The following is a 72,089-nucleotide window of genomic DNA, read 5'->3' as shown; positions in this document are numbered from 1 at the left end:
TTCTACCACCAATGATTGGCAGGTCCTGTTGCCTCATATCTTCATCAGCTCTTGGTATTATGAGGGTTCTGTGGATGGCCACTCTACTAGGTGTGTGTTAGTGTCTCCTTGTTTTGCCTTTGTCTTGTTTTTCTTAATTTTATTGTATGTGTTTTTACTTTATTAATTTTTATTATTAAAATATAATTACTTCATTTCCCCCCTTTTTCCTTTCTTAAATGACTCCTGGTTACCCCCTCCTTGGTCTTGTTCAGATTTAAAAAAAATTGTACTTTTTTGATGAAAATAGTGAGGGGCATCTTCATATGCCCATTTCACTCCTAATCTTTTATTCAGTAACTCACTTTTAATCATATATTCTTATTGTTGAATGTAAAGAGTTATTTGTATATTTTGGATAACAGTCTGTTCTACTCTTTCCACTTGTTTTCTTCAAATTTTGAGCTCCAGAATTTTAATGATATAAAAAAAAACCACTTCTTTTTTTAAAACTAGTAACAGTACCTGTATGCATTAATAAGAAATGTATGTGGTCTTGTTGATGTCTCCTTTAAAGAAAATAATTAATTCTACTGATATTGAACAGAATAATGGAATATATTAATTTATTATTTAATTCAATCTTGACAGCAGACGTTCTTTTAGTTTAACTCTTACATTTTGGTTTTGTTACAGTCTTGCTCAAGGAAAAATTCATCAGAGGTCAGAGCAGAGCTTCAGAAATTTCAGGGACTACTTGCTCCATTTGTAGAAACAGGTGTCACCATCAAAATGAGTTTGGAACATTACAGGTGAGAGAAGATCTCTCTCTCTCTCTCAGTGTGTGTGTGTGTGTGTGTGTGTGTGTGTGTGTGTGTGTGTGTGTGTAACTGGGCAAAACACCTGCAATTTTCTTCTATGCTTGCATTTATGGGTTGCTGCTCAAGAGAATGAGGTCTAATGTCACTGTCATTACAATCCCACGAGGAACAGATTTGATCAAACATACACCATTCATCTCACTCATGCCCTCTCCTCTTGAAACACTCCAGTAAGTTCTGTCAAGTTCTCTTCACTTGATAATATTCACGGCTTTTGACCCAAATAGAATGGAAGAGGTTTTTTCCTTCTATTCTTATGTAGCTGTCTCATTATTTCCCAGTTATCAGCTTAAACATTGCCTTCATCGAGAGCTTTCCCTAGAGTCCCATCCTCTATGTGAGGTTCCCTACACCCACAACATAACCCCTCCATCATTTAATAAGTTTATGACTTATTAAATTCTGAGATGGCTTTACTTGCTAATCTGTGCTTTGTCCATGTCTCACACTGTTTCCTACACTGTGACAGGAGCTTTTTGAGGACAGTCACTCAGTTATCTTCCCATTAATGCCTTCTTCCTCCATTGTAAGAGTGTATGCATGGAGTCAGGGATCAACCTACAGTCCCAGCAAATGTTCAATGTATAAGCATATTAAATGACATCAGGCTGAGAGTCCTTAAGAAAGAGGTTCCAGTAAGAAATAATGCTTGTGAGAGAGTCTTTTGAGGCAATTCCATGTCTGGGATAGATGGAGGTTTCTGATGAGGCAGTAGTTTTGGATGTAATTAGTTATGATAAATGCATCCTTACCACTAATTACCGAGATTGCTTCTCAAGCACAGCTGACTTCCCATTATTTTCTTTTCATCCTCGAATAGGCTGCTCATTTCTCTTCTTCTCACCCCACACATTATTTCCTGTTTCTCCCAAAGCTGTTTTCAGAGTGGAGCATAACATCATTGCTTCCTATTTCATTTTTCTCTTCAAAGACATACTTGAACATTCTACTCCTTGTGGGGAGTTCATTTACTAGGTACTCAAAGAAACCCATGACCTATGGGTCATTACAGGGGTTAAAAATACAGGAAGATGAAAATTACAAATGTTCCAGATTAAGAATCTACTCATCACAACTACCTTGAATAGCTTCTTTTTATCAAGGCAAGTTTTTTCTTGCTTTTGGTACAGGGAACAGAACCCAGTGCTTTGCACATACTAGGCAAATAATTTCCACTCAGCAACATCCCAAGCTGGAGACAAGCATTGCATTGTGCAAGTGGGATTGCTGTGTATCACCGAGAATCCATTCACTTGGGGATTTCTAGCAAGAGGGATTTAATATAGTGAGTAATAGCTCCATAAACAACTGGAAAGGCCAGGGCCACTAAAAATCAGTGGAAGGTGCCTGAGATTTTAGATGTGGCCTTAAAATTCAGATCTCCAAGCTCACATGCTCACATGTTCTCAGCTTCAGGGATAGTTGCTTTCAAGTGAGAAAAGCCACTCTTCACCCTCCTGCAATGGGTAAGTCAAAATGAATGAGAGACTGATACATAAGCCTTGGAACCATAGAACTTCTAGAAGTAAACAGGAAAATTTTCATGACCTTGGCCTCAGCCATTATTTTTTGGATGTGTCATCTCGTCATAAACATAGACAACAGAAGAATCAAAAATAGAAGGAATGACATCAGGCAAGCTGAAAGGTTCTGCATGACAAAGGTAACACTCAAAGCCTAGAGGGATGATTAGGTCATGGGCATCATTACCCTTGTTGGGCATAGTGTCATTCTTATGGAGTGGATGAGTTCTTGAGAGAGTGAGCTATCAGGAAAGGATGCACCTGGCTCCTGGACACTTTTGTGGCAGTCTTGTTCAGCTTGTCATGACTGTTTTTGCATGTGCTCAAACCATCTGTTGCCACCAACCAAGAAGTCCTCAGCAGAGCCAAACAGGGCCAGAGGTCTTCAACCTCCACAATTGTGAGCTTCATAAATTTCTTCCCTTATTTGTCATCCTGGCATTTCATAAAGAATCAATATTTACAAATACCATGAGCTCTTGATAACAGTAAGCCAAATAATCTTATTTAATATGGACAATAAAATTGAATACAGGTGTTTCCAAATACATTATTGCAGTGGTGGAGGTCTATGAAAAGATGGCCAACTTCTACCAGTCATCAGAGATATGCAAAGAAAACACCGTGGTAAAATATCAGCTCATCCATGCTATGTTCACAAAATCAAAAGGTAAATGTTGATAAAGATGCACCAGTGAGGGAACCTGGATGCTATTGGTAGGACTTTCATTCAGTTCTACAACAGTGCAAAACAGTACAGAGGTTCACTAAAAACTTTAAATAGAAATACTATCTGATCCGGAAATCTGACTCCTAGGTATATGTCTAAAGGAAGTAAAATCAAGACCTTAAGCAAACATCCGCCTTCCTGTTGATGAAACATTACACACAACAAACAAGATGTAGAAGCAACCTAAATATCTTTTGACTGATGGAAAAAGAAAGGAGGTATGTTTATATGATGGGTTATTATTCACTTAGACAAAGAAATAAATCCTGCCATTTATAACAACAGAGGAACCTGGAGGACATTGGGATAACTGAAATGAACCAGACAGAGACAAACTCTGCACTACGAACCCAAAGTAGTTGAACGTACTTACCAAAGCAGAGGGAGGATGCTGGCTTCCAGGAGCAGAGGGCAGGAAGAGACAGGGAGGTGTGATCAAAGAGTTTACTTCAGTTGCAGGAGAGGAGTAAGTAATTGTGCAGGAGATCCATTGTTCAGCATGATGCTTATAGATAAAAACATGTGCTTAAAGTTTGCTAAGATGAGATTCTGTGTTAAGCACTCTTTCTTATCACACACACAAATAATAAATAAGGTAGGAAACAACTTTTGGAGGTGACATAGGTTTATGGCATAGGTGGCCATGATGCTTTCATGGGGCATATACTTGAAACTGCAATTCATCCAGTCGCTTTTCGTCTTTTCTTTTCTGAGACAGGGTTTTATATAACCCAGGTTGTCCTTGGACTTGCTATGTGCAGCTGAAGATAATCTTGAGCTCTTTTTAAAAATTTGCTTATTTAGTTATTCACTTTATATCTCAACTGTAGCCACCTCCATCCTCTCCTTTTGGTCCCACCATTCCTCTTCCCCATCCCCCTCTCCTAGCCCTCAGAAAAGGGAAGGCTGAGCCCCACCCCCATGGACTTTTTTGCATGCTTATCTTGAACTCTCCATCTTTCTACCTCCACCTCCTCAAATGAAGAATTACAAAGGGGGAGGGGTCAACTTGCTTTTCATCACACCTCAAGAAAGCACTTTAAAATAGTGCCTCACCAATACTGAATTTGCTTATCTTAAGCGGCAGGTGTCATTGCCATTTTATAACAAATAGCAAATAGCTGGTGAGTGCTCAGAGATGATAAATAACTTTCTCTGTATCACAAAACTGAAAAAAAAAAAAAGAGTGGAGCTTTAAACTAAAATTTGTCTGTAAAACCCTCTATAGCTTGTTGCACAATATAAGGGAGGTGATGGCTATAAATGGCCATTTGAAGTAATCACTCATTCACTGATTTTTCAGTGATGGTTTGATCATTTTAAAAAAGAATAAAACTTGTATACAATACAAATGGCCCAGTGTTTTCAATTCTCTGCCTGTTTGTTGGCCTCCTGGATTCATGAGTCCATTGAGAAGCTGTAGCATACACAGCCTGTTGCATTAGTGGGTCTGCCATTCACTCTGCATCTGGCAACTGCTTCTGCCAAAGGGAATTTCAGCACATGGGGGGTTGCTGCAGGCTGTTAAGCTACCTATTTGTAAGAGCTTTCTGAAGTCATTTTCTTTTCATCCACATTGCCAGAGGCGGGTAATCCTTTAGTTTCTGTATTGTTTTTCTAGTCTTAGAATGACACTTTCACACAATGGCTGCCACAAAATATAGCAATCCCCTGTGATTTTTACTCAGATTGTTTCTTGGTGATGTTGTGAGAGAGGCTGAGACATGAAAGCTGACCTACTAGCATGTGAGCTAGCTTCGGTGAGGTTTGTTTCAACTACACTGTCCCGTAAACTTTTAAGAATCATTACATCATCTGTATTTGTTTTCTCCAGCTTAGTGAGCAAAACTGAATGCAAGGCATTCGTTTAAGATAATATTATTTTATTTTATTGCATTTAACTTATTGTGTATGTATTTTCTCTCTCACATACATATGTATCCAGTGGTGCATGTGTGGAGGGCAGAGGAGAAATTGAGGTTGGCTTTTCCTTCCACTATGTGGACCATGGAATAGAATAGAAATCGAAGTTGGCTTTTCCTTCCACTATGTGGGCCTCTTACTTCATCAGCAGGCATCTTCACTCCCTGAGCCATCTCTCTGGCCCCCTTAAGCCTTTCTTGTATACGTTCACCTAGCATCCATCAACATTTCAATTTTGTTTTTACCTCTTTTCTCCATTCTAGATGGTTAATTTTATAAATGATACAACTTCAGCTGTCTTTTTCAGTGCAAGATGTCTATGACCTTATTGTTTATGCTATGAATTCAAATAGGCACTTCAAATGTCCATTATTGAGTGAAAGATTAGGTTATACAATATATTTCTGATTATGGTAAAATTGTCTTGCTTTGTTGCAAAGAGAAAGGACCATCTGTGTCCTTGAAAGAACTGGTTCCAAGCTTTCTTGGATGTCTGTGTCACCTGAGGGTCTTGTTAAGGCACTGGCTATAGGAGAGGCAGGGTGGGGATGGAACTCAGCGTGGTAATGAGCCCCTGGATTGTGCTCACTGCTGTTCTCAGTGCTGAAGCAACCAGCCACGGCAAACCTGTCACACAGCTATTAATACTTTAACTGGCCTTCCATCAGCAATTCGTTAGCCATCTCTAGACAACACATTTTTGTGTCTACTCAGCTTGGGGCACACAGCATGGATACTCTTTTGAGAAACAGCTCAATTGTAAGTTATTGCCTTCAGCTTAGAGGACCTGTCCTTGTGACTTCTGATTTAGGGCTCATCTCTGATATTCCCATCTATTTTCTTTGTGTCATCCTCTTAATACAAGTGGTACATCTCTCCTGTCAGCAGGCACTCAAGTCTGGCTTTTTACATTATTGTCAGCTGCTTTGAAGGACTTTCCAAAATAAAACTTGTGAGTGTCTGACACAGCTCATGTTTTAGGTCAGATGGTTCTTAAAATATCCTGCTGAATGTCAAAAAAATGTCCATAGATAGGTTAGAATAATATCAATGTGATCAGAAAAAGGATGCGTAGAAACAAGCCTCACATTTTGGGGAAGGACCCTTCTTGCCAGGATGGATGTACCCAATCTATAGCTATCTCCAGGGCTTACTGTGAGGAACTGGGAGAAAATTCAAGGAAGGATTTAGCTTGGCTATAGGAAAAGAGATCACAAAGGAAGTAACAGATTCTTGAATCATAGGTGGTCATGTTACTTTTACCTTAAAGTGCACCTAGCACTACAAAATTTGGACATTTACAGATTCCAGTTAGGCAAAAGAATGCCTCTTAGTATGAACCATTGGAAGTCAGAGTTCAATCACTAGTCCCATCCCTAAATCAGGGCATTTACTAACCAATTATAGTTTAAAATTTTCATTGTGTGTGAATGTTTTGCCTGTATGTATGTCTTTACACCACGTACATGCAGTGTCTAAGGAGGCCAATAGAGGATGGCAGATTCTTGGAATTGGAGTTACAGAGGGCTGTGAGGCACTCTGTGGGTACTGTGAACCAACCCCATGTTCTCTGGAAGAGCAGCCAGTGTCCTTAACCACTGAACCATTTATAATTTATTTTTAATAAAAGAGCAATGCTCCCATTATTAAGTCCCACTGAGGCTTTTCTTAGCTTTGAAAAGTATTTAGCCATTTTCTAGCTTCCATCAATTGTCTTTTCACAGCTATCTATTGTTTAGCTAACTTTAATTTTTTCTTGTTTTGATTTGTACTTGCATGATTTGGACCGGTAAACATTTGCCTGCCAAGAATTCCTGTGGTTTGGAAGGAGACTGTTGGTGGCATTTTTGGGGTTCTACCCCCTCAACACCTCCTCTTTCTGCCGACACTGAGGGAGCCTGTGCAATCTTGGCTGCTCAGGCTCCTGTCCATTTACAAATTGCTTCACTCAGAAGATTAGAGTCCTGTTAGTAGTTCAGGGAATATAAAAGGCAGCTCGGGATGCTCTTGAATAGTTGCCCATGTCTCCCTCTTACTACTTCTGAAAGTTGCAAATCTATGCAGGTTTGGAATTTCTTGTTCATATTGTCGATACTCTGTCCGTCTTTTGTTTGTATGGATGCTTCTTTGTTTAGGTGTGTGCGCACGCATGTGTGTTGTGTGCCTATGTGTGTACTTGTGTATGCGTGTGTGTGTGTGTGTGTGTGTGTGTGTGTGTGTTTGTGTGTATGTGTGTGCATGTGTGTGTACATGTACATGCACATGTGCCTGTGGAGGCCAGAGGAGGGAGAGCAATCCCCTGGAGCTGCACCTTCTGATGTGGGTGCTAGGAGCTGAACTCCTTCTCTGAAAGGCCAGAAAGTACTCTCAATGGCTCAATCATCACTCCAACCTCTTTCTGTACTTACCGAAGCACATAGTTATTTAGTATATATGCGATGTTTAGAAGTTGAATTGAATTTAGATTCCAGCTCTGTTATTAGAAGCAACAGAGGAAATGTAATTATCTTGCTTATATTTTATGAAACAACATAAAAAAATGTGTCTTAGAGGCAAGATTTTAAAGTTATTGAAAAACTTTAAAACTTAAGAATTATGTAAAATTTAGTGTGATTGGTAGGAGACTATGGCTTACTGTCTAGTTTTCAGTGCACAGATAACACTGTTGTTACTTTTCAATCTTAACTTTCCTGTAAACTTTTAACACTTTACCTGAATTAGTATATAAACATGCAAATGTATATATAAATGTATACGTGGATGTGATACAAATGTATTCATAAACTGTTTTGGGGATACATTGTAGAACAACCAGAGTGCTTTACACTCCCAAGAACCTTGTTTTAAACTACAGTGTAATGGCATCTTTCAGTTAGTCAAATAGTTCTGTTTCCTGTGAGGTGCAATAATCAAGACCAAATAAACAATCCATCTGGAAACGGGAAATGCACTTAGCATTTAGGAAGCATTACTTGCTTTGAAATATGACCCAACATGCAAGCTTCTCAGAGGGCTTTATTAATCTAAACATCATGTAAGGATGCATTTGAACTTGGTGAATACACTTTCAATATGAGATAAACCAGCTCAGAGTCGATAGAGGATGACAAGGGTGTGGTGTGCCTTATATAGGATGAGCATACATTACTTATATTGTGTATTGTTTTTGAAAACCATTAATTTTAATGTCAAACCAACATATATAGGTTTTTCATGTATACCTACAAATGGGGGGAGTTTTCATTGGGGATGGAGAGGGGAGATAGGACAAAGGAGGGAATCAGGAAGGGACAATTAACACTAAGGATGTCTGAAAAAAAAAACAATATGGAAACTTGCTAAGTTACAAGCTTCCTAAACTATATATATATATATATATATATATATATATATATATATATATATTCACATAATATACATATACACATGTAAAAATTACATGGAATTACCCTACAGAGGGGATAATATCCCTCCCAGTAGCCTTAGGTTGTCAAATGAAAAGCCCAGTGCCTGGTCAGGGATACTTTGAGTTGTTGGTCAGGGCTGGGTGTCCTGAAGACCCCCAGGCAATACAGGCAGTTGGTTGGTCACCAGACTTTAGCATCAATGTCCTGTTGTCAGAGACACCACACACTTTGGTCCTGGGATGTGGAGAAGTGATGCTGGTACTGGTGATGCTGGTACTGACCGGAGAGTTTCCTCCCTCCTGGATAGCTTTCATAGTCCCAGAAAGTGCTGCTAACTGTGCTTTGAGACAAAAGTCATCAACAGTCTTACCCAGCTGTGAATTCTGTGAATGCTGGGAGCTGCAATAACAGCTGGCCTGGCAAGCTGAGACCACTGCATGAATATTGTGGGAGTAACCAACCACTTTCTGATTGGATTTAAGGACCACTCCACCGGAGTAAACTCATAAATCTGGTCAGGTACTGTGGCCAGGGAGCTCATAGGTCCTAGGGTTGAACCTACTATTATTATTATTATATTATTTTTGCCAAATAAACTCAATATCAAACCACCCTCTGAATCTGTGTTGTTATACGCATAGATTAAAGCAAGTCTCATTCCTCATCAAAGAAGCTTCTTTGTGTAGTGGGTGGCTGTTGATACAGAGACTCACTACCTGTGAACAGTACAGAAAGTAATTGCCTATGGAGTGTTCAGCCACAAAAGGGGGCATCAAAATCACACCTACTACCTCCAAGTCTCAGAGAGCTTCTCAACACGAGAGGGAAAAGGATGCTCGAAAGAGCCAGGAATGACTCGGGAAAGCAATCTTTGGGACGTGACAGAAGCATTGCATTCCCGATGTCACAGCAGCTATGGTTGCCTAAATAAGACCAGCACAATATTAAGCCATTCAACATCTCAGCATGAGCTGGGCAGATGGGATCACTGTTAGCAGAAGAACAAATGACAGTTGATGGCTGCTAGTGGAGGGAGAATCCATTTTCTTTAGGGTTGTGGCCCACGCTGGGTTGACCATGCTTCAGTGGATGGCGTCTCGTAACCATGAATTGATGGGCATCCCTAATTGTCCCCAACGAGTTACTGTAAAGGAGAAGACAAGAAGTTGCAACAACGACATCGGGTACTCAGGAAGACATTGATGGAGGATAGAGAGGGTGAAAGTGCCAAAATATATTGTGTATGCACCTGTGAAATTCTCAAAGAATAGCTATTTTAAAATGGCACAGCGTTTATATTTAGTTTAACAAAAAGTAGTGCCTACAGCAGGTCCTCTACATCATTCAGATTTTGACTCAACATATACACAAGAGGGGGCATAGGCATGGAACAGTTCCTTATTTGAAGGGTGGCCTTCTTGTGCTTGTACACAGTGTAAAGCTATCTGGTTTCTTCCTCTTCTACACTGGCCTTAACAGTGAGCACCCACACTGGGAGGGCTGTGTTTAGGGAAATGCTAAAGGGACCCCCCCTAAAACTTTAGCATAGAAGACTATATTAGAATTGATCATTCCGATGATTTTAAACACAAGGTGCCTGGCAGAGGCCCTGGCAAAGCAGACATTTATCAGGAAACAAGCAAGTTGCAGGGAATCACATAACAGATCTCCAGCAGAGCTCCGCTGAGTTCTGGTCTTCTGCTGTGGAGAGATAAGATTGATTGCTCCAAACTTCCCCACCCCTTCTGCGAATAAGAATACAAAAAGCAGTGTTAGGGAGTGGGGGAAGGGGGGAGGGTGGCAGGCAGGTGCAGGTGGAGATCTCACTGAGAAGGGAAAAATCAGTGAGAAGACTCTAGGGATGGGGAAGTGGCAGATGGCATACTGAGTAAACAGGGCCTCTTGTCACTTGTCACAGCCTCTGTGATTATCTCCGTGCCTTGCTTGCCATAACGAGAAAAGGGGCCCCTTCTCTTTTCTGAGAAATTGTCCTTATTTCTCGAATACTAGCTGTAACAAGCAGGCTGTAGTTATTCAGCAACACTGCAAGTGTTTTCCCTTCACTTCCCTTATGTGAGATTCTTCACTGTAATTCTGTTTTTTAAATTGATCATACATGCATTCACTCAAAAACAAAACAAGACAAGACAAAACAAAACAAAACAAAAATTGACTCAATCAATCTAAATCGAGCAGAATGCTATGGCATATTTTTGATTAATTGGTTATAAAAAATGCTTGAGAAATAATAGAGACCGTGGGAATATACTTTTAAAATACTACTTAAAAAAGAGAAACTCTAAACATTGTCACATATAGTATATTAAAGTTATAAAAGGAATCAGTCAAGATTTGTGTGTAGCTCGAAGAGTTTGCCCTCTGGAGGAAGAATAATCTATGCACCCTAAAATTGCAATTCCAAGAAGCAAGGTGATCATAAAGTTACCTGAATTAAATCAATATTTTAATTTTCAAATACATTATAAATGTCTAGGAGATATATGTTTAGGGAAATTATTTTAAAGACATATTTGTAATGCAGTCCCAAAGATATATATCAGAGTTGTCACATAAATTGTTAGATGGAAAATTGATGATTGAAACTAGTTCAGACACTTCTTTGCATTAAACAGAGTAGGAAACATCAATTCTCGAAGTGCACTTATTTATGTTACTTAGGAAAACTGCTAAGAAGCGCATCACAAAGCAGATAACACCTTGAGCCTGGAATCCTGGTGGACTTTGGGTCAAATTACAGGCCAGCCCTTGCACAGCTCAGTGACTTTGTGCAAGTTCCTAGGCTGCAGAAACGGACTCTTTGTTCTCTGAAAAGTTGGCACAGAGGCAATTCTAGCCTCATGAAGATTAGCTGGGCTAATGTATGTGATGTATTTAATACAATACCTGGTCATAGTAGCTCTTATGTAATTGTTTTGTCTTAAATATATTATTTAATAGTGTTATGGGCAATATACTTGCTATGCAGCATAACTTTGATATCCTTCAAAACTCAGGGTACCTACACTTCTGTGTCTACACTTAGAATACAAAGTGTATATTTCTTTTACTTTCTGAGATTATAAATGTATGACTTACCCCTTCCCTTTCCTCCCTCCAAACCCTTCTTTATAAACCTCCTTGTTGCTTTTAAATTCATGGCCTCTTTTTTTTGGTCATTAATTGCTGTTATACACACACACACACACACACACACACACACACACACACACACGCTCCTAAATATTTAAATACACCCTGTTTTATCTGCAAAATGCTACTTGTATGGATGTTTCTAGGGATCGATATTTGGAACTGGATAACCAGTTGGCGTCCTCTTCCTGGGGAAGACTACACCTGCAATTCTGCATTCCTTCCTTATCTGAAGCTCTTTATGTAGGATTGATGCTTTGTAGTCTTTTCTTCCATCCACTTGGGAATGCCTACTATTGTTCTTGTTCAGCTCACGTTTAGTCAGTAATGTTAGTGAGACTTAGGAGACTGAGGCTCACAGAAAACACCCTGATCTTCTGGGTCTTACATCTTTCCTTTTTATATCTCAAAAGAATTTTTAACATACAATATATTATTATTATTATGATTTTTCCTCCCTCAATTCCAAACTACTCCCCACTTCCCCATTGATCCAAGTCCATAGCTTTTCTTTTTTCCCTGTCATTAGAAGACAAACCCTCATCTAAAAATAATAAAATAAAATTAAAACATCGGAATAGAACAAAATATACAAATAAAAAAAGAGCCAAAGAAACACAGACACTGAAATACATACATCCACACAGAAAACCCATAAAACCAAACCCAGAAACATAATATATAAGCAAAAGGCCTGTAATGTTAATAAAAGGATGTGTGGGCAAATGTATTATGAAACACAAAAACAAAAAACAGAAAACCGTTTTAAAATACACCGTTGAGTTTGTTTTATGTTGGCCATCTAATGCTGGGTATGGGAGAGAGTGCCCTTGAGTGTGGTTTGTATACCCACCAAGACTCCATTGGCGACCACAACCTTTTACTTTGCTATGGTTATAAATTGGAGATAGCTTCTGGGTAATGGGTGGGGTGTGTCTATTTCCTTTCTCAGCAATGGGATCCTTTTCTGGCATAGACCTATGCCACCGGTCCTATGCATGCTGTCACACTATCTACGAGTTCATACAGGAACCAGTCATGCTGTGTCTAGAAGGCTTCTTCGTTTTTTTGTTTTGTTTTGTTTTTGTTTTGTTTTGTTTTGTTTTGTTTTGTTTTGTTTTTGCGTCTTCAGTGCCCACTGGCTCTCAGTATCTTTTCTTCTTCCTCTTCTGCGGAGTTCCCTATGATCTGAAGGTAGTGATTTCGTGGATACACTTCATTTAGGAATTAGTGTTCTAAGGTCTCTTACTCATTGGTGAACTTGTTATTGGTCCCCATCTATTGCATGAGGAAGCTTCTCTGATGATGGCTGAGTAAGACATTGATCTACGTGTATAGCAGAATGTCGTTCGGAGTAAATTTGTTGCTGCATTTCTTTCTTATTTTCCCCTTCCTTCTTTCCTTCCTTTCATCCTTTCTTTCTTTCTTTTCTTTTCTTTTCTTTTTTTTTTTTTTTCTGTTTTAAAGGCTCTATTTTTACTTGGTCCAAGACTTGGGAGAGGCTCCAGGGTGGTTACGAAACTGCCTAGTGGCTTGAGAGGTTCATTCAGGTGGAGGTCCTAAGGCTGGCTGGTGCAGTGCAGAGGGAGGCCCTCGGAAGGCGAGGAGGCCTCCTAAGTCATGCTTGAGAGTGAGCCGCTCAAAGAGATACTCGCCCAGAGCCACCTGTGGTCCGCCAGTCTGTCCTGGCTGCGGCCCAGCCACCTGGGGAATGTTGATCAGGTGGTTGCCCATCCTCTTGATGAGCTTCACCTCTTTATCGAGGAAGTGATTTTCCAAGAAATCATAGAGAGGGGGGTCTGTGCCGGCAGAGCCCAGGGAATCAGGATCCAAGAGGGCCTGGTTCAGGTTCTTCTCCAAGGCCAAGGCAGCGTCCATGGCCTCCTGGGCTTCATTTACCCCACTCATTTTGAGTTGGCTTCTGCACATCCTGGAAGAGAGGGTGGCCCCCTCAGGTTCTGCAACTTGAGGAGACGTTTGGCGCCTTCACGTTTATCCAAGGCCAGTTCGCAGAAAAAGTGGGCTACACCCTCCATAGCCACGCCACCCTGACAAAAACAGTAGCCCAGAGAGAGCTAAGTGTAGGAGCCTGGCAGGTACGAGCTGACCAGGCAGTTCACGGCAGCTCCCACTTTGGTGGAGTAGTTCTGACGAACCTGAGAGGTCCGTAGTCTGGAGCTAACCACAAAGAGGTGGTGCGGGCTGGTCCTAGGAACCTAGGGCTTTGAGGAGCTGGTCCCGGAGGCTACGGCTGGTGAGACCCTTAAGACGTATGGAGGCTAACAAAGTGGGAGTCCCCAGGTCTGTTCGGACCAAACATTGTCGAAGCAAGACACAGATCCACGGGACCTCCAAGACGCTGCCTTTTTATTTCTTATAAAAGAAAACATTTAATTGAGGCTGGCTTACAATTTCAGAGGTTTAATCCATTGTCATCACGGCCAGGAGCATGGTGACATGCAGACAGACGTGGTGCCGGAGAAGGAGCTGAGAGTTCTACATCTTGATCCCCAAGCAGTAAAAGGAGACTGCTCCCTTAATCCTAGCTTGAGCGCATGACACCTCGTTGCTGCATTTCTTTAACAGAATAATACTATTATACTTTCCCCTAGGTCCCTGGCCTATCTAGCTTCAGGTTCCGAGCATCCTGGGCAAGCTAGTTATGGATTGTATCTCACGGAGAAGGCTTTAATTCAAATCAGAGAGTTGTTGGCTATACCCACAATTACTGTGCCAGTGTACCTTACAGATATGTCAGCATTGTAGATATCAGAGCTTGTAGCTTGCTTGGTGTTTATCTTTTTCTTTTGGTAGTGTCTAGTGTTCTTTTCAGTACCATAAACACTAGTCAGTAGTGGTGAAGGGTTTAGTAGATACTAGCTCAACTTGTCCACACTCAGTGAGTTGTGTAGGTGTTATCTTCAGCAATAGGACTTTACCATCAGTTTGTGGAGAACAACCCATAGCCTGGGTTGTTTGGGGGAACTTTCATAGTCTTTGGCCAACAACTCTGCTAGATGTAGCTGATTTCGTGCAGTGGAGGTTTCATGTAGTTGAGAGAGATATCTAGCCGGGGCTCCCCCTCCCGCAGGTCCCTTACTCTATACCTAATCTCTGTAGTTATACAGATTGTAGCCTGCTTATGGAAGACTTAACTAAGAACTACATATAAATGAAAACATTACATACTTGTCGGGGCCATCTCTGTGGTCTTTTAGAGTCTGTAGAACATTTGTCTAGTCCTTTTTTGGGTTTTAGAGTCTCTGTTGAGAAGTTGGGTGAAATGGATCTTCCTTTATATGTTACTTAGTTTTTTTTTCCCCTGGCAGATTTTAATATTCTCTTCTTTTCTGGACATTTAATATCTTGATTATTAGGTGTAATGAGGAATTCTGTGTGCTACCTGTGCCTTTATGTATACTGTGGGTGAAGGAAATCTATGATTTTGTTGAAAAAATTTCTGTGCCTCTGACCTGGGTTTCTTGTTCTTTCTTTATTCCTATTATTCATAGATTTAGTTTTTTTTTCATAGTTTTTCAGATTTCCTGTATGTTTTTATTTCTTTTTTTTTTTTTTAAAGATTTAACATTTTCTTTGACTGAGGTATTCATTTCTTCTATCTTGTCTTCAGTGCCCATGTTCTTTCTTCCATATGTTGTACCCTGCTGATGACACTTACTTCTGTGGTGTTTGCTTGATTTTATAATTTTTTTTTTATTTCGAGACTTCCCTCAGTGCTTGTTTACTTTAGTGATTCTGTTTCTACTTTTGCGTCTTGACTGTTCATTTCATTACACTGTTTGTGTTCTCATAGATTTCATTAAATGATTTCACTTATATCTTTTTTAAGGTCCTTGAACAAATTCACAATAGGTATTTTGAAGTTCTTGTTTTGTGCTTCAGCCATATTGCACTTCTCAGGTCCTACTGTAGTAAGGATACTGGCTTTTGTTGGAGACATATTGTTCTGGTTATTATTCACTGGGCTTTTACACTGGTCTAGGCATCTGGGATGATGTAATTTTAGGTGCTGATATCTTATCTGGTCTTTGTTGCCTGGGTGTTCCCTTCCTTGGTTTCTGTTGCCTTTTATGAATCTTAGGAAAGTGTTGAGGCTGTGAGTTGCCTAATAAGAAATGGTTCTGTGTTCTTGCCAACTGTGGCCACTGGGAGTCTTATATAGAGTGCCTTTCTAGCTATTGGGGAGCTGACCGAAAGGAATAAGCATGAACTAGAAGGAGTCTTGAAAGGGAACACAGGAGGAAAGAAAGCTGAGTCAGCCATAATGGTTTGAGGAGTTCTTAGGGTGTGGAGTCAGATAGGAAGGATAGGCCAATTGGTATGGAGCTCCAGAACTCTGAATTTTGATTGGATATAGTTTTCTGTAATAGTTTCCACATGTTAGAAGAAAAATTTCCTGAATGATAGGTGAGTACTACACTTGTCTGTGGGTAGGGAGACAATACATAGAGTGTATTTGTGGATTATATTGGTTTAATAGCATGGTGGTTGTATGTTTTTCTCCCAGATCCATGACTCCATTCTCCCCAGATGTTTGCTAAGGTTTCTAGTACCAGGAATGCTTTTCCTCTTGTTTGGCCAGTTTCAAGTCCAATTGGAGAGCTGTTGGCTACTGCAAATATATTTGTGCCAGATTGTACTATTAGTAAGGTTATCATACCATGCTTGTTGCTGTGGCTCATCAATATCATAGCTATATAGGACTGTTCGTTGCTCTCTCCTTTGGAAGCCTTCATGGTGCCTTCTGGCACCATGGAAATGAGTCCTCCAGAGGAGTTCTTTAGGTCAGGTACAGTTAAGGGGCCTCTGAGCCTTATTTCTGAAGTATAGGGTGTCTCTGACAATAGGGATTTACCTTCTACCACTAGGTGCAACCAAGGACAATAACAATAGTATGTAATGTTTGGGGAGTCTCTCAGACAACCTGGGCCAACAACTCAAAAAAAAGACTGCTTATCCTTGGTGTTGGTATTATAGGACACATTTTTTTTCCATGGACTGTCTCATTTGGGTATAGGTCCTTGGGAATGAGAGTTTTCAAAGCATCAGTGGTCAAAGATAGGTGACAAGCAGAGACAAATCCATGGGAGTGTTTGAATCTGAGTGTATTTTGCAGGTAAGCAAGCTAGATTTTTATGCACATTTTTTGAAATGGGGAGTGTTTTTGTGGTTACATTTTTTGTTCATACAGTTCAAAATATAAGATGGAAAGTAATAATGCTGTCATTAATCTTGATTCACCATTTTTAAGTCATTAACTTGGTATCAATATGCATATGCCCTCTTTATCAAAGGTCAGTGTTCTCTCATTATGCCAAACGTCTGTGTGTCAAGACAGTTTTTCTTAGTTCTTCTTTTTATCTGAGCATCACTATCTAGAGCTTTCTTAAACACTTTATTTGTAAGTCATCATATAAACTATTAATTGGTGATTAATTTTTAGCCATGTTTGTTTTAACAAGTGGAGTGGAACTCAGTGGTAAGTGGGCCTGAATGACTCTTGGCTACAGTCCCAAGTTAGGGTATTTCATAGCAACAAAGTCATGTTTGGAAAGTTCTGATACGAGAGTAGAGAAAAAACAAAGGCAGAATGTTCCAACACAAATGAGTTTAAAAAAAAAGCCTGCAATCAGTTACCCCTGTCAGGAACATCAGACCCATTCCAGGAGGCTCTCCCTAGGCAGGGGTCATCATCGCCTTGGGTTGTGCAGTAACATTTGTCACACAGACTCCATGGGACGGGGTCGTGACATTTTTTGGTTTGGTAGTTAATAGTATGCTTCTGTATGATTCTTCAAACATACTTCTCATTATTTTATTCTCTTCAGTGTTTATAGCCACCCTCCTCTCTCACTAGAACTCCCATTTCCCATGTTCACAACCAAGTCACACATACCCACTAGTCCCTCTCTATTGTTCTTCTACCTCCCAAAAGACCTTTTCCTTTCCTAGTTTCTACAGCTGCCGAAGGATATATACTCACATTTGAAGATTAAGCAAGGAGCCTCGGATGTGAGAGAGCCTGTGGCATTTGACTTTGGGGGGGGGGTCTAAGTTACACCACCCTATGTAATCTTTTCTAGTTCCATCCATTTGTGTGAAAGGTTCATGATTTCATTTTTCTTTACAGCTGAATAATATTTAATAGTGCCTATATAACACATTTTCGTTATACATTTGTCAATTTGAGGACATTTAGGTTGCTTTCTTTTCCTGGCTACTGTGACTAACACAGCAACGGGCATGGCTGAGTAAGTAAGTGTCTATGGAGTAGGCTGTCACATTTTGGACATATGCCAAGAAGAAATAGAGCAGGGGGAATGAGGGTTCCCTTTTCCTCTGTATCCCCTCAAGTATTAGCTGGCCATTGTTTTACTGATCTTTGCCATTCTTTCTGGGCTAAGATTAAATATCAGACTTGTTTTGATTTGATTTCTCTAAATAATTGGGAAGATTACCATTTTAAAAGATATTTCTTAGCCATTTTCCTCCTTTAAAAAATTTTTTTAGAACTCTCTGTTCAGATCCCTCATCTGTCTTTGGAATGGGCCATTTTTTTTCTGAATCTTTGTTTTATTGAGTTCTTTATATATTCTGGATATTAATCCTCTGTCAGATAAATAGTTGGGAAAAATTCTTCTGTTTCATTCATTTGATATATATTTTTTTAAAGCTGTGTGTTTTAGTTTTATAAAGCTCCACTTATTAGTTGTTGCCTTATTTTTCTTGGACAAACAGAGCTCTAATCCTTTCCTAACCTTATACACCCTATAGGGTATGACTATGGTTTCTTCTAGCACTTTCAATGTTTCAGATTTCAGGTTTAGATCTTTGACTATTTTGAGTGAGTTTTTGTGCTAGGTGATAGTTACAGATCTAATTTTATTCTATTTCATGTGGGCATCCAGTTTTTCAACTATCATTTGTTAAAGATGTTTCCTTTGGCTCATGTTTTTGGCACTTTGTCAACTTTTGCGTAGTTGAAGTTATGTGAATTCATTCGGTCTTTGTTTTTGTTCTATTGGTATACATGTCTGTTTTTGTACCAGTATTATTTTTTAAAATATTTAATTAATTAAAGGTTTTTTTTGCCTCAATATGCCTCAATTATGAGATTATCGAAAGTACTTATAAACGTTTTACTTTGCTTTAAGTACTTTAAACATAAACTATGTAAAACAAATTTGAACTTAAAAAACATTCAAAACAATGACTTTTAGCTATAGATTTATATATTATTGATTGAAATAATGATCTTCAGTTGTTTGATATTGCTGTCTTGCAGTCAGATTCTTTTTAAAAATGCATTTATTCATTCACTTTACGTCTTGATTGCAGCCCTCCCTCCTCTCTTCCTCATCCACCCCCACACTCCCCTTTCCCCCATTCTCCCCTCTCCTCCTTAGAGAAGGGAGAGGTCCTCCATGGGTACCAGTTCGTCCTAGCACATCATGTTGCTGCAATACTAGGTGCATCTTCTCCCACTGAGGCCAGACAAGGCAGCCCAGTTAGGGGAACAGGATCTAAATGACGGCATCAGAGTCAGAGAGGGCCCTACTCTAGTTGTTGGGGGCACCCATATGAATACCAAGCTATTCATCTGCTACATATGTGTATGGAAGCCTAGGTCTAGTCCATACTCTTTGGTTGGTGACTCAGTTTCTCTGGACCCCCACAGGCCCATGTTTGTTGACTCTGTGGGTCTTCTTGTGGAGTCCTTGACCCTTCTGACTCCCTCAATTGTTCCCCTGCCTCTTTCATAGGATTCCCTGAGCTATGTCTAATGTTTGGCTTGCAGGGGGGGTGTCCCTGCATCTGTTTTCATCATCAGTAGCCCTTCTGTATACAAATAATCAAACAGGATGAAAAAGAAATTAAGGAAATAACACCCTTCACATTATCCACAAATAATATACAATATCCTGGTGCACCTCTAACCAAGCAAGTGAAAGACCTGTAGGACAAGAACTTCATGTCTCTGAAGAAGAAGTTGCAGAAGATATCAGAAGATAGATCTCCCATGCTTGTGGATTGGTAGGAATAACATAGTAAAAATGGCTATCCTAGCAAAAACAACCTATAGATTCAATGCAATTCCCATCAGCATTCCAACACAATTCCTTACGGACCTTGAAGGAAAAATTCTCAACTTCATATGGAAAACCAACCAACCAAACAAACAAAAAACCCAACAACAAAAACAAAACAAAACAAAACAGCAACAACAAAACAAAACAAAAAACAAAACAAAACCCAGAATAGCTAAAAGAATCATGTACAATAAAAGATCTTCCAGAGGTATTACCATCTTTGATTTCAAGCTGTACTATAGATCAATAGTAACAAAAACTGCATGGTACTGCCATTGAAACAGACAGGCTGATCACTGGAATCAAATTGAAGTCCCCCAAAGAAACCACACATCTATTTGATTTTTGACCAAGAAGCTATGCAATGGAAAAAGAAAGCATCTTCAACAAATGGTTCTGGTTTAACTGGATGTCTGCATGTAGAAGAATGTAAATAGATTCATATTTATCACCCTGCACAAAGCTCAAGTCGAAGTGCGTCAAAGACCTCACCATAAATCCAGATACACTAAATCTAATAGAAGAGAAAGTAGATAATAGTCTTGACTTCATTTGCCCAGGAGACAACTTCCTGAGCAGAACACCAATAGCTTAGTCAAGACCATCAATTAATAAATGAGACCTCATGAAAATGAAAAATCCCCCTGAAGGCAAAAGACACTGTCAACAGAACAAAACAGCAGCCAACAGAATGGGAAAAATCTTCACCAACTCTACATCTGACAGAGTGCTAATCTGCAAAATATGTGAAGAACTCAAGAAATTAGACACCAAAAACTAATTAATCTAATTCAAAGTGGAGTACAGAGCTATTATCAGCAGAAGAATCTCGAATGGCCAAAAAACACTTGAAGAAATGCTCAACATCCTTAGTCATCAGGGAAATACAAATCAAAATGACCCTGAGATTTTATCTTACACTTGTCAGGAAACCATGATAAAAAAAAAAAAACAAAAAAACCTCAAGCTATAGCACATGCGGGGGAGGTGTGGAGCAAGGGGAACACTCCTCCATTGCTGGTGGGGGGTGCAAACTTGTACAAGCACTTTGGAAATCAATCTGGTGGTTTCTCAGAAAATTTGGAATAGTTCTACCTCAAGACCCGGCCATACTACTCCTTGGCATATACCCAAAAAATTCTTTACCACACCCCCAGACCACCTCAAATCTGTTCATAATAATCTGTTTATTAATAATAGCCCAAAACTGGAAACAACCCAGATGCTCCTCAACCAAAGAATGGCTATAGAAAATGTGGTTCATTACACAACGGAATACTGCTCAGCTATTAAAAACAAGATGTACTTGAAATTTCTAGGCAAATGGATGGAACTAGAAAATATTATCCTAAGTGAGATAACCCAAACCCAGAAAGAAATGCATGGTATGTACTCACTTATACATACAGGACAAACATGATAAAATCCACACACCCAATATCACACTTTTTAAGTTGCTCATGCTCTGTAAATACCTTAAGATCTGGAGTGATAATCACTCTAGCATTGTTCTTTTTACTGAGTTCTTTTGTTTTCTGGGGTCCTTTGTAATTCCACATTAATTTTAAGATTTAAGGCACACTCAACAAGAGCAAAATGGTGCCTGCTACTGGAAATTAGACAAATTACCAGAGGGTAATGCAGTCATGGATCTTGGAGGAGATCCCACAAATACCACTTTACTAAACCAGCATTTACATTCTAAATATTAATTTTCATATTTATAGATAACTGTAGCTTTTATCTCTCATTAACAAAACAAAACACCACTTCTCTTTGCTACAGAGACGACACCAGAAAATCACAACGTATCAAAATGCAGGGAAAAAGAGCTCCCAATCGCAAGTGATGTTATCATAACACATCTGCATTCAAAGCTTACAGATCCTAGTGTAAGAGGGAGAAAAAAGATTATAAAAGCCAGAATAATAGGGAGTTTGCTGTCAAGTTTTGTTTTCTAGAAAAATCAGAGAAACTATACCTGTGATATCTCATTGACATGGCTGACAAGATCTGAACAATAATGACACCAATATCCATGTTAAGATAGAAGAAAGAAAGCTCACAAGGCCTCAACCACAAACAAAGAACTAGGCAATAGTGAAAGTTGGAAAAAACAGTCTTCCCCAGGGAAAAGCCCCTCCAGTTGGACATTCAATATGTATCATTCAATAAATAACATTATATGGCCTGAACAGATTGCATCTATATATTTTGGAATATATGTATGTAACAACAATTAAAGGAAAAGAGGCTCTGAATTTGAGAGGGACCAATGGGCTGTATATGGGAAGGCTAAGGGTAAAGAAGTAGAAGGGGAGAAAGATGAAATTATAATTTAAAAAAATTTAAAAAATAAATAATAAAACATTTGGATTTCTAGACTCAGTGACACATATATTAATTTTTATTCGTGTGTTTTGATGTTAACTTTTAATTTTTGTTTTAAATTAAATTAATTTAATAGATGTAAAAATCATAAAAATACAAATAGTATTAGGACATTGTATTAGTTGGAGCAACTGGCAGAGGGAAGTCAGTCATGATGGGAAGATATGGTAATTAGAGTGGCTTCCCTGTGCTGGCAGCAGTGTGAGTTGGCCACAATCAGGAAGTAGAGAGAGGAATGTTGTAACCCCTTGGTCTTTTCTATTCAGTATGGGACTTCATAGGTACTACATAGGAAAGTACCATCAACATATAGGGTGAATTTTCCTTCCTTAGTTGAACATCTCTGGAAACACACTCATAGATATGCCCAGAGATGTGTTGTCTCATAAGTGACTCTAGGTCTTGTCAAGTTGACAATGAAAATTACCCATCGCAGGTACCATGTGATATTTTCAGTTGTGTTTATATTACATCATGGTAAAATAAGAATAAACATACTTATGCCTCCAAACTTTACATTTTTTATGGCACTTAAGAATAAAGTCTTGGAGAGATCAGGAATATAGGCACACACCTAAACACAATAAAGGCAATATACAGCAAGCCAATAGTAACATCAAGTTAAATGGAGAAAGACGTAACGTAATTTCATTGAAATCAGAGACAATAAAAGGCTGCCCACTCTCTCTGTGTCTCTTCAGTATAGTGCTTGAAGTCCTACCTAGAACAATAAGACAACCAAAGGAGACCAAGTGGACACAAATTGTAAAGGAAGCAGTCAATATATAGCTATTTGGAGGTGATATGGTAGTATACATAAGTAACCCCAAAAATTCTACCAGGGAACTCCAACAGCTGATAAACACCTTCAGCATAGTGACTGGATTAACAGTAAAAATGACCATCTTACCAAAAGCAATCTACAAAATCAATGGAATTTTCTTCAAAATACCAAAACAATCCTTTACAGACCTTGGTTTGTAAACTTCATATGGGAATTCGAAACTTTATATGGGAAAACAAAACAAAACAAAACAGCTAAAACAAACCTGTATAATAAAAAAAAAATTTGGAGGCATGTCCATTCCTAACTTCAATCTGTATTGGAGAGCAACACTAATAAAAACTACACAGTGCTGGCAGAGAAACATACTGGTGTTAACAATGGAATTGAATTGAAAGACCCACACCTACACACACTTGAATTTTCACAAAGAAGACAAAATCATAAATGGAAAAAAGGTAGCATCTTCAACAAATGATGCTGGTCTAACTGGATGTCTACATGTAAAAAAAAAAACCCAAATAGATCCATATTTATCACTCTACTAAAACTCAATCCCAAATGGATCAAGGACCTTAACACAAAACTAGAAACTCTTAATCTATTAGAAGAGAAAGTGGGGAAGAACTTTGAACTCATTGGCATAGGAAACAACTCCTTGAACAGAATATCAAAAGCTCAGACACTAAGATCAACTATTAATAAATGAGACCTCTTGAAACTGAGAAGTTTCTGTAAGGCAAAGGACATTATCCGCAGAACAAAACAGCAGCATACAGACTGGGAAATATTGTCACCAACTCTAGATCTGACAAAGCACTAATATTCCCAATATATAAAAAACTCAAAAACATTAAACACCACTAAACCAAACAATCTAGTTTAAAAAATGGGCTACATCACCAGTGTTTCAGGCACTTTTCATACTTTAGGTCTGGGTTGGTAGCCTGTGAGTTGGGGTACCATCGCTAAGATCACCCCTACAGATCGAATTTGATTAGTCCTGAGCTGGTCTTTGAAGTCCTGTTATTCTGTAACAAATATAGATTCCTTATGCTGAAATGTACACACATTTACCTAAATCACCCTTAAATTGATGTGCATCTATTATAAATATGAGTCTGCTAGCACATTTTTGAGAAAATATTCTGGTTTATTGAACTTTGTTCTGTGGAATCTTGTTTTTACTTTATTCATCTATTTCATTTAAAATTTATTTTTATTCTTAAGCCTATGAGTGCGGATCTTCATGGGGAGATTAGAAGGCAATGTTTAGGAGTTACTCTTTTCTGCCTTTTTGGGTTCTGAGATATAAACTCAGATGATCAGGCTTGCTCTGCATGTGTTTTTATCTACTGAGCCATCTTGCCATCTACTTTTCTTTTTCTGTAATTTTCTTCAGATGGCTCCAAAAACACACTGTTGCTCATTCATGGAATATTGCTATTGTTGAAATTTTAAAATAAAGATATATATAATTTGAGCTTTTGTAAACTTTTATTGTAATTTAACTTAGGAAAAAAATATCATATTTTACTGTTTTTAGTATGCATGTATGGAAATTAGCAGCTAGATTGGTCTAGAGTCATTAAAATTAATTTTCTTCATAAAATTAAATCTTTTTCATACTGGATAGTCTAACTAGGCTCTGTTTTAAATGGAAGTTCCCTGATAATTAATGTTAATAAACAGCTTTTCATTAAAAAAATGGGCTACAGAGTTAAACAGAGAGTACTCTACAGAGGACTCTTGAATGGCCAAGATGCACTTAAAGAAATGCTCAACCTCTTTGGTTAGCAGAGATATGCAAATCAGAACAACTCTGAGATTCCATCTTATACTTGTCAGAATAGCTAAGATAAAAAACTCAACGACAGCACATGCTGGTGAGGATGTGGTGAAAGGGGAAAACTCTTCTATTGCTGGTAGGAGTGAAAACTTGTACAACAACTTTCTCAAATGGTTGTAAATGGTACTACCTCAAGAACCAGTTATACTACTCCTGGGCATATACTCAAAGATGCCCCATCACACAATAAAGAACGTGTATTTGCTCAACTATGTTCATAGCAGCTTTACTTGTAGTAGCCAGAAACTGGAAACAACCCAGATGTCCTTCAACTGAAGATAAAGAAACTGGTAAATTTATACAATGGAATACTACTCAGCTATTAAAAACAAGGAAATCATAAAATTTGTAGGCAAATGGACTCCTAGTAGAGGACGAGGAACAACATCCCACCCACAAAAAACTTCAACCCAAAATTTACCCTGCCTACAAGATGTGCAGGAATAAAGAAAGAACAGAGTTTGAGGGAATGCCCAACTAATGTCTGATCACAACATGCAAGAGAGCCAATCCTTGACACCATCAATGACTTCTGTGCTTGCAGAAGGTAGCCTGGCATAGCTGTCCTCTGAGAGGCCGCACCCAACAATGGATCTCAAAACAGAAGCTGAGACTCACAGCCAAACCTTAGACAGAGCTTAGAAAGCCGTAGGGAAGTGTGGGAGGAAGCATAGAAGGACCCAGAGGGAATAGGAGCTCCATAAAAAGACCAACAAACGCTACTAACCTGGGCTCAGGGGAACTTGCAGAGACTGAACCACCCACCAAAGACCATGTATGGGCTGGACCTAGGCCTTCTACACATATGTACCTGATGAACAGCTTGGTCTTCATGTGGGTCCCCTATTAAGAGGAGCAGGGGCTGTCTATGACAAGGACTTCCTTGCATGCTTTTCGATTACTTCCCCCTGGTGTGGCTCCCCTGCCAAGCCACCATGGTAGAGGGTGCTTTCAGTTCTGATGTGACTTGATGTCCTGGGATGGGCAGGTGTCATAGGCCTCCCTTTTTCTGAGAGGGAGGGGGCACATGGGGAAAAGGGAGAGAGGGTGGGACCGTGAGGATAGGAGGGTGAGGGCTACAATTGTAAAGTGAATGAATAAGTAAATTAATATATAAAAAGAATAAATTCTATTCATTCGGGAATCTTTTTTATTTTTATGTTATATGATGTTTATTAAGTGAGCATGGGGAGAGAAGGAAACGGGGGGAGGTGTAACCGAGAGAGAGAGAGAAAGAGAGAGAGAGAGAGAGAGAGAGAGAGAGAGAGAGAGAGAGAGAGAAAGGGGAGAGAGGAAGAGGAAGAGAGCTCATTCAGGCATCTTATATGATATTTTCCAAGCTGCATGTCCCCCTGTTGTAAATGGAACAGTTAAGTAATGCAGGGCAAATATATTAGTGAGGATTGTATCACAAAATGGGGATCAAATAGGAGAAAAGTCTTAAATGAAATCTGTAGTCAAGCCAAGTAAATGGAATTTTATGGAATCATAAAATAGTAGGATTATGACTGCTTAAATTAAATTGACCTAAGTGACATTAGGCCACATATTTTGATAGATTAGGACAAAGTCCAATAGTTAATGGGTAGTTAATAAGCATCCATCTTGTATAAAGTTCCGTAATGCCACTGGAGGCCTATGAAGAAACACAATGAGGAATTATGGTTGGAGAATCCCAGTAACTAGCCATGGTTATAAATAGCTGGGTTGGGGTAATTGTTGAATCCTGTAAGGAAAATGACAAAATGTTAGCTGACTGACAGAAAGGTCAAGGGTGGCTTGCTAAGGGAGAAGCTTGTCACATAATTGAAGTGAGAAAAAAAATGAGCGTGCACATAATAATACATAGAGACTTAGGTAGGATGCTTCCTTCTCCTTAAAGCATTTCTTCTTGATAAATACATGGGTTAAATTATTTGAAAGAAAGAATTGCACTAAAACTGTCATCCTAGTGTACAGAAGTCAGTATTCAAACTCTGTGCCAAGAAAAAGCTCCAAGTGGTACACGGTTGTCCAAAGTGAGCTATTGGACTCATGATCATTGCTTACAGAACCTAGTTGCCCATGTAATCTATTTCTTTGAGACAAAGCTGTGTACAGTGGCATCAGGAACTATAGCTGTAGACACATTTAGGAGCTAAGAGGCAGTGGGTGAGTGAGAATAAATATTCTATTGACTATATTCTTTTTAAAATGCCTCAAGTACCACATGCTTTTGCTTCTGCTGTGGAGTCTATATTTTAAAAATTATACATCTGTGATATGATAGAAGAGAGGTTGTTTGGACAGAGAAGGGTGCAAATGGGAGTGGGAAGAAGAAGCGATGGAAATGAGGGCCATATGAGCAAAGTGCATAATGTTGAAGCATGAAAATCTCCTAATAATTGCCCCCTATTTTGTACAGCAAATACTAATCTAAGAAGAATGAGCCATTAAGGTATAGAACAGAGGAAAGGCATCATACCGGCTTCCACATTTTCTTTCTTCCATTTAAATGATTTTAGGCACCTCTTTGTAAAGAACTGTATCAATGCAAATGCTTACATAAGACTAAATTCCACTGAACTTCAGAAAAAGCTAAATCAACATTGTTTATAGTGGATTTACCCTATGGTGTGTTCAAACACAAGGCTTCTGCCAAATGCCTTTGCTGCCATATGGGCACCTATTAATTACCTCCTTGTAAATGTGTCCACTGTCCCCTGGGTTTGCTGAAGTTTGCTCTTGGAACATTACTTTCGCTGCAAATTCTGATGCTCTTAATTTTAAATATGGGCCTTTTAAAGATCCAGAAAACAGCAGCCTCTCAAGTCTATAGCTATTTAAGAGATAGAAATATGGATTAGGTAAATATAGATAAATATATCAGCACTGATGGTTTATTATAAAGACCAAATGAGACTCGTTAATGTTTATTCCTTAAATGATGAGGATGACTCTTACTGTGCAGTCAGTCCTGCCCAATTCCAGACCCATCCTTGTAGAAGATGAGCAATGGATATAAAGCATGACAAAGGAAACAGAAAAGACCTCAGGATAGCAGAGGACTGGAAGATGCTTAGTCGCTTGGTTGCTTCTCTAAGATTAGTTCATCTTAAGTTATCACTATGCACAAAAGGAAGGACTTAGTAAGGTCAAGACTACTGAGCCAATACTCATGGAACCATTTCCTTCTGGATCTAAAATGTTCTTTCATCTCTATATGTTGCAATCAAGAGTCCAAGCTCTCCAAGGAAACAAACTAAACCCCAGTGATTGGAGAATGTGCACCATTCTGTTACAATTAATAATATAACGTCTAGAACTTACAACATAGTATTTTGTATTAACCATAATTACTATAAAAATATTTAACAATTCCATAGAGAACAAACTTGACTTTCAGCCAAAAAAAAGTGTGTGGGGGTTTATTTATTTATTTACATTTTTATGGAAACACATCGCAAATCATTGTAAAGCAGTCAAGAGAGCTGGAACACCACTCAACAGCATAGATTAGTCTATTGTTAGCAGCATTCTGAACAGTCTCCTTTGAAATTTGCCTTATTGACTAAAATCCTCTTAAAAAATGATCTGTTATGAATCAAGAGATGCTTTTGTTTTTCATATTTTGTGCTTCTTTCTATTGTTTAGGTAGTGTTTCCTGATATGCTTGAAATGAAATCATGTCAAGTTCATCTACCCAGATGATGCTGATAGGAATCTATTGTAAATTAGGCAGTATCGACCCACAGTGTATTTGTATATTGCTAGATTGTGCAGATATCTTTACATGGATGGGTGTAAATGATGCTCCTTGAGGCAATATTAACCACAATAGCTACTAGAGTTAATTGGTTTGTGCTCACCAGTGACCAAACTTGATCCTGATGGGAGATTTTTGTTAAAGGCGTACATTACACAGCTTGTTCAACCTCTTGCTTTAAGGCAGTGATGCATCAGCAGTCTGGAAAGCCCTAAGCTGGGTTTCAGACTGAGACGTACAAGAACTTATGCTACACTTTCTCCAGCTACCTGCATAACTCCTCACAGCTTGCTTTTTCATCAACAAAACAGAATGGCATTATACTAAAGGTGATAGCTAATAAGGAGATTATACATGTTGCTGGTTCAAAACCCCCCCACATTTATTAAGTGCCCAGGCATTAGATATTATTCCATTTCTGTCCTGTTGATTTCCAGGTTGGTAGCATCTTCCAAATAAGACCCCCCCCATTTATTTTGATTGTTTATTTTTCTGTGACTGTCTTGGATGCCAAAGTGGAACAGATACAGGAGAAAAGGTGCTTTGGACTGTCATGGCCCATTAGCTCAGAGTTTCCCCCATTTCCAGTGATTTCTCTACTTCTCTAAAAGTAATTAAGATTCTCCTAATATTTCTGAAACACTGAGAGGAGAATTCTTTTTACGCTTTGTGTTCTGTGTGAATTTATTATCTTTCTTACTCCAACACCAGGACTTGGACACTGCCTTTCTTTTCTTATTATTCCCTTTTAAGTTTTTAACTTTATGGCTGGTCACAAATATTTATGCTTGATACTTTAATGGTAGCAGGATATTGTGAGTGAAAAACACTCAGACTATGCCCCCATGGGAACTCTGACTAATTGTTCTCCAGAATGTTAACAGTGTTGTCCTTTATAGCAATGACACTCTGCAGTAAGTAAGCTACATTCTTCTTCAAGAGACATAGTGATGGTGTGCCCATGTGGCCTTTGTGCCACATGTATCCTCTCCATCAAAGTCTGCCTCTTCCTATGGCCCAGCACTTTCATATTAGATCTCTTTTTTATTTTATTACACTTTCAATGTTTCCAGGAATTCCACATTTGTTTCTCTTCAATTAGGATTATCAGAATGGGGTTTTTTACTTCTTCCAAAATATCCCAAGATACACTAAAATCACCATCTAATTGTTCCAGTCACCATTTTACTATCTCTGTCTTCTCACTGTCTCATTGAATTGTATCCCAAATTCACATGACATTTTAACCTCCAGTTTGATGATAGCTGGAAGTAGGGCCTTTAGGGTTCAATGAGGTTGTAATTTGGCAAAATTGGTATAGAAGCTAAAGAAGAAGAAGAAGAAGGAGAAGAAGAAGAAGAAGAAGAAGAAGAAGAAGAAGAAGAAGAAGAAGAAGAAGAAGAAGAAGAAGAAGAAGGAAAGGTAAGGAAGGAGAGGAGACAAGAGGTCTCTTTCCCTTTGGTATATGAGGATATCATGAGAAGGTGTATGTTTATAAGCCAGGGAGGTTGCCAATACAGATTAAATCAGTCAATACCTTGATCTTGACTTTTCAACCTGCACTGGCTATGAGTCAAGTAGACCAATGCACCACAATTAAGAAAAGTACAGGTAGAAGCAAATCTTCCTGGGTTCATTGATGATTGTGTGACAATAGGCATGTTATGCATACACACTTCCTTCATTCCAGCATACTTTATTCTACTTCTTCACGTAGTATATAACCCCTGTTCTCTAAGAGCACACTCATAACTTCATACCTTCCCTCCATGTCCTTATGAGCATCCCTCAGTCACACAGCAGCAGGAAGAGCAATGACTACGTTTATGTTTCGCTGCTCTAAGAGTGATCTGTTTAAACCAGGAAAAGTTTATTTTACATTTCCAGAGCTAGTAAACTGATACTGAGTAAATATTATTGACTGAAGCAATGGCCTGTAAGATAAATGAAGATCATAAATGGTGAACACGTGTTCCTAAACCAGAGGTACTAATGAGAGAGAATGAACAATTTTCCTAGAACAATAGTCTTTCTGTGCTACTATTTACAAATTTATTCAGTGTATTTATTAAAGTGTTACTAGACTGTACAATTAGATTTATTCTAATAGGCAAGGGGGCAGTGAGTTGAAAGGAAAGGAAATGTTCATTGTAAATAGTTATTTTCAATAATGCATTTAGATCATCATGGGTGTAAAAACATAACTATCCATTCTAAGGAGAAGACCTCCCAATAAGTATTAATCTGTCACCTTTATGTGCCTGAGAATAACAGTGGTTTATATAAAACCGTTGAAAACTTTGTGCTTTCAATTATCCTGTGCGAAGGATTGATAGTCATAATAGAGCTGTAACAATGAAATACATTTAGAGTTTAAAAAGAGTATTTTCGGAGGCATAGTTATCACCAAAGGGATTCTGGCTACAGACATAATACAATCTTAATATTCACAGTCTTATAATAATGCAGTCAATGGATATAGTAATGTATGTCACTGTTGCCTCCCGAACTTAGACCTGCAGCGACCTCCTCTCTCATTCCGTGATGGAATGCTATGAATAGGATTGCCAGTTAAATATACCTACCTTATTCCTAATCAAATTTGCAATTCAACAGTCGTGTCTTCAAAGTTAAGTACTTTAGTACTTACATTAGTGATAGTTTATCAACATTTATAATTTTATTTCAGATTTTTAAAATAATGTTGATTTTGATGATGCCTTAATAAGTTCATCTAAATCTTGTCATGTTGATGATGAGCATTTACAAATCCAGGATTCATATGTGTTCATGGTATATGTTTTCTTCAACCATGCAAATCTATTACATGGGAAAGGTATTCTAATAGTTACAATACTTTTAAAATTGAATATGGATCAAATATAATAAGAATAATGTATAATTTGATCCTTTTAACTGTGAGTTCAACGGTGGCCTTTCTTGCTGTGTAGAAACCTGAGGAAGTCAGGTGATTCATATTCGGTGTCATCACTTGTAAAGCGTTAATTGTTCCCGTGTCATGGTAATGTCTGAGTTAGTGAGGACATGCATTCCCCTCATCACGGGATTGACCAAGCCTTGCATGGGGCCTGGAATGTAGAACATACTCAAAAAGTATTTCCTGAATGAGTAATAAGTGAAGAAACATGTAAATGAAGAGCAGAGTTAGGAGGAAGAGTGCTGAGAAATTATCATTTTGCATGTATGTCAATTGGTTAGGTGTGACTGAAATAGTTATTTATAAAATAACTGTTTTGTGTTAGTACTATAACATTTCAAGCATTTGATGCATTGTAGTACACATTCTATAATTACTCAGTTGCAATGGGTATTCCCTTATCTGTCGGTCTCATCACTCGTTGGTGACTCACTTCATCAAACAAGTGTGTTTTCCCATGTCAGATTCACCATCTTGTTCTGATAGGTATATGCTGCCTTGTGTTTTGTGTTTTGTAGATTGGGTATGATGAGCTGGCTTCACCTTGCAAGGTCAATCTCTGCCAGTTATGGTATATGGTCATTTTGCCATGCTATTGGATTTGTTTTGCTAGGACTCTGGAAAGAATTTTTATGGCCATGTTGACTAGGAGTTGCCTGTGGTTTTCTTTCTCTTCTCTCTGATTGGCTTTAGTATCAGGCTAATTCTGGCCTTATAAGACTAGTAGGGAAGGGTTTCTTTCATATAAGTATTTTGGGTAATTTGAGAAGAATTCATTTTAGTTCTCCAGAATTTTGGTAGGCCTGAGGAGACAGCTCAGTCGATAAAGTGCCTGCAATCAAAATATGAGGACCTGAGCTTGGATCCATAGTAATCCCTTAAACTGGGTGTGGCAGCACATTTCCGTAGTGGCAGGGATAGAGGTGTAGAGTAAAGCAGATTTGTGAACTCACTGGCCATTCAACCTTGCTGAATGGATGAATTGCAGGTTTAGTAAAAGACCCTCAAAAAACAAAGACAAAAACAAAAACCCAAAAGAATGAAGGAAGATATTTACTTCTGACGGTGTCTGCTTCATACACTCACATATCCCATGCCATCCCTCATAAGAAAACAAAACCCAGACATCAGCAGCAAGGCATTCAATGCAGAGCTCTGTCATCAATGTGAAGGAATTTGTTTCTGATTCATTTTTGCTATTCATTATTGGAGCCTTACTGTTTCTCCTATTTTCATGTCCCTGTTTTGATATTGTATATATGGAAATTTAATATTTTTTTAGGCTTTCTAATTTGCTGGCTTATAATATATACCATAGTCATGTACTTTTGTTTCTGTGGTCTTTCTCACTTTTAGTTTCCTCTTTCTCTCTGATTTTGTTTTATTCGTTTGTGTTTGTCTCTCTATCTGTATAAAGGATATTCTTTTTGATTGCTTTCTTGTTAAGGAACTAGCTTTTTATTCTGTTGGTCTTTGTGGTTTTTCAGGCCTGGCTTCTTTTCCTCTTTTGTAAACTTTGTTCTTTCTTTCTTTGAACAATGTTATTTTTGATTTATTGTTATTCTAGGTTTTTGCATAACAACACTGAGTGGTTTAGAGAAATCTTTCCTGTTTTTAACGCTGGCACTGATTGCTATAAATTTTTCTCTTAGTGCTGATTTTTTTCTGCAACTCAGATTTGGTACATTATATTTCTATTTTTTTATAAGATATTTCTCTTTTTTATCACCCAGTGATTATGGATGAGCATATTATCTAATTTCCATGCAGTTGTACAATTTCTACAGTTTCTATAGCTGCACTCTAATTTTCCTCTATAGTCAGAAGGAAAGAAAACATGGTATGACTTCATGTCTCAAACACTATTTGAGATGTGTTTTGTGTGGTGAGAAGAATTTGCGTGCTCCGGCTGAGGGATGAGTGCTCTGTAAATGCCTGTGGGCATATCTGGCCTACACTTGAACTCCAATGTTCCTCTGTGGATTTTTTTTGTTTAGATTATCTGTTCATCAGGGAAAATGAGATGTTGAACTAACCAGCTGCTATTGTTGCGACTCTCCCCATTTAGAGCTAATAATCTCTGTTTTACATAGACACTTAAAGCACTTGGTATTTTTTTTTCCACAATGGCTGTATCCTATTGCTGAGGTAATGACTTTAACATAATGAGTTTCTTTTTATAATATAGTTTTAGCTTTACTTAAAACACAATTTGTCATATACACAGCTATTTTTGTTTGCTTTGGTTTTCATTTATTTAGATTATATTCCCCATAAGCTCACTTTTAATCTATTTGTGTAGATAATCGAATCAAATGATAGCATTTTTTTGCCTTTAATTGTGGAATTTAATGTGATTATATTCATGATCAGTATTAGTAAGGAAGGCTTTAGCCTGCCATTTTGTAATTTTTCTGGTTGCTTTGTTTATGGCTGCTCTTTCTCTTTTGTTCATCATCTTGCTTTAGGGGTTCTCTGTGTTAATAAGGGTTGATGCTCTTCTATTCCTGTTTTGTTTATCTCTTGTGCTAGAAAAGACTGTTTTGTGGGTTTTCCTAACATTATCTTTTATCTTTCACATGCAGGAAATTCACAGAGCACTGACTGTAAGGCCAGTTGAGTGGTGGTGAATTTTTTTTCTGGCATCCTTGTCTTTGTCCTTTGTGTTTGAAGGACAGCTTTGCTAGGTCTAGAGGTTGGTTTGGCTCTGATCCTCTTTAGACTATGACTGTGTCATTTCATTCTTTTGTGGTCTGCAAAGTTCTGCCACACAATCTGCCCTTAGTATAATGATTCCCACATCCACAGTCCTCTCTTGTTTTTAGTGCTTTTTTTCTGTTGTCATAAATTTTTGACAGCTTGAATAAAATATGAGAGGGTCCCTTTGGTTGACTCTAGTTGGAACTTTCTTAAGTTGTTGGACTTGAATGTCTCAGTCTTTTCCAAGATTTTGAGGATTTTGGCTATTTTGTTGTTGCTGCATCAATTTTTTATACCTTTCCCCCTCTGTTCTCTTGGAACATCTACAATGTGAATATTTGCTTGCATAATGGTATTTGGTAAATCTTGTAAGCTTTCTTCACTGCCTTTCTTTTCCTTCCATTCCAATTGCATTAATTCAAATGACTGTCTCCAAGCATAGAAATCCCTTCTGTTGTTTGAGTTTGTTTGTTGAGGGACTCAATTGTGTTTCCATTTTTTTCTATTTGACCTGATATCTTTAGATCAAGAATTTTTCATTTTTTGAAAAAAAAAGGGGGGGGGAGGGTTTAATGTGTTCTTCACATCATGTATATTTCCTATAATGTTTTGAACTTTTTGTCTGTATTCAGTTGTATATTTTTGAGTTTCCTTAATGTCATGATCTTGAATTATTTTTCAGGCATTCTGCTGGTCTTTGGAGTGGGGCGTGGGTCTGGTGCTAGACAATGTATTCCTTTGAGGTGTCACATTGCATCGTTTCCTTGTTTGTCCCCTGCATGTAGATTTCAGAAACTGGAAGATCAGGGACCTCTATCCATTTTGGAGCACGCCTTTCATAGCAAAAGTCTTTCTCTTGGTGATGCGCGCTGGCCTGTCAATGTCAAGTTATCTTGACTTTGGTTCCATGTGGCCACAGCAGTATAATCTCCAGGGAAGTTCCTTGGTTCTAACCAGTGTCATCATTAGCTGTATGTTTTCTGGTAGCCGGAGTTGTAGTCTCCGTGACATTGGTCACAAGCTGGGATTCATTGCTCTTAGGTAAGATATTCTAGAAGTTTTGTGTATGAGATGCACGGCTATGGTTGCAGGAAATCGGTCAATTTCTGAGTCACACAGAAACGCAGTCATGCAGACGTCATATGTGTTTATAGTATGGCCTGGGGTAGAGCACTGGTCAGTGTCCGAAGGCTATACAGAGACTGGGGCACACAGGTAGACTTGGGCAAGGAGGCTGTGCTGGTACTTTTATGGGCCTCAGTGGGTTTGAATTTCTCAGGTTGAGAGACTTTTAAGAGAGTAGAATCATCTTTGTACTTTCTGAGAACCTGTCAGGCTGAGGCCCTGCTTGTATGTCGCTTGTCTCCTCCTGGGAGCTTTAATAGGTAAGCACATCTGTTCATCTGTGTTCTTGGGCCATCAGTTACTGAGTGTGGCTGGCTCAGGTTTTCTGAGGGACATTGCTGCCTCATAGAGATCCAAGAGCCTGTGTAGAGCTGCCTTCCTGACTCCTGTTGAGCCACAGTATACAGGATCCCTGTCTACTCAGATGAACTGTGAATGAATGGTTCTTTTTTTTTTTTTTTAAAGAAATTATTATTATGGTGATATATTCACATTGCATCCTTATTGTAATCCCCTTGCTCTTATCTTCCTGTTCTCACCCTCCCTCCCTCCCTCCTTTTTCCACTCTATTCCCCTACCCCAGACCTCTGACAGATGGGGCCTTCCTCAACCACCGTCTGAACACAGGCTATCAGGTCTCTTCTGGCTAGCCTTCATCCCCTTCCCCTTTGTTCACACATGGCCTTTCTGCCAAGGGGCAGTGATCAAATTGAGGGCACCAGAGTTCCTGTCAGGGCAGCACACCCACTCTCCCTCTCCTCCTTCCCCATATGGAGTCCCTTACCCCCCCCCCCACCTCAGTGTGTACTAAGACCTGGGGTGGCAAGAGTACCACATAGCTGAAGTCTTTCTCTGGGGTAAGTGGAGGAATTAATTTCTTTGTATGCTTCAAATTTGCTCAGGGACAGGTGTGGTATGTAGGCTTCTGTAACAAATCCTTCATGGTGTGTGGTAAAGACTGAAAGGGCTTCCTGGTTATTTTTTCTCTACCAGGAGGTCTCCCTCGACACAGACATACAGAGTTGGGCTCAGAAGGAGACAGAATGCTGTGTACTGTGTTCTTCTCTTCCTTGTCAGGTCAGCTCGCTTTTTCTGATTTCCATAAAACTCTTCTAAGGAAGAGCAGACACTTTATTTTTATTTTATCGTTTCCTTTTTGGAAGGGAGTGTGCCAGGTGCTACTACTTACTAAATTTTCTGACAACCTTGAAAATTGAAAAAAGAAAAAAACCAAGCAAGTTATAATTTTTAGTCTTTTTGTTTACAAATAGTTCTTTGTAATTTTATTTTGAAAATTATTTTTACTGACCAGAAGTCATAAATATATTTGTATAGATTTTCATCTAGAAATAATAAAAATTATGCTTTCAGTATTTATTATTTACTGTGGTATTGAGAGAGTAAGATACCAGAAGAACTAAAATTAGATTTCAGGGTTACGGGACAAAGGTTAAGAAATAGGCCTACAGGAGATAATCTGGCCAGCTGCAGGGAAGAACCAGCCTTTCCATCCACCCAGAGATAGAGGTGCTAAGAGACCCAGTTTTATGGCCACATTCCTTCTTGCCCACCAGAGATAAGGTTAATAAAAAAACCAGACACTTCCCTGGACAAGGTAGTGAACAAAAATAACAAAGAAAGCTAAGCCTTGCACAATCTTGGAGCCTTTTTCTGTAGCCTGTCACCTTTCGACATTAGACCTCTTTTTATTCCTCAATGAATAGATGATTGCCAGGCTAGGACACCCTGCTTTGGGGTGCTGGGAGGGATGAAAACCTATAAATTTACCCTCAGCTCAGAGTTTGGGGCTCTTTCTGGATACCATTGTGTTGGTGATGGTCAGAGCCCAGCTTGAGCAGAAAAATTAAAGGTCCTTATGTATATTGCATTGCTATCAAGTCCTGGTGGTCTTTTTTTGGGTTCTCTCGGTCTGCATACAGCAAGAGGGTCCAGGCTGGCCATGAACTTACTATGAGCCTTTGCCTCAAGCTCTCAGCATGTGCCACCAAGCCTGGATCAATTCAGGTTTCATTTTGTTTGTTTTGTCTTTGTGTGTGCCTGTCTGTGTGTGCAAGGCATGGAGCCCAGGGTTTTATGCATGCCAGGCAAGTGCTCTACTTTTGAACTTCATTCCTAGCTACACACCTTGTTGCATGCTTGTTCCCTTGACGACTGTATATGTGGTTTGACTTTATCCCAATGGCTACTCAAAAGGTAAAGGCCAAAATCCATGTCTATTTATAAGCTGCTTATATCACTATTATGAAAATCTCAAAAGATATTCAAATTTGTAATTTGATATAGATTTCATCTCAGAAAGAGTAAACTTTGTGTTGCTAATTTACTATCTTCTTTAATAGACACTAATTAGGTTCCATGACCCAGGGACTTTACCAGATAGTGGTGATGTGACGGTGATTGTAATTCAATTGCCATTCCTTCAGAACTTGCAAGGAGAGAAATCATCTCGCCATGTAGTACAATTGTTGAGTCTGAACAGGTATGTGTTCAGACTGGGTATACCCCTCGAAGAATGAAACTCAGTAAATATGATAGAATTATTTAAATAACCTTTTTCCACTTTAAAACATAGATGAGGAAACATATAGTAAAAGAAGTCATGTGTTGGTATTTACAATTCATAAAAACAGATATTTTCTGTTTGTCTGGAGTGCTTTCAAACTGCAAACACTGCTAGCCTAAAAGTAGGTTGTCAAATAATAAATGTGTTTGCTTTGGAGAGGACATTCCTTAGGTTCTTTAAATTAAAGTTATAGGGCTAATCATCATCAACCTCATCATCATCATCATCATCATCATCATCATCATCATCATTATCATATGCTCTGTTTGTATCTTTTAACTGTAACTGAACTTGTAACCCAGGCCACGTAAGGAAATATCAAAAACAGTCTGTACCACTTGGATAAGCACTAGTCTGTGAAACCTGCGTAAATAAAGAAGCACCTGATTGGTGCTAAATCTTATTTAGACTAAAAGTAGGACAGCTGCAGCAAGTCCAGAAGGCAGAATAGAGACCAGACAATTGCCTCAGTACGCGTGGTAGATGCTGCAGGACAGAGTAAAACAGCCGGCAAATTAAATAAGGAAAATGATGGGTTTGTCAGGATGGATCACTTGGGTAGTGGAATCCATGGGATTATGGGAACTCAGGAGCAATTGTATATCTCTGAAATTTTAAGGGCATTTGGCTCGAGCAGTTAAGTGCTTCTCCACTGAGGTTATTGGATGGAAGTAAGTGTAGCTGCTTAGCAAGGGAACTAGAGCACTGTAGGCTGAGCACAGTCTGTCTTGCGATGGATACTGTGTATATTATGAGAGATGACATATTCAGAATTCCACTCGGAAACAGTCTTTGCAGAACAGCATACCTAAAAATGAATTCCCCTGATTACTTTACAATGCTATGATTTAAGATGCAGATCAATATCAATCGTGTGTTGTCATATCCTCATCGACCACCTCCTTTCAAGCTTCTGTGTTTGAATTTGTCATCTAGATATAATTTGACTCATCTTGAGTTCTGGGAGTTTTCGTGTCTGAATGAGCAACTGATCTGATTCAGAATTGCCTGGAGCAACATGGGATCATTTCTACGTTTTCTTTCCTATCAAAGCACTCAATAGGCCACAAGAAAAGACTTTGATGTTTTCTTGACAAGCTGAGAAAAATTAACACATTAGAGTTCAAGTAAACTGATTCTTACAAGGAATTACCCCATTCACACTCAATGAAAAAGAACAACCACTATAACGCTGAGTATGAACATCTGAGATGACTCAAGCAATAAGCTTGAGGGGAAAGGAATGCTGAAAAATAACCTTGTGAAAGACTTTGACAGCTATCATAGCGCCGGCTATTTGGGCAAAACTCCATATTGGTTAAAAAATTAGGGAAGTCACTCTGGAAGGAAAAAAAAACCCAAATAATCAAAACAGAGCTTCATAGTATTTTTTTTTGTTGGGCGCACTGACTTCTCTTCCGTGCTTTGCTTTAGAGCATGTGGGAGAGTAGGCTTATTAAGACCCGGAGAAAGGTTTAGCAGAAATGGTGGGTGGCTAGTGTTTCTCTACTTAATTACTAATTACGCCGATTAATTGGTTAAGGGTATATGGGAAACATTTAAAAATGTTGACTTCACATGCATCTGTGTGACATTCAGATTATTTAGTTTTGTTTGTTTGGGGTTTTACCTTTTGTGTGTGTGTGTATGTGTGTGTGTGTGTGTGTGTGTGTGTGTGTGTGTGTGTGTGTGTGTGTGTTTAGAATGGGAAGATCTTAGTGTTTTTTTATCTTTAAAAGTGCTTGTTTTTAGTAACTTTGGGAAGTATGGAGTGGGTGGCTTCTGTTTTTCTTGTTATAGAGATAAACCATAAAACTTTAGTATGTTATCACATAGATAATTTATTTGTCATCAAAGAAAGAGTAATTTTTTATTTTTTAAAATGTGCAATTTTTATAGCTTTTGAGGGAGGACAAATGACATTCTGTAATTTATAGAATAAAAATTTCCATAAGTTCCAGTGTTAAATTTTAAGTTGTACAGTTGAAAAGTAACTTAAGGACAATATTTGAATATTTATTTAACAATTAAGTAGGTATAAGGGTCTCTCTAATGTCATTAGATGTAATATTATTTTAAGGATCACATGTTGAGGAGAGGCTATGTTTGTGTATTAGAAATATGAATAACTAAAATTATTTCTATATTTTGTAAACTACATAATGTTCTAATAAAACCTCTCCTAGAAGCAGTCACTCACGCTTTCTAATTATCAGAAAAACTATTTGAAACAAATGGGACGTTAAGTATCATGTAATTAAAGGGCCTAGGGTAATTTAAATCTAAATCATAGCACAAGGTACTTTGATTATCGTGGTGGTTTGGATGAGAAATGTTCCCTATGCACTCAAGCATTTGGCTGCTAGCTGGTTGTATTGTTCTGGGAGGCTCAGGCAGTGCCTCCTTGCTGGAGGAAGCACAGCTTTGATGTACAAAGCCTAGGAGCAGGCTTTCAGAGTGTGTAGCCTTGTCACAACTCCTATTCCCTCTCTGCTTTGTATCTGTGGCTGGGATGCGATCTCTCATCTGCTGCCATGCCATTCTACCATGATAGAATCTTATTCCTCTCAAGCCACCAGCCAAAGTAAACCCTTTGTTGGTTATTGTGTTTTATCACGCAATGGAAAAGTACATATACAATTATATTGACTTAACAACAATAGTGAAAACATAGTGCTTATGAAAGAGCCAACGGAGTCTAGTGTCCCTTTAATCCTTGAACTTTAAGGATCTATGTGTTGGTTTTCTATATTATTTTAAAACCCACAGTGTTTTTAAAGAACATTTTCTTCTTTACAGCAAGCTCTTGGATTTTCTCACCTTCACTTTTTTTGGTCCTCCTTTCTATCCTCTGCTGGAACACATCCAGGAGCCAGGCGCACATCCATATGTTAACAGACTATTAATACGTTCTTGTTAATATCTCACCAAAGTACCATGAGTTTTAAAATTTTTCTAGTGGGGTTTTTAAGTCCTTTGATACAGTGTTAACTAAAAAGCAAGCTTTAAATATTTCTATGGCTTGGATATACCATCTGGTGACTGAGAACCTGTCATTTTAAAACTTGTATGCTTCGTGCTATCTCATGTTGTGCAAATATCTATCAAGATACAAATCGGGACACAAGATTTTATTTCTTTTGACCTCCGACTCTCTTGACTTCCATATTTCATTAAAAATATATGTGCTTAGACATTTTATAGCAAACTTCATGTTTATATGAGGTAAGTTAGTAGTGAAATTTCTCTCAATTCCTTATCAAGGAAACAAAGATCCTTATGCATACAGTCGCTAGGCTAATGGAAATATCACAGGAGTTCTAGTAGGTAATGAAGAGAGGTATTTTCTCTCCCCCCCTCCTCCCCGCCCCCCCACCTGCATGTGTGTGTGATTGAGAAGTGACACAATAAAAGAATCCTTGAAAAAAAAGTGTTTGGTAGTTCTCTCCTTACTCCATTCTCAAGCATGAAAACACTCTGATGCAAAAAGAGAAGGCAGCCTTTATAACTCTGACTTGCAAGCTGTGCCAGCTGTGCTAGCCTTTTGTTCATGTCTGATACATGGAGAACCCTGAGTGCCTAAGAATATTGAGATCAAGAAGAGTCGAGTCATTTTAGATGAAATATTCTTAGGAAAATATTTCTGGTAGCTTAATAAATATTTGCAACATTAAAATATTTTTATTAATTAAATTATTTATTGTCTTTACATTCCAACCACAGTTGCCCCTCCCTCTTCTTCTCAATGTCTCACCACTGCCCCTCCCCCCAATCAATTTTCCCCTTGGTTTTTCTTCAGAAAAGGGAAAGCCTCCTATGAATAACAATCAGCTCTGGCATATGAAGTTATAGTAAAACTAGGCACACGCTCTTCTATTAAGGCTACATGAAGCAGCACGGTAAGAGAAAAGGGTCCCAAAGGCGGGCAACAGTGACAGAGACAGCCTCTGCTCCCATTGTTACAAGTCCCACTTGAAGACCAAGCTACACAGCTATAACATACAGAAGGCCTACTTGAGACCCATGCAGTCTGTCTGACTGGCGGTTAAGTCTCTGTGAGTGCCGCCTATTGGCCCAGGTTAGTTGATGATGTAGGTTTTCTTATGGTGTCTTTGACCCCTCTGGCTCCTACAATCCTTCCTCCTCCTCTTCTGCAGGATTACTCAAGCTCTGCCTAGTGTTTGTACGTGGGTCTCTGCATCTGTTTTCATAATGTTTGCTGATGATTATTCTAGGTTTCTCTCTGCAAGTATAGCAGAATATCATTAGCAGGGCCAGGGGTGGGCTCCCGCTGATGGCATGGGTCTCAATCTGGACCAGTCATTGGTTGGCCAATCCCTCCATTTCTGTTCCATCTTTACCCTTGAACATCTTGTAGTCAGGACAAACTGTAGATTGAAAATTTTGTGGCTGGCTTGGTGTTCCAAATCCTTCATTGGAAGTCTTGCTTGGTTGAAGGAGAGATAAACATGTTTTTGTTTGTTTGTTTGTTTAGATCATAAGTGTAGGATGAGAAAAAGACTTGTGAGAAAGCAGGTGCTGTTTATCCCCTTAGAAGTTGAACCACCATGTCTGGGAGATTAGTTGGTAACCAGTGTAAAAAACATCCTTGAACTAATTCTGAGAGGAGATATAAATGTGAGCCAAAAACAGGAAGCAGGGCCTTCGGAGACTTGGGATAGTTTTGGCTGTTCATTGCTCTGCTTGAGACGCTCCTAGAGAGTACTGCTCGAGGGAAGGCTTCAGGGCTCTGGGCTCCTGCTGTGGCTCCAGGTTCTGGTTGCTCCAGGTTCCAGCAGGAGAAACCCTGCTGATTATACCAGGAAAATTGTTCCTTAGAACTGATATCCTTATGGTTTCACTATTGTACTCCTTTTTTAAAAATATATTTTATTAATTTATTCATATTACATCTCAATTGTTATCTCATCCCTTCATTATTGTATTCTTTAATCTCCTTTTTGTATTGTTTAGGTTAGTCAGGTTATAAGTGAGGTTCTCTTGATTAATAAGTTTGTAATAAAACATAATTGTTAAGAAAATTGAGTCTACACCTGGTTTTAGGAGCTGGCCAGTTCAGGATCCATATCCTCCACTGCTAGGAATCTTAGCTAGGGTCACCACCACAGATTTCTGGGAGTTTTCATTGCCCTTGGTTTCTCACTCATCCCAGAGATGCCTGCCTCCATTCCAGTTGTCTCTCCCAGTAAAGTTCCAAGTTGGTATGGCTGTGAAAATGTCACCATTTGGTGGACTCTCCGCTTCCCGCCTTAGGTTTTCTGAGCAGTGCCCATATTGCTTCTTCATTTATCTCAAGTTTTCACTGACACATTTCAGGCTGGCCATATTTTCTTACATATCCACACAGAGAAGTGTAACAGATTGACTGGCCTCCCACATCTTTGTTCATTTCCACGTTGTTAGTGCATTCTTTCCCCTCTCCAGAGCTAAAATATTAGAGACATTCCATTTTATAACATTTGCCATAAAAAACAAAACCAAAACCCAAACCAAAACCAAAACCAAAACAGAAAAACATTGAATGACCGTGCGTGGTGACACATGCTATTATTCCTAGCACTCTGGAGGCAGAGGAGGTTGATCTGTGTGAGTTGAAGGTCAGCCTGGTCTGCAAAGCAAGTTACTTGTCCACAAGGTCTACATACTGAGACCCTGTCTCAAAGTAAAGACGTTGTTCCTGTAACCTCAATGGACATAGCTTCAATTTCCTACAAAAGAACGTGATGTAGGGGAGGAGAGTAAGGGGAAAATGGGAGGGAGGGAGGAATGGGAGGATAGAAGGAATGGGCTAGCAATTGAGATATAATATGAATAAATTAATAAAATATATCAAAAAAGAAGGTGATCTATATACACATGGGTCACAGTGACAAATAGTATGTGTGGGAATGCTAATAAGTCTTAACAAAAAATAGCATGTTAAGCGTATTCAAATGTGTGTGTTTTTTATAGTGAACTAATAGGATTATGAAATTACATTAAAAGTAGCTCCAGTTTTATTTTCTAATTTAGCCTAGGTTTTATTTCCAACACACACTTAAGTGTAGCGAGGAACGCCTTATCTCCTGAAATTGGGCCTCCGTATTTCAGTGCCCTGTGCCTAGAAACGACACGCTGGGGTAAGGAGTGTGGTTTATTAGAATCGAGAAAGAGTGAGGACAGATGTTTTTTGGCCATGCTCAGACATGGCCAACTATTGGTTTCCTTGCTGAACCTCCAGCCTTAACTCCTGAAGATCTAGTTGAATCCATTCCTGGGTCTGCCATCTGTCTCACTTACACTGTGATGACATCTTGCTGCTTTTGTCCTCACAGGGCATCACAGGACTCATTTTACAAATTTCATGGCTTGTTTGGGACATTTGGTCCAGACAGTGTAGAAACATGGTTGAGTCTAGCCATGCATCTTGTAAGGAGTCATCCAGGTAGATAAGCTGTCCTTTCTCATGCCTGGGTCCCATATAACTCCCACTACCCTGTCTCTCTGGGGACAGGCTTCTTAATCTCTTCCCCAGTGCTCTCCATCATCTGTGCCATTGCTAAGTTCTCAGTGTAACTTTCCTCTGCTGAGTTCTCTCAAGTATAAAATCTATAAAACCTTTAAAAATGTTTGCACTCCGCCATCCAGTGTTTTACCTTGTTTCTTTACTCCTTGAAACAAACTTGAACAAACTACCCATTCGCAGACTTCTGCTTCCTCACGTCCTCCTCTTAAGGAAATAGGCAGAACAGAAGCTGGGAGTTCTGATTGGAAAGTGTGATGAAGAGGGGAGAATGAGAAGTTAACATTGCACAGACGAGTGTTTCAGAATTGTTATATTGTTGCATGGAATGTAACAACGCTCATAAAATAAGCATTTGGCATACTAAGTCACAGAAAGAAAACATCTTAATTTCAGTTTGGCAAGATGAGCTATTAAATATATTATCCATAGAAAAATGGATCATGTGGTTTTATAATCAAGATGCCAGAATAAGGACAGATACTTTTATGTGATGAGCAGTTTTATTCTAAGGGAAATCTCCAATTCTTTTAAATACAGTTGTCAGGACTGACTCTGACATGAACTCTGGTGCCCCCTATTTGACCACTTCCCCTTGGTGGGGAGGCCTGGTGGCACTCAGAGGAAGGGTAAGCAGGCTACCAGGAAGAGACCTGGTAGGCTGTGATTATATGGTCACAGGTCTAGGGGAGGGAAATAGGGTCAGAGAAGGGGGCGGGGTTGTGGGGAGATACAAGTGAGGGGATAATAATCGAGATGTAATCTGAATAAATTACTTAAATAAAAAAGAAATGCATTGTATAAGAAATGTGTTGTTCCTCTCTTTTGTTCCTGTATTTTTTTTTAAGTGAGTGAGGAGAAATGTCTTGAAAAGACCGTGCACTAGAAATTAAGAAGTTCAAAGGCAGAGGGTACCTAGGTTCACAGAGTCCCCTGCACAGATGTTCAATCCCCAAAAGGCCTGGCAAAGGGTGGTGCAAACTCACTGGGCTTTTGACCTCTCTTTGAACAGTGGGCTCTTCAGCTACAAAGCATTTCAGGGCCTCTGGAAATGAATCCCTTAGACGGAATCTTTAGAAGAAAAGTTTGCTTCTGCCCTAGGGCCAGCCTTATGTGAATAGGCCCTGAGGGCATTGTGAAGAACAGTGGAGCTCCAAATCTAGGTTCTAAGCGGGTGAAATGAACAAACAGATCTCTTGATGAAGGGTAAGGAGCTGGTGCGAGTACGCGATAAACAAAGATGTCGCTGAGGGACCCTCACTGTATACTCAAGCTGCTCTTCTGCTCATGTCACTTTGGAAAATGAGGTGTAAAAATATGCCATGGGAGTTCAAATATAGTTAGTTTTCTTGTCTTTTATAAGACAAAGCACGACATTGATTAATTACAAAAATAGGCTCTTCTCTTTTGTGGCTGCAGGAGGAAGCAGATGACTATGGTGCCTTTTGCTTTTCTTCATTTGACTGAACTCATTCTTAAGTTTGCTAGGGCAGTCAATATAGTTTCTTTAAAAAAAAAAAAAAGGCTGGGTGCCAAAGAAATCCAGCAGGGAGCAGAGCAGGAGGAGCTCTGGTGCCTCCCCAGTGGCTCTCAGCATCCTGGGAATTGTTAATAGATGTGCACGTGCGGATGAGTGACAAGACCTTCTGTAAGCTGTTGGTGCTAAGACGCTCAGTGTAGAAGAATACCTTTGAAAATGGAATGAAGGCCGGCCTTCTTTCTCTAAGGACGCCAAGCAATAGCTCAAATATACTCTTCTGGTTCTGGTGGTAAGTGTTCTCTCGGCATGCTTGGTGGCACTTAGCACTGAGGAAGCAGTGATACTTTAATTCCGTTGTCTGTATCAAGAGACATCACATGTCTCTTGTATCAAATGTTTCAAAGGACATCATAATGTCCCTTGATGAAGCACTGATGGCCACTTGGGAGGACACCCCTACCATGCAAATGGAGATCTGTGGGGTCTTGAACTAAGGCACAGAACTAAATCATGACGACTAAAATCTGAGCGAACCAGACTCCTTATGAGTTAATACAGGGGAGAATAGTCTGGAGTCACTTTGAGTCAGACATGAATTATAAACGTGTGTGTGTGTGTGTGTGTGTGTGTGTGTATGTGTACACAAAGTAGGGATTGCAGTTTTTGTTTTTTGTGGAACACATTGGTACCTCTTGTGGAGGTTTATATTACAATGCCCATAGAATGGATGGAGACCACGGTAGCGCTGTGTGCTGGAGAGTGAGATGGAAAAAGCATTCTGTATCAGACTGTCTAAGCCATGATAGGAGAGCGGTGAAACATGGAGACAAGACATTTGAACTCTGGGGTCCTCTGCTGGGTACAGAAATCCCATCAAGGAATATATGAAAAAAATTTTTTTTCCACACTCAAGCTCCCGGAATGGGCCTTAGAACTTGTGGGATTCACATGCTTGGTCTGAGCCCCCTGAAGAAAATTCATGAGTGGGGCGAATAGTTGGAAGCTAACAGGAGTTTAATTAAAGGAGGGATGGCAGTGCTTGTTTCTGAAGTCAGGAGAGGAGAGGTTTTCAGAGTAGAGTAAGGCATAACCTGGGTACGGTAGTGTGGGCCTGCAGTCCTTGTTACTGAAGAGGTTGAGGCAGGAGAGTCATTTGAACTCAGGAATTCAAGGCCAGCCTTGGACATACAAAATCCCAGTCTCTGTGTCTTGCGGGAAAGCTTAGGGGTTATCTGACATTGAAACCTTAGAGAATGTTGAACTCCCAAAGATGAACTTCGCAATTCCTACTGAACACTCCTTCCAGTGAGTGCCTGGGCTGTCGTTCAGTCATCTGTACTGAGTCACAGCCTTCCCTTACCCTCTGCCACCTGCTTCTGTCATTTTTTTTCAATGCAATGAAAAATGTTACTGGGGTTCCTGGGTTCCAGTGAGAAGTTAAAGAAACTATTCTTGAACAAAAAATTGTATTTGCTGTTGTTTAGAATCCACTCCTCAAAAGTCAAAACAAAACACACACACACACACACACACACACACACACACACACACCACCACCAAAAAAAAAACCAAACAAAAATAACAAAACCAAAACCCCGCAAAAAAAAAAAAAACCCAAAAAACAAAAAAAGAAAGATTCACCATTTCCATCATCACTTTCTCCGATTCATCTCTATAACGCACAAATAGAATGTGCAAGGCACCAGGGAACACGGCGCGTACTTCAGATATCCTCCTGTTCTTATATGAAATGTGCTACTTGAATCCCAGGGATTTCTTCAGCCTCTCCGTGTTTGCTTTGGCTCCCAGCGCGCAGGGGGATGCTGTGTCGCCATGTAAACTTATTCTCCAATCTGCCTCCTCCCTGCCTCTCAACACACTGCAGCCTTGTGGAAACTGCCTCTGGGGATTGGAACTCTGAAGTGTCAGCAAGCAAACAGTAAACGCTCTTCATAAATCTCTAAGTCGAGCCCGAGGCAAACTCACACAGAACACGAGAAGATGAATTTTAGTTTAAATCGGAACAGGGATCGGAAGATTGAACTTGGGATTTGGGGATGATTAAATAGAGGATTCAGTGAAGAGGTCTCACCTCTCTGGAAAATGTAAGGCAAACAGTCCTGTGGCTGACCTGGAGATGTCTGCTGCATTTGCCAAAATAAAGCGACAGATCTGATCATGTACTGCCTTAAGGGGCAACTTGACTGAGCTGTCCAATTCAGCACTCAGCGGAATCAATGCAGAGCTTATAGAAGAGAGGCTTTTTGTTTGTTTATTTGTTTAATTTTATTACAAATTTCAGGTTATTCTATTTTCTTAAATGATAGAAATGGCAAGAATTCTGGAATTTTGAATATTGTTTCTACCATTTACTTTATAATATGGACAATCATTTTGATATAACACGTTGAAAGTGGCCAACCAAATTACGACAGATAATCTATTTAAAGTCTTAAAGTAGAAATCTAGAAAAAAAAAAAATGAAATGAAGGAGCTACAACATCTACGGTACGAGAGGCCAGAAGTCTTAGTTCACAGCAGGCTGCCTCATGCTGGCCTCATTTTTGACCTTGTCTCCTCTTCCAAGCGTCTTAAAAGGTGGACTAGAGCAAGCATTAATTAATCCATACTCTCACCCTCATAATTGTGTGTACAATTTTATGGTTGAAAGCTGTGTCTGCCCCCTCACTCTGGAGACATCTGTCTTTACTGAACATCTATTCTTTGAGTAAGAAATAGTGCGTGTTGTTGAAATAACCCATATATCAAACTAAAGATCTTCACATTCTAATTCACCACCTTTGCATTTCAATCACTTGTCTCTTGTGTGCCAAGGAGCGGAAATGCCAGCCGCGTATAGATGTATAGAGCAGAGAGAAAGGGTGCTGAGTGCCAGCTTGTAAAACAGCAGAAGGACAGCTGCTCGGACTCATAAATGAGATGCTGGAAGAAGGCATGTATAGGATGCCAGGAACAATGCTGTACTTAGTAACGTACGTACCTGCTTCTCTTCTCAAGAGGTGGACTTCTTCTTGCTGGGGGAATAAAAGACATCCTGGCTTTCTCCCTCCCTCTCCCATTGAGCTTTGTGGCACAAAGTTAAACACAAATATCAAAAGAAATGCTGGATTTCAACGACATTTGATATATAATTGGCCAAGTAAGTAAATCTTGCCTGGATTGATTAAATAACAAAAACACAGAGTTTAGTGTAAACTAGTCCATTAATTATTACTAAAATCATCTCTAATCAAGTCATGTAAAAAAACCATGAAAAGTGTCTCTGCTCTTTAGGAAACAGGTTTCTGTCTAATCTTTGGTTCAATTAATTTTTTCTCTTCCACATATCTCATTAGACTCAGGAATTAGATGAACAAATTAGTAGACCAGCTTTGGAAGTCACTGTATTTTGAAGGTTGAAAAAGAGTTTACTTTAAAAATCTCCGACTCTTAGATGCAGCGAGGCCACTTCCCTCAGTGTTGACTCAGGTGGTTTTGTGTTTGGTTTTGAATTTATTGTTGTTCACAACTAAGGAAGTAGCTAACTACTGCTTCTCTGAATCTCAGCAAAGCTGGTTGTCTAGAAGGCGTGGAGCTAGCATCCTTGTGCTTAGTGAGATACTGTGGGTTTAATGGCCAGATGGGACATTTTTGTGGCAGTGGCCAGGAAAACAAGATCACAGTGATGAAACCTCAAAGCAACGTGCATCATTGAAATGCTGTTCTGGAACAGAGAAACAAACAAACAGAAACCAGTAGTTTCAGTCAGCAAAGGAGGCTTTGCTTTCCAACCCGTTTGACAGTGAGATGCTTGGCTTGTCTAAAGCAGAAAAATTTCTGACAATATTATTTACAATTTGCCTTCTTAATTTTTTATTCATGCATATGAAATGCTGCATATCATAGGAAGTGAGGAATGTTTTCTTATGTACTTTTAACAGGAATCTTTAGGAGTCCACTTTGGCCTGATAATACTAGTATAAAGGTGTGGTGAATTCAAAAGTTAATGTGAGCCTAGGCTTTTGGAACCATATAATGCTACAAAGATAACGTCCTTCTTAGCCTTTTCCTTGTTTGGTGATGATAGCTTGATACTTTAGATGTTAACGCTCCAGATTGTAGGTTGGTGTTTGGTCTGAAGTCATGCTTTCAAATCACCAAGGAACACTGCCATCGACCTAGATGTATGACCTTTGACCCCTTTAATCTTTCATATCCCACGTCCCATGTTTGGAGGGGGTGGGTCAACCCTTAACAATAAAACAGAATTCAAACACTTCTTTGATCTTTCATTGACTGTGGTTTAGTTGCGTGTTTTCTACCACCTAAATATTAAAAGGGATCCCAAATCCTTTGATCAGCTTTGGCTCCCTCTGACCACCACCACCCTCAACTAAAGAGCACAGATCACCCAGATTTTGACTTCTCTTTACTTTCTTCATTCGATCTCTCTCTGAGACATTAACAGAAAATAACTATTGTTTTCTAAAATTATCTGTATTACCTGTAGGCCCGGCTAGGCTAGCAATCAATCAAGACACTGACACTTGTTATATTTTAAAATAGCCTTGGTTAATCTATTAAGCAAAAGGTGGGTCAGAGACAGAAGACAGTAATTAGCATCAAAATACATCAGACCATCCCCCAACAAATCACTACAAGCATGGGTTTAGTTGGAACATATTTTAGCTCTGGTTTGTTTTGTTTTGCTTTCTTTTTTAAAAAAAATTATAATTTATTCAGATGACATCCCGATTGCTATCCTCTCCCTTGTATCTACCCATCCCCCTTCCATCCTACTTCCCTTCCCTAGACCTCTGATAGAAGGGGACCCCTCCCCCACCATATGACCACAGCCTATCAGGTCTCATCCAGATAGCCTGCTTCCCTCCCTCTGTGTATGAAACCAAACATACACTATTAAGTGCATTCACAACTCTCACTTACCATGTTTTCTACTGTATCATCATTACTAATGATCCCTATTTCCTGTAGTATTCTTTCACATATAAATCTATTCATTTAATATAGTTGAGCCAGCTTCCCTTGGATCAGCATTTACATAATATACCTGCTTTCCTTTGAGAAGAAACATTCTTCTTGGCTATTTCAAGCAAGACGTTTATTCTAGTGTAGAGAATTGTGAATAGGTTTAGTGAAAAATGCAGAAAGCAATACTGAGGTTACTAGCTAGAGTTAGTAGAGGAAACAGCACTGTCCTTCCCCCAGGAGAACAAAAAACACGAGGTACACAGGAGAGTAGTGCAAGTGGTATGCTATGGCACTAAGAAAGAGGGTGCTACTCAAACAACTAGAAATATCCCATGAGATTGTTGCTCAGCCCTTGAAAGATGCAGCTTCTCCCAGTTCCTAAGTGAACCATGGAGGGCCGCATGAGGCTGGTTCAGAGAGGTGACTGAAGTGGATAGATTGGTCTACCCAACAGGGGCCATTGAGAATAACTACAGTAAGACAGGAAGTTATCCCTTCCTCCCGTCTCTGCTATCCTTATTAGAAATACTCACAGGATTTTATCTGCTAGTCTAAAAGTCTAGTTTGCCATGTCTAGCCTCAGGGCCACAGAGCACACTATCAAACAGAATTTTGAGAACTCAGATCTAAAAGATAAATAACTAGATAAATGATAGGCAATTAAGGGACAAGTGATATATTTAGCATTAGGGCAAGAGTTCTGTATTGAGTTCTGAGAGACATGAAATAATTAAGACTTAGCCACTCCTCTGGTTCATTGGAAGGAGATGATGTTATCTGAAGAGTTTAGCATGGTAGTTACATTCCTGTCCTGGGGACACCTTCTAACTTCTGAATGAACACATCAGTGTTTACTAAAGATATCTCTTACCTTTTCATCTGTGGCTTTATTTTATTGCATTGATGCCTCATGCCATCAGTTCCCTTACGGGGAATAACTAGATTAACAGTGCTGTCCAGGATACGATCAATGATGTCAAAGGTCAGGAAATACCCTGGGAGCCATTTTTCCCTGTATCCACTGAATTCACTAGTTCCTAAATGTCAGTAAAGTGACAGAAATGATACATGCTACTTAGGTCGAAAGGAGGGCGAGATTTCGGTAGTTTGCAAGTTTGAGAAAGGTCACAGAAAATAATTTCTCATATGCTCAGTAACATTTGGGTAGGATTTGGCTATTTAAGAAGGCTGGCCTTTGAGATCAGACAGAATATGGGAATGAACATCCAAGGACTGAGATAGGGGGGTTGGGTAAAAGGAATGGAGTTTGGACGATTTGGAAGCAGATGGAATGGGGCACGTTGGGTGAGCATGTGTGTGCAAACGATGATCTTTAAGCTGCTTTTGCAAAAACTGAGTACATCCAGCTGATGCCATCTACAGCAGTTACTTACAGAGAGAGCTAGAAGTGAAGCCGCAGGACACCTGAGAGAGGAAAGCATATGGCGAGGTGGGTCAGCTTCAAAAGGCACGCAGAAACGCTGAAAAGCATAAGCTGTGCTATTTGATACCAGTTTCTTTAAGAAACTTATTCATTCTTCATGCTAGATGAATACACCATTTTCAAAAAGCAGTAGAACAATTTCTGCTGAGTGAAGGATACCGCTTGACTTATTTTGGAAGTTGTTTCTTTGTGATGAGGAACCAAACGGGGTGCATATCATTGAGAAGTGTGATCAGAACAAATGTCCAAGGGATTGATCAGAACAAACAAGGGGGCAGAAAGCACAGAGTAGATGGTGCCGAGGCAAAAGGTACATTTTAGAGGTTAGTGATCAGACGCAGATATCATTTTGCCTTGCTGTAGAATCAGGTGTTAATCAGATTAACCACATTCAGTCAATTTTCCCTGGCCTCCTCCTCCTGCTTGGCTTCCTGGAGTTGGGGCTGTACTATTTTTGAACTTTTAAAGCAGTTCCATATAGTAGATGGAACCCAGGAACTTGTTTTTTTCACAATTTTTATTAAATATTTTTACATATACATTTATATTATTATACATATATATAATAACCTACCTACAGCAAGAAGAACCATGGAACAGTCATCAATTATATATATATATATATATATTATATATATGTATATATATATATATATATAAACATTCGTAGTGTTTTGGTTATGTGTTTTTAGCAGCCTTGAAGAAAACATCTTTCCTAACTTGGTGAACTTAAAATTCTGAATGTAAATCAATGTCTATTAAGACCGAGTATCTCACACAGTGCCAACAATCTCAGTCACTTCAGTTTACTATGTATATGTATGTGAGGGGAGGGCTGGGATTCCAATGTGGAGCATCCTAAATGCTAATCCTTCCGTGGACCACTGAGCTATATACCTCTGTATCCGTAGGCCAAATTAATCTATTTTAGGCTCTGTTTCAATTATTGATATATCATATGAGGAAACAGACATTTCCAATATAAAACTGATGTTTTCTATAGAAACTTCTCTCTAGGATCTGGACTCTGCTTGGGCTTTGGCTGAAGCAGAAGACAACCAGAGCATGACACAAGACCACCTTACTACCAGTGAAGTCCTTATGGGAGAACCTACTTAATGATACAAACAGCTAAAGTTGGTGTGTCTACAGTCACTCCTGACCACACCTAAGGGAGCCAACACAAGGCCCTTTCACCTAGGTATTATCCCTGAGGAAGTACATTTTGTCAAGCAAGGTTTTTTATTTTTATTATTTTTTTTTAACCACTGCCTGCATTTTTATCTGGAACATTCATGGGGGTGAGTGAGTGACCTACCTGCTGCTTGGCTTAGGAGAAACAGGCTAGTGACATGCACCTTGTGGAAACGTGTGTCTGGTTTTAGCTCCTACAGTCACCTTGGGACCTGGAAATGCAGTCAAGCAGTTGCAGACTTCACAGCCGACCGTGTTATTTATATGAGATGACAAGACAGAGTTTTCAGGACTGAAACCTTTAATAAATTTATCAATTTACTGACTGTCTCGGACTAAATTCTCTGGAGAGCAATGTTAGCAATTCTCTTTTAGATAATTGGTTTGCATGAGGATCTGTTTTGTGTATCAGTGTAGAGTAATTTATGTTCAGTGAAGGAGCTTGGCAAGGTGGGAGAGCGTAGGGCTTTAAAACACACAGACAGAGGCCCAAATTTCAGTTCCACTCTGTCTGGGATGCATGGTCTGCAGAGAGATACAGGAGTGCCCTAAGATGCATTTCCCATTATAAAAGTGAGCATAACAAATACTCAACAGTTGTGCTGCAGTCAAACACAGTAAGCCACGCAGCATACTTATTGGCACACAGCAGACATTACAAAACAATTATCTGATACATTAGCTTTTTTCTCCCTTCTGAGAACTTAGATGTACCCCTCAACTTTTTGATTGCTCTAAAATCATGGAAAACAGAAGGTGGCAACATGAGCAGCAATCAATTTCCACATTCTTTCCCTTTCATTTTTTTTTTCTCAAACTCAAACTCTCTTCCTTAGAGAACTGAGCACCAGAGGCAAACTATAGGAGTGCGATGAAATTTCACTGCAATTGAATTAATTCCATACACATCTTTCTTGCAACCTCTGTGCTGGGACCCATGTGAATGATCAAAAAAGAATCCCCTGCCCACTACCCCCATATAACAGCTCTGGGGTATACAACACAGGTACCACATCTTTGCACGGTTGCACAGAAAACAGGTTTCCTTGCAGCAGTCCATGCACCGGCTGCTGTTAGGTTACAAGATTAAGTAATCTCATCAAGGCAGATTCTGAGACCAAGGATGACTTGGAGAGACTGTGTGAGTTGCCTGATCTAAGACCGAAGACACGGGACATTTAGTCCACAATGTTAAATTACCAAAGTGTTTAAAAGGTGCAAGGTAAATCATGTATTACTGTTTGGAGAGAACTTTTATCTATTGTAAGACAAGTCTTCAGTCTCCTTTTTTCCCCTATTCTTTACATGCAGAAAAGAGTCAGGTGGAGGAATAGGGCCCAATGTTATTAATGCAGAAAGGAAATAGATATCCTTGTATCAGAAAAGATGAATCACGAATTATTGAGTGAGGGAGTCAGAAAAGGAGCTGAAAAATGAAAAAGACATTGAAATCACTAAGATTAATGCTGCAGGAGAGTGGGGAACCATTTTCACTAGAATAAATCATAGGTGGTACCTTTAAAAATAACCATGGCTATTAATTTCAAAGCACAGACCTTTAAGTTCATTACTTAAATCATTGCCTGTTTCTCCCAGACTCTTTCTTTTCTGACATTGCCTCTGCATTCATTAAACACACACCACAGTCACACAAAGGAGCTGTCAGTCATCACAGCGTAGACATGCTGACATATAAGGACTCGAGCAACAAAGATCAGAACTGAAGAAAGCAAATTGCCACTGGGCTTGGAAACTCTGGGATTGCCAGTCGTCTCACTGAGAAACTGAATTTATGTGGTTTGCACACAGGAAGCCCTGGGTTCTGCATCAGCATTAAACCACTTCTGAAGTGGACATGGGCTTACCAGACAGCGCTGACCAGCAACACGATTCCACAAAGGAAATGTGTGCACGTGCCAACAACAACAACAACAACAACAACAACCACCGCCAAATGCTCCAAACAGATTTAGAGTGGAAACAATTATACTTTTAAATTCCTTTCCTGTCTTTTCATAGGTTTGTGATCCTTGGCAGGTGATGAGTTCTCTTTGAGGTTCAATGCAATTTTCTGACTTTGTCAGTGTTTACTTGTTAAATGAGGTGGAGCATGGAGCACTTGGAAAATGTCAGGTGATCTATCTGAACAGGTCCTGATTTTCACTCCCTAGGATCAGCACTGAGGAGGGGGCTGGCGGATATTGTAGACAGAAAATTGAATATACAGCTCTTGAGCTGTGTGAGGATGGATCTCAGAAACATATATAAATAAGAATAACAACAGACATATAATATATATGTGCATGTGATTAGTCATAACAGCATCAGCAATATATAAGACAAAGCCTGATACCCGGAAGGAATCAATAACTTCTGCTTCCTGTTTTCCTCCGTCCATAAAAATGAAGGGAGATGGTATTAGATGGCCCTCAAGGACTCTTCTTAGCTCTTAAAATCACACAATTTAATAGATTCTGATTCTTCCCATAAGAAAGTGGAGCTTTGTGTGAACTTTTATATATAAATGCTGAGTTTCAATGGCATATTCTGTCTGGCTGCACACCAATGGGGACTCCATATGCTTTGAAAAACTGATCTTTATGTTAAAACAACAACAACAACAAAACTCTCCTTAAAGCTAGAACTCAGGAAAAGTTGAAAGAAACTGAACAGAGTGATGTTATGTAGGACAAAAAACAAAAAACAAAACAAAACAACAACAAAAACCAAAAAACAAAAAACAGAGAATGCTCAAGCATGGGTAGAAAGATTGGGAGACAATTACAACAATGGGTAAACCCTGGAGAGAAATTCTTAAAAATTACAGGTGAACAGAGAAGGAAAAAAAAATAACTGAATACGGAGGACTGAGACTAAGACGGCAAGAGATCACATGGAGTATGAGAAATCAGAGAAGAATGGCGAGAGAAATACAGAAAGCAAGTCAGAATATGAGCTGAGTTCTCTAACATAATATTGAAAGTAACGAAAAGAAGGTCAGGCAGACACAGGAAAATATTGCTTTTCCGAATGTGGGTTTCATGTGTGGGAGTAGGCCGTTCTTATTTATGCCATTTTCCTGTGTAGGTTACACACCATGGCCTCTTCTCCTTGGAGGGTGACATCAGAATGATGGTCTAACCTCTTGCTTGTTTTGGTGCTGGTCATGGAACCCACGACCTCTTGCATGCCAGACACATGCCCTGGCACTGAAATATATGCTCCAGACCCTGCTTTACTTATTTTTAACTTATATCAAGGCAGCCAGCAAAAGCCAGAAACCGTGAAGAAAGGCTTTTTAGTGGAGTACTAATTAATTTAACTAAGAGGCAACAGTGAAGACTGCCTTTTTCATGTGGCCAAATTCAGGCTCCATGGAGCAATGACAGCTTTTAGAGAGGAAAACATGCTATGAACACTGCTGTATTTGGTACAGACTTTCAGAAGGTGTACACGCTTAGGGAGCATGCAGATGGCTTTCAGGATAGCCCAGGTACATTAAAAATTTATCCCCCCGGGGAAATACAAATATTTATGATTATGGCTTTGTAAAAAAAATTTAAACCAAACACATGTTAAATGATAACATTAAGTTATATTTCTAGCCAAATAGGTTGGTACTCTTTGCAGGGAAATTTTCTTTATAAAATATAGTTTTAATAGCAATAGCTACTCCTTTAAATTTGGAAAATAAGTTCTTTAGTTGTCTGCATCTTCTGGGTACCAACTGTTCTTTGGCATAATGAGACTTTATTCCTGCTTTCCTGTGGTTCTCTTTCCAGAATCCACTGCAGTTTAGTTTTAATATAGTCACTAGATTCTCCTAGCTCAGAGCCCAGGACAGGTAGTGGGAATCTGGAATGGTGACAGCCGAGCTGTACTTTGTCAATATTAGTTTGGCAGTGTGTGGAGGACACGTGGGTGCCTGAAAACAGAGCTGCTGAAGCCTGTACAGTCACGCTGAGGAGCCTCATTTTTTTCTTTAGGAAAATTTAGGTCTTACTCCTTTCGGTTTAAAATCTCCTGGACTCCAGGTGATCTCAGCCTTGCTTATCGCCATGATCCAGATGCATTGTGGGACCCCAGGAACCAACCAAGCATCTCTCACATCCTCCTCTATAGGCTTGTCTGGCAATTGGCTATGCCAATACTGACTAGAGAAATCAGTATTACACAGCAGTTGGCATAAACATAAGAGAAACTGAGGGGGAAGGGAAGACACGGGACAGGAAGGATGATAGAAAAGGGGTTAGAGGTGAAATATCTGGGACTATCTCAACTGTCAACCATCATTCCTCATCTTATCCGAATGGTTCTAATGTTTTCTTTGCCTAAAAGTAGTGGGGCCATGTATACAACCTCATGTAACTTAATTCTTTGCATAGAAACATCCCATATCTTCTTATAGATGGTATATGTTTGGAGAAACCGTTCTCAGGCTTTTCACCTCATTTGGCACACTGAGGGCACACCCAGTAAGTTTGAAGTAGTAGAATTTATACTGGCCCCACCCAGCCATGCTGCCCCTTTGCTTCGCAAACTTCAGATCATCCCATTGTTGAGGCTAAAGTTATTATTTTTTAATTAATATAACAAAATTGTATAACTGATAGAGAAACACCTTCAATATAAAATCTGAGTAGGAATCATATCCCGCCTTCTTCTGGAAAGCGGTTAGTTTTGGGGGGGGGATTACGTTTTTACCTTTGTTTTCTTCAGTTGGGCACGGAAAGTTGTAAAGATAAATTTGTCAACGTGCAGTGAGCACATCCTCTGAAGTGCCCATGCCTGCTGTGAACGTCCTCGTCACACCGATGGAGGAAACCAGTCAGTTGCAGTCTTCCTTATCCAGTCTCCATCCTGAGGGGAAGAGCTGTCCTTTATCCCTAGTCATCTTCTCTTCCACATTTGAGTTTGTATTTGTGTTTGAAAATTCTTTATAAGAAACAAACACATCTTGCTCTTTGTTAAAAAATAACAACAAAAAAATAGCCCATCATCATCTCCTTGTGTTTTTTAGGTTCAGAAGTTTTGCCTTTTTCTAAATAATATATTATGCTAACATTCTATTTTCTATTCAATTTGTCCTAGTTTTATTTTAAGCTCAAGAAACTCCACTTAATGATTACTATTGGAAGATTTGCTATACCCAGTTCTTATCAAATCTCTCCATAAGTATTCTCTCTTTTTTCTTTCTTTCCCTAAATCTCTGCTCCATCTTTATCTTTAAACATCTCATAGGCAAGATACATTTTGGGTAAAAGGTTTTGTGGGTGAGTTGGTGTCCCCCTCCCTCCACAAACCCAGAATAGCCAAAACCAAGCCTGTACAGTAAAAGAGTTTCTGGAGGTATCACCATCCCTGATGTCAAGCTGTACAACAGAGCAATAGTAATAAAAACTGCATGGAACTGGCATAGAAACAGACTGGTTGATCAACGGAATCAAATAAAAGACCCAGAAATAAACCCACACACCTACAGACACTTGATTTTTGATGAAGAAGCCATAACCATACAATGGGGCAGGGAAAACATCTTCAACAAATGTTGCTGGTCTAACTAGATGTCTACATGTAGAAGAATGCAAATAGATCCATATTTATCACCCTGTTCAAAACTCAAGTCCAAGTGGATCTAAGACCTCAACATAAAACCATGTATACTAAATCTATTAGAAGAGAAAGTGGGGAAGATCCTTGAACTCATTGGCACAGGAGATAATTTCCTTAACAGAACATCAATAGCTTAGGCACTAAGATCAACAATTAATAAATGGAACCATAACTTCTTTACTTATAATTTTTAAACAATTTAAATATCCATGTCTCTCTATATATTTAAAGTATGACAGGCCATCACTTGTATACTATGTGTAATAAAAATCAAGATAATCAGCAATTCTATTTGCTTGAATAGGTAACCATTGAGTGCCTTTGTATACTATCATTTTTTAAAAGTTAACTTGGTTACCCTACTGTGCTGTAGCATAATATTTACCTGTATTTTGGTATCTATTATTTAACTTCTCTGCTGTCTCTAGTCCATGATAATAATCCATTGTATAAACAGGACATATTCATTCATCCACTTATGAGAAACCTGGTTAACTCCCTGTTCCTGGTTATTGTGAATAGTGCTGCCAGAGGATGAGTGTACATGTGCATGTATCCCTTTGGTATGCTGATGTTTCCTTTCCAGATACATAACATAGTGGCATTGTCAGATCATGTTTCTAGTTTCTATTGGGAGCACTTATGAGTCCAGGGCCTTAGGGAGCTGATAGAGATTTTCAGAGGCTCCATGGAGGACAGTACCAAAGGCCCTGGATTCCGAGTGTTAGCTGTGATAGTAGGCCCTATTGAAGCAGGAAACAATGGTACTATATAGCACCCACAATATGGGAGCTGAGAGGCATGGAGATTTTCAGGCCTATTGAAACAAGGACTGGTGTTTCTGGGGTGGGGGTGGGGTCTCTGGTAGAGGCAGAGTAACATCAGGCCCCTTCTTGATCCTTCCATCAGGATAGTCAAGGCACTGGCTTTCAAGACGGCACCACCTTGTAAGAACAGATTCTCTAGGCTAGGGTATGATGGCTTCCCAGAGCAAATTTCCTTCTTGAGCAAAGCATTTATATGAGCACAGGCAAAGCCCACAATTGTAACCTTCTTGTCTTCTGGAGCACCAGACTTCAGCAAACAGGGTGGTGGTCCCATCTGAGTTCCCTCGCTTACCATTTCCTGGAAGCATGGAGTCTCCCCTGGCCAGGGAAATGACATTTGCTGTCATCCTATATGTCTCTGACATTAGGGTTCCATCATTCTTTTGTGGAGTTTCAGTTTTTTGCCATAGATAACCAACATGCGGGCATTAATTTGCTGCTTTGTTTCTCTAGTCTTCTTAGGCCTGTTTACTCTCCTTTTGATGGACATTTCATTTGTATTGTTACAAGGTTATGCCAGGGCATCGCTTATTAACCGTGTCGTCATATCCGTATCCTTCCTGTAGAATTGCTGTGAAATGCAAGGACCAGGCATCAAGATCAATGTCTCTCAAAGATCCCTTTTTGTGTCTGAGACTCCAGCCAAGTGAAGGGGACAAGGATGGCAGCTGAGAAAGGAAGACTGTGATAATAATAAATGTCAGTAGGCCACCATGCTCTTTAATGATGGGGCTGGGACATGCTAATGTTAGTTATCTGGAAAAATGATTCCCTATACCCATTAAGGGAAAGTGTGCTTGATGTTGCTTATGAAAGACAAAGCAAGCTATGGTCAAATCACAGCTCATGTAACCTAACCATTAGTGGCCTTGTGGGACTCATACCTGCTAGTGGATTTGGCAAAGAAACACTTAGTTCAACTGCCTGTGCTGGGTCTGAGCAGCACTAGGGAGGTGACACTTTCCTCTCCTAGGGGAGGCGTGTCTAGCTGGTACCGGGTGGACACATTGGTGACATTGTCTGTCCAGCATAGCTCACTGTTCTGTCCGTTCACTCCCACTAAGCCTCCTCTGCAGCATCTATTCACCTTTTTGCTCTGTATTTTTACTCTTTCTTAAGACTCACAGCAGAACCTGGGAAGTCTTCAAGCAAAATGGTTATTGCATGACCTTTCTTGGCATTAACAACATGGTGAGCTGAAGTGCTTGTGCCCTGTGGGACCCTGGGCCTGGAACAGTAGTGCTTGCTGAGGGAGTGTGCAGAGCTTGGAGAGAGCACATAACAGGCTCCATACACATAGGGTTTACCTTCAGTGTGCCAAAGGGAAAAAGAAAATGTCAGAGCATATTTCTCCAAAAATAAATGTGTAGGATGATACTAAATTAAGTTCAAACCACTCTTGAAGTCTTCTAAGTTGACATTTTTTGACGGAAAGGCATGCTTTCCATGAAAGTCTTGGTATACACGTATTGCATATAGTTTCTGCATGAGAAAATTGGTAGTTCATTGTGTGTGTAGTGCCTGTTTGGGAAGTGCAGTAGAAGGCAAAGTTTTATTATCTTTTCAAATGATGTGAAGCCATGTTTCTGCAAACAAAATCACAGAACGATGCAGTTCAGCTTCACTAGCTCTTTGAACAGTTCTGTGGTCACAGCATGTCCCAGTCTGCTAGAAATTGTTTCCTATTTTTGAAGATCAAAAATAATAATAGACCCAAATTAAAAAATAGTGCTGCATTTTAACATTCCTTGTTTCCCTGGAGATCTGCAGGTGCAGGAACCTTCATGTTCCCAACACACTTTTAACCATGTTTTTCCAAGTTGCTAGACTATTAGTTCTACCCAAACGTAAGACATTTTTTGATATATTCTTAGAGAATGTATCTCACTAAGCTGTTCTCAATAATCATTTCTTATGTTAGCTAAATATTGATTATTACTGCTTTCGATCAAAGAAGAATACATTAGTGAAATCTGACGTCTAGATGTTGCAAATTTCCTGCATAAAAACAGCTGTTTATCGCATAAATTAATAAAATAACTCTAAGGGCAATGACATAGGTTCATGATGGAGAGCTTGCCTAACATGTACTCCAAGCCTTACTTGCTTCTCCATAAAAGGAAAGTTTAATTAAAGTAGAGTAGTGACTATTAGAACCTAGGAATGTATGTACGTACTTAGTTTGTTTTGAAGAGGCTGGATGTCACCAGCACCAATTGTATGAACACATACAGTTGGACGTGTCACACTGAACTGTATTGATATATACAAGTAATGCATGCTAATAGCACCCATATTAAAAAGAAATTATGGCTGATCTGATTTAGAATAAAACAGTTTGTATTGATTTAAAATATGCAGAAGCTTTTAGAACATGAAGCATATGATTGTTGTGGATGTCAGCAAGTTTGTGCTTTGATCCCAAGTGTGGGATGTGAAACAGATTTTGTGCGAGGCTGTGCCGTGTTCGTCCACTGAAAACAGACTTGTGAGAGAACACAAGTGGCTGGATTTTCTGGTCTTGGCATAGTTTCCTATTGTTTGGCTGCTCATCACTCTGCTTTGAGATGAACCGAGAGAGAAACACTCCAGAGAATGCTTCAGGAGGTTCTGGGTTCCTGCTGGGGCTCAGAATTTCAGTTCCTGCAATTGCAGTCACCTTTGCTGAATTGCTAATTTTCTGTTTAATGAGTCTGCCGAAATCCTATGGACTATGCCAGAGCAATCGCTCCAAGGAACTGAGTTTAAAAAGGTCTACTTCTCCTGTTCCCATTAACCTCTTTTCTCTCCATCTAGAGTAGGTGGATTTGAAGGGAGGTATAGGCATTAAAGAACCCCAAATAATGTAGGTTTGAAAAAGTTCAAAGCTTCCATATAATAAACAAAAAATCATAAACATATGCATGCTTAGCAGAAAATATAAATGCCTATGTAATAATACTCTTCAAGAAAGCTGAAAACAACAGAATTTCCTAATTAAAATGTGGGTTCCACCAGAAATTAAAAACAAAAACAAAACACCAGGAACACTCCCCTGTTCCTGGGGCAATGAGCAAAGAGACACCTTGTTGGTGGTATTGTTCTTATATCAGTCAGGGGCAGAGCAGATGGCAGTCATTTGTTCATCCTAGCTTGATATCTGGCTTGTTTTATGTCTAGAACACAGAAAAATCAAATCAAATCAAATCAAATTAAGGCAGCACAGCATGGGAGGAGGCACACAGACAGAGGCCTGCAGACCAACATGTCACCAACAGACCTGCTCTCTGGCACACTGACACAGAAGGATCATAGACACCACACTGCAGAAGGATGTCACCCAGGGGTCCTAGCAGGAGCCACCAAAATGTGCAGGCATGTGGCGGACAAATGGGAGAAAAAAAAAAAAGAAAAACAAATGGAGTAGCTTGAGCGTTATGAAGAGAGATGGAACTAGAGCCATGAGGGTGGAGAGGACTAGCCTGTTGGGAGTTGCCAGTCCCATCACCTGGGACCATGGTGAGGTCCCAGCCCGCGATGGTGCTAAGAGCCGTATCTGGGTGCATGGAGCCATATAGGCCGCTGTCCATGTCTGTGGCTCATATTTCTACGAAAGAACCTGAGCCATGCAGCTATCTGTGACCATGCAGATGTCTAGGGGCTATACAGAACTGGCCTTGCCCTTCATTCACTGCTTGCTGCATTCTGGAGAGCTGGCCCCACCTCTCAAGCTCAAGCATTTAGGAGAGCAAGCCGACCCTGCACCTCTTCCAGGGAGTACAGCATGCCCTGAGGTGTTGTGGGTGCTGAGGTGATGCCCTTCCCCGTCACCCCTAGCCACCTGTGGTAGTTGGGAGAGCTGGTCCAGGTGTCATGAGAGTGGAGGAGTTGGCTCTGTCCTTTGCCAGCTGCAGGACTTGCCCTCCGCCTTTCCTGGGCAGCATAGTAGAGCTGGCTTTTGTAGAGGGGTGCAGATTAGCCAGCCCCTAGGTTGAGGGCACAAGATGCAAGATAGCCAGCCCTGCCACTCATCTACCTTGAGGTGGCATAGATGAGGGGGCGATGCCTTTCCTGCCCCTCTCCCCTCACCACCTGCGGTAGTCGTGAGAGCTGACTCTAGGGTCATGAAAGCAGGTGAGCTGGCACAGCCCTTTGCCAATTACAGCACTTGGGAGAATGGGCAATGCACCTATCCTGGGCAACACAGTAGAGCTGGTAGAGCTGGCCCTGGGCGGGGCACAAGTATGCCTGCTCAGAGCGGGGGGGGGGGGGGAGGGGGAGGAGAGAGAGAGAGAGAGAGAGAGAGAGAGAGAGAGAGAGAGAGAGAGAGAGAGAGGGCACGAGCGCAGGATAGCTGGCCTTGTCACTAATCTGCTGTGAATTGGCATGGGTAAGAGGGTGATGTCTTCCCTGCCCCTCTCCTCTCAGCATGTGTGCTGTGAGGTAGCATGGGGGTGCAGGGAGGGAGGTGTGATTCCCTCACCCACCCCTCTTCACCACTTGCGGTGGTCCTGAAAGATGGCCCTTAAAACATGAGAGCAGGAGAGCTAGTCCTGCCGCCCCCCGCCCTCCCACTGGCTGTAGCACTCCTGCCATTCACTGTGCCCGGGCAACACTGTGGATCTGGTCCTGATGTTGAAGGCACAGGTGAGCCAGCCCCAAGGACGTGAGAGCAGTAGTGTTGCCCTAGCCCCTCATTGACTGGGCAGCTCAGTGGAGCTGGAGGTGTGGGTACAGATGAGCCAGCTCCGAGGGTATGAGAGCAGGAGAGCTGACCCTGTCTCCTGCCAATGGTGGCCTTGGGTGGCCTAGGCAGAACAGTTCTGGAGCGCTCACCCTGGTGGTGTGGATTAGGGAGAACTAGTCAGCTGACCAGATCAACTACAACGCAGGCCCAAATCCAGGGATTGGGATTGGCCCTTCCCCAAATCTATATCATCTGCAAATGACTGGCATGGGTGAAAGAGCTAGTCCTTCTGGTCCAAAGCTGCAGGATTTCCATGACACATGGCAACAATAGGATGACCAGGAGGAGTCTCCATGGATTTCCAATGTGATGGTGTCACAGAAGCCAGAGATCTGGAACCAGACCAATGACTCAATGTAATGAACGTTTGCAAGCGAAGATGTGTGGGCAGAGGGATATACTGTGGGATACACTGTGAACGTAATACAGATTCCATGATGACATATATTTTTGACACTCATTGTTTGTGTGCTTTTTATTTGGTATGGAGGGGGAGGCTTCAAAGATGAAGGGTGGATGAGAGAGGATGGGAAGATGAACAGATCAAGGTTGCCTGAAGTGAAACTCACCAAGAATCAATAAAAAGCAAAAATAAATAAATAAATAAATAAATAAATAAATAAATAAATAAATAAATAAAAAAAAAATAAAGACAAAAGAAAACAAGAAAATCACAAGACCTGCCCCCTCCCCTCAAAACAAAACCCATAAAACCACAAAATTGGATGCTTGCAGGGGCCAGAAGAGGGCACCCGAACGCCTGGAGCTACTGAAGTTACAAGTGGCTGTGAGCGCCCCCATGTGGCCGCCGTGACTTGAACTCAGGTCTTCACAAAGCAGTATGGCACTTTTAACGATCATGCACCTCTTCAGCAGTACAGTGACTTTTATTAGGTTCTTGGGTGCTTATGACCCTCATGACCTCTTAGAGGTTGCCCATTGCTGTCCTGAACAGGAAGCATTCTTCTCTCTCCAACTCTAGGAATCCCATCTGTCCAACTGCTTACCCTGGTTTCCTGTAGACTAATGCTGGGATGTTGGTCCTAGAGTGTCTTTAAGCCATGTATCTGGCTTCTACCTGGACACAGTGCAGCACAAGTGTGATGATAACTGGTCTTCTCGTGTTTTCGGCCTTCACTGAGCTGTGGTTTAACCCCTCTGTAGTTCTTTTCTTTTTTTCTGAAGTGTTTTGAAGATTTTTGCTGTTGTTATCTTTTGCTAGAGCTTTTTTCTGGAGTCCATCCGTCCACAGCTGCTAACTGACTGGGCGCCAGTGAGGTGGGGTGGCTTTCCGGCCTTGTTTCTTCAGCCTTGCTTCTGAGTACAGAGGAGAGGGCTGCCCCTCCTTCTTATCCTTAGGAAGAAAAGGAAAATGGACACAGTTCTTTCCCTCAGAACCTACTTTCTTACAACTTTCCCACGACAAAAAATATTAGCCTACACCTCAAAGGATACAAAGGTTCTATGCTTTTAATTTTGAATTCTTAGGCCGTAAATTGTGTCGCTCCCCAGTAGATGGCTTTCAAAAAAAAAAAACAAACAAAAAACAAACAAACAAACAAACAAACAAACCTCACACTTATGCGGCCAATGTATAAGGTTTTAGGGTGAGTCACATCATCCCAGAATGTCCTTTCAAGAACATGAGTGTTTAGAAGGATGAATAAAAGCAAATTAATTTTTTTTTTTGCTGTGGAGTCCAGTGCTTTTTCAGAATCAGGAAAGCAGAGTCATTCCTGAAGACACTGTTACTTCGTTTTGAAAGGAGCCAAATGTTATCATTTATTTATCTGTTATCACGGTTTGCTTGGGTCTTTCAAATAAGCCACACATTTTATAAGCTATAAAAATGTACTAGCCCAGTGGAGACTTTTTAAGAATGAAAACAAGTAATTGAATAAAAAATAATAATTTCATACCTTTCAGATTAGATTTTGGGCAGTAAAAATGAAGTTACTTTATATAATATTAATGCATTTTATATAAGAAAGTGGGTGAAAAATTCTGTATATGGGCTTCAATAAAGTGTATATAAGATTTTGACTCTAATATAATGATAAATGTATTATTATCGGACTTCTGGAATTGGTTTTCTACTTGGACTTTTTGTATTTGCTTGCTCTTCCATCTATCTGTGTTGTAGAAAGAAACTTTGACGAAGGATGCTGCTTTATAGTTCTTGATTTTGCCAATGTTCTGTGTAACTTGCTGTCTTGATAATTTTGCTAGTGCTCTAGTATATAATTTCTTTCAACCTGTGATCAGTTATATAACTTTTAAAGCAAACAATTGGTTTCATATGTAAGAAATGAAATTTTCTTTTTAAGGGATGAGGCTTTCAAAAATAGAATTTTCAAAGACCCTCATCTTTTTAAGAAAATAATCTTTTTTTTTATAAATGGACAAGGTAACGAGATGTTAATGTAGGAATTTTGAGTTCTAGGACAGCCTGGGATACCTGGTAAACAACATCAGTGTAAGGTAACAACAAACTTATCTATAATGATTTGCTGTGAATATGTAGAGGTGGGGCAGAAAGATAGAGGTCTGATCACATCGAGGGCAAAGAAACAGATTTCATTCTCCTCCAGAAATGGCTGGGACCTTACTTGGTTTAGGAATCAAAGTCTCGGAAATCCTCTCAGTCCACATGGTTGGCACACAGACTTTCTGTGGGTCAGGTCAAAAGTAATCTGTATTTCTGTTTTTACCTAAAATGAGTATGTACCTGTATTTCATATACGAAGCATAGATGCGGTGCTTGTATGAAATCTTAAGGTGAGAGCGTGGCTTGACCTGCAGTGCTCAGGTCACAGCAGTTCTCATAACTGCTCCATTCCAGGAGCCTCTCGTTGTAGTCATTTCTTCTCTCCCCTTTCACGCTTTGCTTCTGCCATCTACCCTAATAATATTTTCTACACATTTTTCCAATAGTTTTGAATTCTTATGAAACTGAAAAGTGTTAGTTTCTAGGCATATGGAGCTCAGTTTGTACAAATATTCTGGTCCTCTAGAGTTCTCGTTCCCTTTAGGCTTCTATTTGTATTTAAGATTTGTCGTGCTCTGATGTAATCTAATTTGTGATGGTGCAAGCCAGCCTGATGCACATCACACTCAGCAAGCACATGTTAGCACTCATTTCCTCCCTAACGATCACTGAGGTCTCTCCAGGCCCTGGCCACCATGAATAATGAACCCCAGAGAGCCTCCGACTCCAGGGAATATTTACCTGGATTTCTTACTCAAATGAGAGAGCTTGAGGGCAGAGCTCAAAAAGCCTTAATCTCAATATGTTCTCCCAGATTGCATTCCACAGGAGCAAATGTATTTATACTTATGCTGTTTGAAAGCAGAATTCCATCTCTGTTCATGTTTCAACAATGGACATTACCTCTCATTCTAATTAGATGACTTTGACCTGTTATTTTTAGCAAACCCTATTAGCATATATTTGAGTTAGCCTTTATTGTCCCCCTTTATCTCTATATCTGTTTTGGTTTATAAAGAAAAATGTTACAATTACAGGACACATGGACATTATCGGTGAGAACAGAAGAGGCGTCACTTCAACTTCTGTCTTAGTCAGTGTTCAATTGCTGTGAAGAGACACCATGACCATGGAAACCCTTACAAAATAAAATATTTAATTGGAAGCTGGCTTACAGTACGAGAGGTTTCGTCTGTTATCATCATGGAGGGATTTATGGTGGCATGTAGGCAGGTGCTGGAGCAGTAAATGACCTGTAGCCAAAGTGAGAGAGAGAGAGAGAGAGAGACAGACAGACAGACAGACAGACAGACAGACACACACACACACACACACACACACACACACACAGAGACAGAGAGAGAGACAGAGACAGAGAGAGACAGACAGAGAGAGAGAGAGAGAGAGAGAGAGAGAGAGAGAGAGAGAGAGAGACAGAGACAGAGACAGACAGAGACAGACAGAGACAGATAGACAGAGACAGAGAGACAAGGAGACAGAGACAGAGGAGGGAGAGGAGAGGTTGTGCCTCGCAAAGGCTTTCGAAACCTTCAGCACCACACCCAGTAACAGACTTCCTCCCACAAGGCCACATCTATCTCAACAAAGTCACACTTTCTAATCCTTCTCAAGCAATGCCTCTTTTCCATGACTAAGATCTCAAATATATATCACTGTCTTTTTAAAAAAAACATTGTTAAATTACTTTTAAACAGGATTTTCATGTCTTGTTTTAAAACAGGACAGGGTTAGGATACAAAGCAAACAAACAAAGCAACAAACCCAAAACCTCCAAGCAAGCAAGCAAACAGACAACAAACAAAATCTTCCAGCTTTCTTTCAGATTTCATTTCAGCTAAAGGGCTGGTTTTTCAAACAGCTGCAACAACAAAAGTGACCTACATCTTGTTTGCAGATGTTTCTGTTCAAAGATCCCGTGAATAAAGTTTCTCCCAGCCTATATGCCCCTCAGTGTATGAGCAGCCGCTTCCAGCATGGCGTTTAGTCTCACCATCCAGCGGTCACTAACTAGGATGTGCTTTGATTTATATTCCCGTGTCGCTTGCACGTTGACCTGACAAATAAACATAGCATTCAGTTTTCAACTTATTCCAGCCCTGTGCTGACACCGCTCAGGACATCCTACATGAGCTTAGTTCTCTAACAGTGGAGCCTTCATGGTTCTTCTTTTCCCCTAGGAAGCTTTCCTTCCCCCAGAAAAAACTTGCTGTCTTGTAGTCCCACTTGGAAACAGTATTTCTTTCTCTCAGATCATTCCCTGGCTACAGGCTTTTATTTTTTTCTGCAACATGCCTTGTTTTATTAATATTTTTCACACTTATCATCTTTAGGGCTTGGGATAGGGTTAATCAAAGATTAGTTTAGCTGCCCTGTTTGTTCAGTAATTACCCACGAAGGTGTGAATACATTCATGCATTAAGTTATTGGCACGCATTTATTTAGAACATCATATATACCAACATGGTTCCTAGAGATGATGTTAGGATGATGGATGTGATGCAGTATTGGTACCATCCACACAGAGGGCACATACGGTCCATTGTACAGGGCACTGACCTGCACATATTCTGCCATAGAGAGTGCCAGGTGCTAAGCAGGAGCAAAGGTTGTCAGACACAGAAAACAGGATGATGGTTCCATTAGTCAGCATGCACTCATTCTATTGGTCTATGGAAGGCTGGTTTTTGCGGGGGTTCAGTTGACCCAAACAGCAGACTAGATCTTTACCTCATGGGCCCAGGCCCTTTCTTACTAGTACCCCTCTCTCCAGAACAGAGCCTTGCTACAGGTCTGGGCAATTTATGGTTTTAAGGCCTTTGAGATACAGCACATTTCTAAGGCCGAAAAAACAGTACTTAACACATTTCTGTTTCTACTTTACAAGAACAGAACTTCTGAAAATAATCTAAGTTTACCTTTGCTTTCTACATCAAAAGTGTAGCATATTAACCACAATGTCTGAAAAGTGTGATGAGAATCTAAGATTAGATGATATTTACTTTTTGGTGGAGCATGTTAGGGGAAGAGTAGTTCATAAACCTTTTTAAAACCTACACGTCAGTGCACAAGTTTCCTTGTTAGTCATTGCTCGCAGGTGTGCATGGTAATATCGGTTGAGTTTTTCTTATCGCACTTAGGACACATTTATTTTAATGAAGTAAATTCAATTGGGCCAAAGGACTTAGATGAATTCATTTAAGACCATGTGGTGGTGGGCTGGAAGGGACTCCTGGGAATTCATGTAAATATCACGTGGTGGTAAAGAAGGTCTGATGAGAGGTTTAAATTGACTTTTACTCACCCTGGATCATCCATATGAAAACAGCCTGTCAACTTTTAGTGTGTGTAGAGCTCCAGAAAGTATTTCTTCTTCAGATGGTTCATTTGTACCATTGAAACTGTGACAAGGAAGAAAACCCTGGCTCTTTTTCCAGTTGTTTCTAACATCTTGCTGACTTTTACGCATTTACTATTGTATTAAACACTTCCCCCCATTGCTGTGACAAACTACCTGACCAAAACCAAACAAACAACCACAACAAAAACCAACCAACCAACAAACACCCTTAAAGGAAGAAGGGTTTATTCATCTCAGAGTTTGAAGATGCGGTCCACCTGGAAGGGAAGGGATGAGGGCAGCGATGACAGCTGCTCAAGTTTCCTCCGTAGTCAGGGACCACAGGCTTGCTGGTGCTAGCCTGTCTTCCTCCTTCTCATCCAGTCTGGGGCCCTGGCTGCTTTCCTTAACGGCAGGTCCTCCATGTTCAGGCAAACCATTCTGGAAGCATGCTCACCTATACACCCATTGAGTGCTTCTGTGATGATCCTACGTCCCACTAAGCTGACAATGAAAATTACTGATCACAGGTAATTATTATAAAATGTCTTGATCTAAGCAATGTGAAATGCATCCCAACTAAAAGCCTAAATAAATCTCTGCCAAGTTTTGATAGTAATTTTTCCAGGTAGGGGATAAATGTATTATTTTAGCACCTTTAAAAATAGTTATACTAGACCTACTATGTGTATTATTGTAGTACAGTTTGTAGCTAATACTGATTTAATTTAGGTCTTGTGATACTGGGACTATGGTTTCAGTTCACCTTTTCTTAATATAAGCACCACAGGCATTCTGTATAAATGTAGGCAATGGGTGTATGAAGTCCACTTTTTCTCTGTAGCTCGGGTGTTGTATTGGTGAGGATTAGTGTTATTCATGCCGTGTTTATGTGTACAGAGTGGAGGTGTCTCATAGTGAACACCAGGGTCAACAGCAATGCTAGTTGGTGACCTGTATGGGTGCTTGTAGCTCCCGCTGCAGAATGTCACACTGTCGAGGGCTGGAAGGCTCTTGTCTCAGCAGATCTGCTCCTGTCTGCTGGATCCTGCTTGAGGAGCTTATACTTGTGTGCCAGGGCAGCTTGACACAGCTGAAGGCCACTCCTCCCTAAGAACAAACTTTGAGTTTTTCTTCCCTATTCCTCTCCCTTCTGTTCTTTCCCTGTTCCTTCCTTCATTCCCTACACTCTTCTTCTAATAAACATGCTTAGAATATTTTTGAATATAACAAACATTTATTATAAAATACTTGAATAATTGATGGAAATAGCAGAAAGTTATTTATAATCCAACACTCCAAAATAACTGTAGCTACACAGTTTATCATAATTCATGTTAGGAGTCTTGTGCTGCTTTTTTAAATTTAATGTCCTATGTAAATTTCCCTTTAGAGTTAGACATGATTTTTAACTCAAGCTTTGATTATTTAATTTTTATTAGGAAGGTTTGTACTTTGACAAATTCTCATACGCTTATAATGTATTCTGATTACTCTCTCTCTCTCTCTCTCTCTCTCTCTCTCTCTCTCTCTCTCTCTCTGTCTCTCTCTCTCCTGTACATGACTAGATATGATTCCTCTACCTACCCCAGAATCTGTTAGCTTCCAATAGTTTCATGGTAGG

General features: G+C 39.8%; 1 pseudogene across 1 annotated transcript; it reads right to left on the bottom strand.

Moving 5' to 3' along the window:
* Positions 1-13,135: 13,135 nt before the first annotated feature.
* Positions 13,136-63,462, bottom strand: LOC311589791 (annotated as a pseudogene). The gene is made up of 3 exons: positions 63,153-63,462; positions 51,687-51,852; positions 13,136-13,771 (listed from the first exon to the last, which is right to left on the bottom strand). The product of its transcript is annotated as an uncharacterized misc_RNA (transcript).
* Between the last annotated feature and the right edge of the window lie 8,627 nt (positions 63,463-72,089).

The sequence above is a fragment of the Acomys minous genome, assembly GCF_964271855.1.
Source record: "Acomys minous genome assembly, chromosome: 19".
NCBI lineage: Eukaryota > Metazoa > Chordata > Mammalia > Rodentia > Muridae > Acomys > Acomys minous.
The sequence above is the reverse complement of the archived record's forward strand: the minus strand, read 5'-3'. Positions and strand labels throughout refer to the sequence as shown.